This window comes from Microcebus murinus, chromosome 16 (assembly GCF_040939455.1).
Source record: "Microcebus murinus isolate Inina chromosome 16, M.murinus_Inina_mat1.0, whole genome shotgun sequence".
NCBI classification, from domain to species: Eukaryota; Metazoa; Chordata; class Mammalia; order Primates; family Cheirogaleidae; genus Microcebus; species Microcebus murinus.
Window position 1 is genome coordinate 67355974 of NC_134119.1, and position 53188 is coordinate 67409161.

General features: G+C 51.6%; 4 protein-coding genes across 8 annotated transcripts; 1 reads left to right on the forward strand and 3 right to left on the reverse strand.

Moving 5' to 3' along the window:
- Nucleotides 1-424: 424 nt before the first annotated feature.
- Nucleotides 425-13906, reverse strand: RASIP1 (Ras interacting protein 1). Of its 2 annotated transcripts, none has more exons than XM_012754443.3 (12): nucleotides 13807-13906; nucleotides 13447-13587; nucleotides 12271-12953; nucleotides 9451-9806; nucleotides 6214-6867; nucleotides 5516-5553; nucleotides 5129-5280; nucleotides 4907-5010; nucleotides 3150-3393; nucleotides 2834-3006; nucleotides 1393-1540; nucleotides 425-837 (listed from the first exon to the last, which is right to left on the reverse strand). In XM_012754443.3, the coding sequence occupies exons 2-12, from the start codon at nucleotides 13581-13583 to the stop codon at nucleotides 638-640; spliced, it is 2889 nt and encodes a 962-aa protein (XP_012609897.1). In that variant the 5' UTR covers nucleotides 13584-13587; nucleotides 13807-13906; the 3' UTR covers nucleotides 425-637. The 2 variants fall into 2 exon arrangements, with proteins under 2 accessions (XP_012609897.1, XP_012609896.1); XM_012754442.3 differs by having other exon boundaries at nucleotides 4907-5022; nucleotides 13807-13887.
- A 272-nt stretch (nucleotides 13907-14178) lies between these two features.
- IZUMO1 (izumo sperm-oocyte fusion 1) lies at nucleotides 14179-20497 on the reverse strand. Of its 3 annotated transcripts, none has more exons than XM_012754449.3 (10): nucleotides 19479-20497; nucleotides 18550-18855; nucleotides 17673-17747; nucleotides 16430-16516; nucleotides 16160-16180; nucleotides 15732-15812; nucleotides 15453-15553; nucleotides 15050-15203; nucleotides 14557-14806; nucleotides 14179-14316 (listed from the first exon to the last, which is right to left on the reverse strand). In XM_012754449.3, the coding sequence occupies exons 2-10, from the start codon at nucleotides 18782-18784 to the stop codon at nucleotides 14211-14213; spliced, it is 1110 nt and encodes a 369-aa protein (XP_012609903.2). In that variant the 5' UTR covers nucleotides 18785-18855; nucleotides 19479-20497; the 3' UTR covers nucleotides 14179-14210. The 3 variants fall into 3 exon arrangements, with proteins under 3 accessions (XP_012609903.2, XP_075849323.1, XP_075849324.1); XM_075993208.1 differs by having other exon boundaries at nucleotides 14179-14379; XM_075993209.1 differs by lacking the exon at nucleotides 16430-16516.
- A 51-nt stretch (nucleotides 20498-20548) lies between these two features.
- Nucleotides 20549-24863, reverse strand: FUT1 (fucosyltransferase 1 (H blood group)). Of its 2 annotated transcripts, none has more exons than XM_012754451.3 (2): nucleotides 24728-24863; nucleotides 20549-23819 (listed from the first exon to the last, which is right to left on the reverse strand). In XM_012754451.3, exon 2 carries the CDS (start codon nucleotides 23815-23817, stop codon nucleotides 22717-22719), a length of 1101 nt encoding a protein of 366 aa, XP_012609905.2. In that variant the 5' UTR covers nucleotides 23818-23819; nucleotides 24728-24863; the 3' UTR covers nucleotides 20549-22716. The 2 variants fall into 2 exon arrangements, with proteins under 2 accessions (XP_012609905.2, XP_020138906.2); XM_020283317.2 differs by lacking the exon at nucleotides 24728-24863 and adding an exon at nucleotides 24367-24462.
- A 1364-nt stretch (nucleotides 24864-26227) lies between these two features.
- Nucleotides 26228-27879, forward strand: FGF21 (fibroblast growth factor 21). The gene is made up of 3 exons (XM_012754452.3): nucleotides 26228-26674; nucleotides 26791-26894; nucleotides 27479-27879. The coding sequence occupies exons 1-3, from the start codon at nucleotides 26434-26436 to the stop codon at nucleotides 27767-27769; spliced, it is 636 nt and encodes a 211-aa protein (XP_012609906.1). The 5' UTR covers nucleotides 26228-26433; the 3' UTR covers nucleotides 27770-27879.
- Nucleotides 27880-53188: the final 25309 nt, after the last annotated feature.

Here is a 53188-nt window from a genome sequence, read left to right on the forward strand (position 1 = left end):
AGGCAGGGGCCAGGACTCTTGAGTCTGCGGGAAGAGGGGCCTGGGAGCAGGGACAGAGGTGTCGGGACTCAGCGGTGTGCCCGACGGGCAGACAGGTCCAGAAGCGGCCCGAGACTCAGACTCCTGGGTCTGAGGGAGGAGGGGCTGGAGCATGGACTTTGGGGTGGGAGGGAGAGACGGTGGTTCCCACTAGCAGGACTGAGAGCCTGAAATTCGGCAGAGCAAGCTTGGGGCTGTGTTCCCAGGCGTATGGGAGGCTCCAGCGCTCCTGGGTTGGATTACATGCAAGAGGGCAAGCTGAGGCCGAGGCTATAAATACCTCCTTGGACTCGGCATGGACCCAACGCTCCAGGCCAGGGCCCTGGTACCTTATTGCACAGAAAACTATCATCACTAGCGCACCCGAGTCTTAACAATAGAGGCGTTGCCAATACCACAAATATCTTTATTGCTCCTTGGCACTCACATTCCAAGCCTATCTTCCCACCTTCCCTCCACTCCCCGAAAACTCAGACTCCCAGCATTGCATGCAGGGGGAAGAACTACAACTCCCAGAAAGCTCTGCGCTCAGGCGGGCCCCAGTCAGTAGGAGCCCCCATGAAGTTTCAAGGTTCGCGCGCTCGCTGGCTATTGGTTCTCAAGGAGGCGTGACCACGGGAGGCCCGTGGCGGTGATTGGCCGGCAGCTCCTGCTGCTCAAGATCCCAGAGGAGGCGGCGGAGCCTGCGCAGTTCACGGTGCAGGGCGTCGTCCGTCACCGGGCCGGTGAGGCGCAGGCGAGAACTGCCCAAGGGCAGGATGAGGGGAGGGTGCGATGAGAAGCTTTCGAAGATGTCCCCTGAGGCCGAAGGAGATGGGGTTAGAGTCTAAAAGTGGGCGTGAGGCGGCTGAGTCGGGGAGAGCCGAGGCTGCATCACGCCCAAAGGAAGAAAAAACTTCAACCCCCAGCAACGCCCGGAGCAGGGTCCACCCAAACCAACTCTCGGAGTCCCCAAGCATGATGGGAGTAGTAGTTCAGACCATGAAAAGCCACCGTTGCCTTGGAAACGGGCGACATAGTTGGGTCCCTAGGTCTGGGAAGGAGGGCTGGGAACTTAGTCTTAAGAAGGTGGAGGGTCCCGAGCCGGGACTCCTAGGACAGGTGGGTGGGTGGTTGTGGAGGGAAGAGGCTGGGAGCGTGACCTCTGAGAAAAAGGAGGGATCTGGGGACTTGAACTCCTGTATCTTGGGAGACAGGGGGGCTGAGTCCAGCACTTAGGTCTGGGGGAGGGGAGGGCTAGGGGTCCAAAATCCTGGACTAGAAGGAAGAGGAGGGTGGAAAACAGGAACTCCCGGGTACTGAGGAAAGAAGAAAGCTGGCAGCCCCAATGTTTGTCTCCCCACTTCTGCTCACCTGTGTCCACCGCATCTCGCTCTGCGGGGGGAGGGTCCCAGGCGGGTGGTGGGCCACGGCCGGGCCCCAGCTGGTAGTGGCTGAGCAGGTGGTGGAGCTGAGCAGGGGTCAGTGTGGGGTGGTCAGTTCGTAGGCTGCTCCATGAGGCCTGGTGGGAAGAGCAGGCGAGAAGTGGTCATGATGGGGCGGCTGAGAATCATGGCTGGATGGACATCCATGAAGGGAGTGGACGTGGTGGGCACATAGTGGGGTCTGTGCAGTGTCTTCTGGGCACTGTGAAGCCTGTTTGTCAGGGAAGTGATGGTGGGGAAGGGTGTGCTCTCAGCAATTTTTTAAAATGTGGTTTGCTTCAAAATAAATGAAGAGGCCGGGCGCGGTAGCTCACGCCTGTAATCCTAGCTCTCTGGGAGGCTGAGGCCGGCGGATTGCTGGACGTCAGGAGTTCAGAACCAGCCTGAGCAAGAGCAAGACCCTGTCTCTACTATAAATAGAAACAAATTAATTGGTCAACTAATATATATAGAAAAAATTAGCCGGGCATGGTGGCGCATGCCTGTAGTCCCAGCTACTTGGGAGGCTGAGGCAGCAGGATCGCTTGAGCCCAGGAGTTTGAGGTTGCTGTGAGCTAGGCTGACGCCATTGCACTCACTCTAGCCTGGGCAACAAAGTGAGACTCTGCCTCAAAAATAAATAAATAAAATAAAAATAAATGAAGATATAGGAAGTGGGTGAGGGTGGAGAAGAAACAAGATGGGCCATTAGTTTATATGATTGAAGACTTACTACCTTCAGGCAAGTCACTGTGCCTCATTCCCTCATCTGCAAATTGGGCCAATAGGAACTACCTAATAGGGCTGTTATGAGAATGCAATATGGTAAGATTGTAAAGTACTTGGAACACTGAGACTTATTAAATACACTGTAAATGATTGATAAATATAAATAAATGTAAGCACTTCTAGATTGAAAAGAGATGTCTGCTTGAGATCTGGGGGTAAAAGGGAGGGGAATAGATTGAAAAGAGAGAAGAAAAGAAAAACAAACAAAAAAAAAGTAAAAATAAACAAATGTAATCAAGTGAACTATCCCACTTGATTCGCAGTTTCCTCATCTGAAAAACTGTCAATTAATGACCTACTAGAAGTGCTAAACACAGTGCTTGGCATATAATTTATGTTCAATGCATGTTTTACCAACACACTACTTGGTCTCACACCAGACTTCCTGACTCAGCATGCCTGAGGGAGGGACCCTGGAAACTGTTTTTAATAAGTTCCACTGGGATTGAGACATAGCCAAGTTTGGTCATCGTTGGTGCTGGCTTCTTTCTAGCTGCCAATGCATCTCCCACAGTGTCTGAGCTGGGGCAGGGATGACATGGGGTTCAGGGTGGCATTGAGGAGCCAGAGTTCAGGGTTGGGTACAGCTGACTGAGGGTCACCTTGAGCAGGGAGGTGCGGGGCACACAGAGCAGGTTCACAGCCATGGAGAGTTTCCGGAAGAACTCAGTGGCAATGTCGCCCAGCCCAGCTCCCTGTAGCCAGTCCAAGACAAGGTCCAGGTTGGTTCGGATTTGGACAGCTCGGGACCATTGATAGAAAGGTCGGCCTTGACCTGTGATGGAAGGGTATTAAGGCTATGAGAGGCAACGGGTGGGTGGACTCTGTCCTCCTGCCACCCAGACCATTTCTGTCCTTCAGCTTGGACTCCTGTCTTGGCCTCTGTGACAGGCTCCCCTCCCCCAGCCCAACCCTCACCTCTTTCCATCAGTGAGTTGAGAAGGGAGGCATTGGAGAAGAAGAACAAGTAGCCGAAAGTCTGAGACACGAGGTCTGGGTGCAGTTCGCACTGGCTGGTCAGTTCCAGGGCTGCCTGGAACACGCCCAGGGTAGGTCTCAACCCCGGAGGCATGGCCCCCAGCTCTGCACCTGGCCCCGGCAGCTCTGCCCCGGCTGTGAAAGGGTTACTATCCAGGAGAGCAGGCAGTGTTGAATACAGAGTCTGAGGAGATACAGAGGTGCAAACAAATGGTCAGACAACTCTCTGGAACCTTCAGGGTGATAGAGTGTGAAGATAATGGGGGGCTTCCCAAAGGTTTCTGGGAGTTGTAGTCCAACTACATTCAATATCCTAAGGTTCTTCATGCAGAAATCCCTACTTTGTAGATGGATTTCTAGCATTTGTTAGGCCTGAAACAAAAGGCTTTCTATAAGTTTCTTGGGTCTTTTAAAACCACCTTTCGTGCACTATGGGACTTGTAGTTCTCAGCAGAAACAACTAAAGGAGAACAAAGGATACTGAACAAGGAGGCCCCCTTTAGTCAAAGAATTATCATCCAGAGTTCCGGAAGGAAAGACAAAGAATGGAGAGTCAGGAAGTGAGAGTAGGGTGGCAGTTGGCCAGTGGAAAGTGAGATCAAGTCAAGGACAGGAAATGAGGTCAGAGACAGAGAAGACATGAAACCACACTTGGCAGGGATGTGAAGGGGGTGAAGACTTGGAGGAAAGGGCTTCACAAACATGGCTGCTCAAGGAACTTAGGGACTATCCGTCCCAAAAGATCGCCTCTCATGTCACAGACAGGGCATCAGGCCCATCACAAGTCAGAAAGTCTGAGAATTCCAAGAAGCAATATTAAGGTCAAGGGTAGTGGCAGGGAACCTGGGGCAGAAAGCAGGCCCTGCAGGAAGGGCACTCAGGGAGAAGGCTCTGTGGTTCAGAAAAGAGAGTGAATTCAGAGCTGTAAGAAAGATCAGGAAACACAGGAAGTGAGGCCTGATTGAAGAGGACCTTTAGTTTAAATGACAGTTCCTGGCACTATCTGAAGTATCTATATTTTTCTATCTATCTATAAAATGTATCAGTGACTAAAGAGTGGACTTAGAAAATGGGAGATTGAGAAAGTGGTAACAGCGATATAACCAGGCCAGGCGTGGCGGCTCACGCCTGTAATCCTGGCACTCTGGGAGGCAGAGGCGGGCGGATTGCTTAAGGTCAGGAGTTCGAAACCAGCCTGAGCAAGAGCAAGACCCCATCTCTACTATAAATAGAAAGAAATTAATTGGCCAACTAATATATATAGAAAAAATTAGCCAGGCATGATGGTGCATGCCTGTAGTCCCAGCTACTCGGGAGGCTGAGGCAGCAGGATTGCTTGAGCCCAAGAGTTTGAGGTTGCTGTGAGCTAGGCTGACGGCACGGCACTCACTCTAGGCTGGGCAGCTAAGTGAGACTCTGTCTCAAAAAAAAAAAACCCAGTGATATAACCAGATAATGAGGTCGGCCTGTCAAGTGGTGATGATTACAAAGACAGGAAGTGAAGCCAGAAAGGCAGGAAGTAATGTAAGCTCAAACAGGAAGTGATGCCATAACAGCAAAGTGCTGGGGTGAGATGGGATGTCTTGTCAGAGTAGCAAGAAATCTTGAGTCCAGTAAGAAGTGATATCAGAGCCATATAATGTAGTTTAAGCAGGAAGTGATGCTATATTGAACCGGAAGCAAGGGGCAAGGCCAACCTTGGTGAGGTAGTAGACAGACTGCTGGAAGGTACACATGATGACCTCATCCAGGAGGGCCATGGCCTCATCACATAATTCCAAGTCGCTGCAGAGCTGTGGGTCTGAGGACAGGCCTGGGGATGAGAGGGAGAACCAGAGGCTGGCAGCCAGAAGTCCGGGTCCCCAGGTTCAGGGAATGACAGAGGGCTTGGGCAGGCCTGAGTCTGGGTCAGAGCTCACCCTCCTGGTCAGCCTCCTTCTCCATTTCCATGACCTTCTCCTGCACGAAGCTCAGCAGCTCCGTGGTGTTGGCCATCCACAGCATGAGTGGCCGCAGCTCCACGGACACAGCCTCAGGAGTCAGGGGCACCTCGGGGACCCCCTCAGGGTGGCTGGGGAAAGAGGAAGGAACTGGTGATATCTGCCCAACTCTCGTTAAACTGTCCAAACCCCATGATCTAAGTCTCAGTTTGGGACAGAGACCCACCCCCACTTCACAGCTGGAAAGGCTGAATCCCAAGGAGGAGCAGAAACTCACACTGAGACATGCATGGGGTAACCCCAGAAATGGATGCACACCCCAACCCCTGCATCTGGCCCGCCCTTTGTGTTCTGCATTTCTCTTACTTTTCTGGTTGACGGTCTCCAATCTCCTTAATCTTTTCCTGTGGAACAGTAAGATCAGAGTCAAGGGGAGAGGGATTCATTTTTTTTTTTTTTTGAGACAGAGTCTCGCTTTGTTGCCCAGGCTAGAGTGAGTGCCGTGGCGTCAGCCTAGCTCACAGCAACCTCAAACTCCTGGGTTCAAGTGATCCTCCTGCCTCAGCCTCCCGAGTAGCTGGGACTACAGGCATGTGCCACCATGCCCGGCTAATTTTTTCTATGTATATATTAGTTGGCCCATTAATTTCTTTCTATATATAGTAGAGCCGGGGTCTCGCTCTTGCTCAGGCTGGTTTCGAACTCCTGATCTCGAGCAATCGGCCCGCCTTGGCCTCCCAGAGTGCTAGGATGACAGGTGTGAGCCACTGCACGGTGGAGACGGATTCATTGAAGGACTTAGGAGTTAATACCCTGGTTTTTCTAGAAGCACTTTTTTGACAGAGCCTCTCTCCATTTTTCAGATGGACTCTGATCTCAAGCTTCAGAATAGGCTCTCCCTCTTCTTACCCTTTCAAACACCCACCCCTGTGATCGCAGTAGTGTAGACTGTGGGAAAGGTAGTTTCATCCCACCTGGCTACTAAAGAGGGTTGAAGGTGGGGAGGGGAGGCTGGAGAAAGGACTTGGGGCGCAGGTGGGGCGCAGGCGGTGGGGGGTGCTCACCCAGACAGCCTCCTTGATGAGCCGGGCCAGGCGGCCCAGCAGGCGGGGCAGGTGGCCCAACTCCAGCTCCCGCGCCGAATGCTGTACGCACAGCGCCAGCAGCGTGGCGGGTCCGAGCGGTGGCAGGTCCCCGGCGCCGGCGGCCGCGGCGCGCACGATCTCGCCCAGTAGCGCCTCCTCCTCGCGGGGCCGGAAGCGCAGGACGGGCTCGCGGCCATCCAAATAGGCGGCCAGCGCCTCGCCGCGCTCCTGCAGGCCACGGCCACACAGGCGACAGGAGAAGGCCCAGCCAGGGCCCGGCGGCGTGGCCCCGGGGCGCGCGGGAAGCCACGGTGGCCGAGCGGGCCCTGAGCCCCCAGTGCGGGGGTCCTTGTACATGAACAAGAAGTGCTCGCCCATCCCCAGGAGGTCGCCTGGGTGCAGCTCGGCCTCCCGAAGCAGCAGGCACCCATTGTGCGTGACCGGAGCGCCGCGGGATGGGCGCACCATGGCAGGGGGCTCAGGGCCAGCGCGCACGGTGCAGTGGCGGGGCAGGATGTCTGGGGCGTTGAGGAAGGTGTCCACGTATGGGGCCGGGGACCCTCCACGGCCGGACGAGTTCCCGCCCCGACCGAACACGTGCTGCTCCCTCGTCATCACATACACCACAAAGTCCTGGAGAGAAAGTGAAGGTGCACTAAGGACACCACTCCGCCAGGAATGCTTCCATATAGATCCCTTTCCTACAAGCGACTCGCTCATGCCCGACCTCCTTTGAATAAACAGTTCCAAGGAGATCTCCTGGGACCCCCCACAGGACTCTCTAAGTACCCCCATCTCCCCTGAGTAAACTTTCTGTGGACTCTTCCAAGGCACTTTCTATGGTAGAACGTCCCATAAAACCCATGGCAAAGTCTAGATACTTACAAGGAGACGCCTTTCTTGACATGGACTCTACCATTTTATTCCCTCAAAGAATAGATCCTTCCAAGAGGATCTTTTTCCAATGGCCTCTCCCATCTTCTCACCTCTTCCGAATGGACTCTTCAAGGCAATCCCTTCCTACAGGGGACTCCCCCATAACACCCAGCCAAGCAATGGGTGCTCCCAAGGACATCCCCATTTCCAAAATGGACCATCCGATTACCATCACCCTCAAAGAATGGACCTTTCCAAGGAAACTGTCTTTATCCAAGGAACTGCCTCATTCCCCTACCCCTGGCCCCACTCACTTGTCCATTATTCCACTCCCCATCACGGAACCTTCCAAATGCATTCCCCTTTCCAATAATAGTTTTTCTCAATATTCCCAAAGCAGAGAATGGATACCTTTAAAGAGATCTCCCTTTGAACAAAGGTTTCCTTCAATTTCTCCATCCCATGAATGTACACTTCCAAGAATACTCCCTTTCTACAATGGACTTGCTCGTGAATTCCCACCCCATGATGAACTCATTTCCAAGCGGACATATGCCTACAGTGGACTCACCTACTACCCCCACTCCCCTGATGGAAGATTCCAGAAGACTCCCCTTCCATCAATGGATGCTGTCAATATTCTCATCCTAAAAAAAGACATCTCCAAAGAGATATCTATATAGTGTGCTCTCCTAGCAACTCTGCTTATAAATAGACACTTTCAAGGAGACCATCTGATAATGGAGTGTCCCATTTCATCCACCAAATAAACACGTGAATTCCAGAAGACCTCTTTTTAAAAATAGACTCTCTCATCTTCATTCTATTAAAAAATGTAAGCATTCAGTCTGACCCCCGTTAAAATAAACCCTTTTGTTCTCCATCCATGTCTGCGAGAATAGGCATTCTGATCTGCGTAAACCCCATTTCTACACGAAACTTTCCCATTACCCCACCCTGTGAATTGATGTTTCCAAAGAGACCCCTTCCTACAACAGATTTGCTTATCTATCCCTCTAGAAAAATGGGTCTTTCCAGGTAGAATCTTCTATGAGTCAGGACTGTCTGAAGGAATGAGATGATCATAAATACAAGAGCCTCTTTCAACAATGGGCTGTCCTGTCCCTTAACCAGGAAGGGATGCTTCCACAGCACCTGCCACGAAATCTCACATTACAGCCCCTCCATGAATAGACAAAACCAAATAAATTCCTACAACAGATACACTTATTATTTCTGTCCACAAGGAATCTACAGTTCCAGTGAAGCCTCTTTTTTACAAAGGAATTTCTCATGAATCCCACCTGGGGAATAGATGTTTCTAATGTTTCCCCCTCTTCCCACAAGAGACTTATCCTCTTACGTGGCAGAATGGGTCCTTCCAATCTGACCACCTTCCCAAAATAGAGCCTCTTGTTCTCCAACCTTGTCCAGAGGAATGGGCTGTTATGAACTATGCAAGCCTGTTGCTACAATGAGCTCTCCCCCGTCCCCTTGTCCCCACAGGCAAGAGTGAATTCTTCCAAGTGAGCTGTTCTCTGAATAATCTAAACCTCTCACCCATATCTACAGCCAAGCTGCCTAATCCTATTGGATCTCTCTGTGACAGTAAAAATGGAACTGTCCAAGAAGCTCCAACACCTTCTAGAGTGGGCTTTGCCATTGGTCCCAGTTGTACTTGTGGAGCTTGGCTGCACCGTTGTCACCCAAAGGTGGGCAACACCATAAGGATGAATGCCCCAATCACCACAAATAAATGAATTTTTCTTTATAATAAAATATCACATTTCTATTGATGCAATATTTTTCCACAGATCCCACCACCAATGCTTTCTTCCTCTCTGCTATCAAAGATGTTCTAGCACCACCCAAATATGCAAAGTAGACAGAAGTGTCAGTACCACCTGCCACCATCAATAATGGTCAAATCGTTCCAATGTAAAGCCAGCATCTTTTAACAATGGGTCAGTCCACTCCCCCTACCAAGAAAGCATAGGTTTATCCAGAGCAAGATCCCAGGCACCAAATGATTTCCCTCCTCCAGGGGATGGACTCTCCCATCACGCCCCCGCCTCAAGAAATGGACGTTTCCAAGGGGCTCTTTCTGCAGTGGACTCTCCTTTGAGGACGACAGTGCTTTCCTCCAACTCTGAATGAAGTGAACCATTCCCTATTTGCACCCCCAGTGCCTGCTCTGGTCTCCAACCTTATCGCCTACTTGGGAACCTTGGTGGACCACGCCTCCCAGCGGGCCCTGGGAATTCTGGGAGTTGTAGTTTTGCCACCCTCCCACCGACAGGTGGGGTAGAGAGGTGTCTTGGCAGGGGAGGTGGCGGTTACCTGGGCGTCCTGGTAGCCCTGGAGCAGCAGGAAGTAGGGGTGGTTGCTGGGGGCCTGGATGAGGCACTGAGTCAACTGATCGAAGTCCCCGGGATCTGCAGATCCGATTTGGGCATCCGCTGCCCCTGGGGCCATGCTAAGTGCCTGCTGCCTGCGTTCCTGCTGCCGCCGCCGCCGGCCCTGCAGGCTGAGCTCCGACACGCTGCGCCTCAGGGACAAATTTTCCGAGCGTTCCTTGCCTCCGGACCCAGCCGGGGGCCCCGATCCCGACCCCGGACCAGGACTGGCCAGCGCTGCCCCTCCCGACGCCGCCCGGGAGCGGTTCTTTTGTGGCCGCCACGAGGGGGCGCCAGTGCCTGCGGAGGGGAGAGAGGGGGAACAGTGAAGCCGAGCCTGGAAAGACAGACTTTAAGGAGACAGAGAATTGGCTCCAGAGAGGTGAGGCTGCTTCCCCCGTTTAGGCCTTTGCATATGCTGTTATCTGTGCCTGGAACACATTTCCCGGCTGACTCCTACCACCTCGCAGTTTTCAGCCCAGAAATTTCGTTCATTCTTTTAACAAGCATTTATTAAGCACCTACTGTGTGCCTGGGACTGGGTAACAGAGAAGACTCTGCTCTGCCCTCAGGGAGATAGAAACCACCTGAACACTCTTCCCTGACAGTCCACGGTGACGCAGGTAACTGCACCACCGGGCCCTGGTACATAGTAGGCGCCTATTGGAAATGAGCTGAATGAATGAACCAATGTTTCCCACTAGGCTTTTGGTCTGGGAGAGCGAGAACCTCACATGTCGATGTCCCCACTGTATTCCTGAGAGCCCTAAAAATATGTGGCTCACAGTAGATGCTCAATGAATGCGCTTTATCTTTTGGGGGGTAGACGATGATTTTAATTGCCATTCTTTTTTTTTAGACAGTCTTGCTTTATCGGCCCAGGTAGAGTGCATGGCGTCATCATAGCTCACTGCAACCTCTAACTCCTGGGCTCCAGCGATCCTCCTACCTCAGCCTCCCCAGTAGCTGTGACTATAGGGACGTGGCACCATGCTCAGCTAATTTTTCTATATTTTGTAGAGACAAATCTATATTTTGTATAGATTTTTCTATATTTTGTTTCGCTGTTGTTCAGGCTAGTCTCCAACTCCGGGCCTCAAGCAATCCTCCCACCTCAGCACCATTCTTTTTTTTTTTTTTTTGAGACAGAGTCTCACTCTGTTGCCCAGGCTAGAGTGAGTGCCATGGCGTCAGCCTAGCTCACAGTAACCTCAAACTCCTGGACTCAAGCGATCCTCCTGCCTCAGCCTCCCGAGTAGCTGGGACTACAGGCATGTGCCACCATGCCCGACTAATTTTTTTCTAGATATATTAGTTGGCCAATTAATTTATTTCTATTTATAGTAGAGACGGGGTCTCGCTCTTGCTCAGGCTGGTTTTGAACTCCTGACCTCAAGCAAGTTGCCCGCCTCGGCCTCCCAGAGTGCTAGGATTACAGGTGAGCCACCGCACCTGGCCTGGGCACCATTCTTTATTAAGCACCTATGTGCCAAGCCCTGTGCTAGGATATATATATATATATATATATATATATATATATATATATATATATATATATATATATCCCATTGACTCTTCACTGAGATTTTGCGGAGATTAACTGGCAGAGAACATATTGGAATCCAAGCCTGAGTTCCAAACCAGTCAGTTTAATTGCTAACAACATTCCATCTCCCAAAGGGAGACTCAGAAAGAGAAAAGCGGTTAGAGAGCTCCCTGAGCAGCCTCTGGCCCTCAGTGCGCCAGGCCCCATCCCTGCCAGGCTCTTCCGACACTCGCCGTTTCATCATTGACACCCCCTCCTGTTCTAGGCCTGGTCTTCTCAGGTCCCATTGTGGCATAACCTTCCTTGGCCTCTACAAATACCTCTTCCTCTAGCCCCTTCCTTTCCTATGTGCCCACACTTGGCAGGCAACACAGGCTAAGGCCACCTGATCCAAGCCTGGCCCCTGTGAGGCCCTGCCCACTCTGCGGCCCTCCAGCCCTGACCCAGGAGCCCATACCCCGTGTCTCTCCCCCTTCTAGGCTCCACCCACATAGGCCCTGCCCCTGGAGAACCACCTCAACCTACTTCGCAGAGGGACTTCCTGCCACAGCGACCCTCCGTGCCACCACGTGGCCCCACCCAACACCTCGAGCTCCAGGCTCCTGTCTTCCGCAGGCCCCGCCCCAGCATCACAGGCTCCGCCCATCGGCTCTGCACACCCCCCAAGGACATCAACCATACCTACGCCTCCAGTTCCTAGTTCTCTCAATTTCCATTTCCCGCCAACACCCAAGATGCGAGTCCCTCCGCATCTTGCAGACTCCTGCCCATCCTCCCGGCCCGCCCGGCTCCCAGACCCCACAATCACTCCCAGGATCTACGACTCTGCAGGCGCCGCTACACATTCGGCCTCATCCGAGGCAGTCTGAAATGTCTACTGAAGGTCCGATCCACTCTAGGCCACGGCCGACCGCCGCCCCCAAAGCGGCCCCGCCCCTCCAGAGCCCAAGCCCCGCCCCCTCTAAAAATCCCACACTACCAACAGGCCCCGCCCTACTCTCAGGCCCGCCCCTGCGGCTGACGGGGCCGGGCTCCAGCTCGGCGCTCCACTGACTGGGTCCTGCAGGTAAGGCCCCGCCCCCAGGCCCAGAACCCCGCCCCCAGGCCCAGAACCCCGCCCCCAGGCCCAGAACCCCGCCCCCAGGCCCAGAACCCCGCCCCGGGCCCGCCCCCACGTCCGGTCCCGCGGCCCCCGCGCAGAGCCGCAGGCTGCCTCACCTTCGCCGTCCGCAGCCCCGAAGGCCTCCTGCTCCAGGCGGCGCGCCTCCTCGCGGCCGCGCAGCTCGAAGCGCCGCGCCCAGCCGGGCCGCGCCCTCCACAGCTCCTGCACCAGCAGCGGGCGCTCGGAGTCGCCCAGCACACGCAGGTGCTCCGCCCGCCACTCGCCGTTGCCCGCGCCCGCCGCGGCCCGGCCCAGCGCGTCGCACAGTGCGAAGGCGTCCACGCAGCTGCTGTCGCCGGGGCCGCTGCCCGGGCTGCCCGCCAGACCGTAGCGCTCCAGCGCCTCGGCCACGAGCTCGCGCGCCGTGGAGCGCGCCGTGGCCAGCACGCTCTTGTAGTTGGCGCCCGACGCCAGTCCGGCTCCGAAGATCTTGAGGACCCCCGGGGGCGCCGTGGCGCGGGTGGCCAGTGGGGGCTCAGGGGCCACACCCGCCGCCAGCTCGGGCAACTTCTTCTCGCTGGCCCAGCGCTGCGCGGCCCCCGGAGTCCCAGGGCCTCCCGCGCTGCCGGACCCGGTAGTCCCGGTCCCCGAGCCCCGAAAGAGCTGAGAGATGCGCTTGGCGCGGCTACCGGAGGCTCCCCCGGCCGCCTTGACCGCGCCCACTCGCCGCAGCTCCACGTGCGGTGGGGGCGGGAGCAGCGGTTCACTGCTGCGGCTCCCCGTGTCCGAAGACGAAGACCTGGGAGCCCGCCGGGGACACAGTCGCGGGAGAAACACAGGACACCGAAACGGGGGACAGATTAGGAGAGAGGTGGTCAGAGACCCAGACAGAGAAGGGAGGAAAGACCAGGGTGTATGGAGATGGGGGGTGGGCAGAGACCGAAGGCAAAGAGAGAGAAATAAATAAATAAATAAACGAATAAATAAATAAATAAAGGCGAGTCCCACAGAAGGAAATTCCAAGAGGTGAGCGGGGAGGGGAGGAAGGAAGGTGAATCAAACCCCTGCGCCTTCTGTGTTCCCATCCCCGTGCCCATCCGGCCTAACTCCATCTCCTGGCCCAGCCGGCCACCCCCCACCGTGCTCTGATACCACTGTCCCACCGTCTCCACCTGCCCACCCTCTCATTTGCCCATTCAGGACAAGAGCCGGAGCCGACCCTCTCAGGGTCCCTGGCATGCCCGTTGCAGGCCGTAAGCAGGGGCAGGAGTCCTGTGGGGATGGGCACTCACTTGACAGAGGCCGCGCTGGGCCAGCGTCGCCCCAGCTTGGCCAGCTGCTTCCTGGGGGAATTGATCCACAGGCCCACAGGGAGATGGAGCTTCCCAAAGCGGGGGCTTCCGCCCTCCTTGCGTTCACCAGACAGCATGGCCCTAAGGGAGAATGGGAAAGGTCCCAACTCCTAAGGCACTGAGGGTGACAATGGGGCGAAAGAGACCTGGGCCCCCAGGTGGGGGGGTCCGACTCTTGAGTCCAGGTGGAGGAGAGGGATGGGAGCCTGGACTCCTGGGTTCAGGGACGGGACGTGGCCAGGGACTGATTCTGGGGTCCGAGGGAGTGGGGGTCTGGACTCCTGGGGCCCTGGCTCTTACCCTGCTTCGGGTCCGGCAGCACCCGAAGGCCCTGGCTCCCTGGCCTCGGTAGTTCCACTGCTCTCGTTCAGCTTTTGCCTCTGCCCCAGCTCCCAGCGCTGGGTGGGGGACAGGAAAAGGCAAGAGGAAACCCGGCAGGAAGAGCGGGGAGGGGGCGTCCTGTGAGGAGACCAGGCCTGGGGGAGGAGATATTGGTAGGGCAGGCCCTGCCCGATTCCTCCATCCTGGAATTACATGCCAGTTGGCTGGTCAGCTCCAGGACCCAGGGGTCCGGGTTTCTGGCCCCTCTTTCCTCAGGCAGGAACCCATCCCCAGACCTCCCTTTTTGGGAAACCAGAAGTTAGGATCAATCCGGAGGAGTGAGTCAGATACTTAGACAACAAGATAAATCTTTATTGGCTCCTTCAGTCTTTGCCCTTTTCCTTTGGAACCCGAGGGTGCTCAGCAGGTCTTTTGCCAAAGCGGAACAGTGACTTTATGAAATTTATCACCTTCTCTTGACACAGTATGCTGGGGGAGGATCCAGGTTAGGTACTAATTGAGTGCGGGACACCCCTCCCAGCCGTCCTCCATCTGAAATATTTTGCAATAATCTAAGCCTCGCCTCGGGAGTCCCCCTCCTAAGCCCGCCCCGCCCCCAGTGGAAGTCCGGCTCTCTGTCCCCAGCAGCTTCCAGACCTGCTTCTGCGCTGGGTACTGGGGAACCCCACGCCCACACTCCAAGTCCGCCTCCGCCAGTGGGGTGCTCACATGAAGAGGAGGCTGACTAGGAGCACTAGCGAGGCCCAGAGCAGCAGCCCTGCAAGGCGGACTTTCAGCGTCTTCTCGACCGGGAGAGGTGTGTTGAACGCTGGTATGTCGTACCAATCTGAGGGTGAAGTGTTTGGTGGCGGTGTCTCCTCCTTGCCCTGGGTTACATTGTTTGATAACAGTCTATCGTCCTTGCCCTGGGTTACAGCGTTTGGTGACGATTCCTCCTCCTCACCCCGTTTGGGCAACACTAATGGAGAAGGGACAAAAAGGAGAGCAGTCTCCAGGAACCGCAAAGGTAGTAAGCTCGCCCGCACAGAGTTCTGCAGGAGCGCTCGTCTCCTACTGCGCATGCGGCCAGAGACCACGCCCCAGGCAGAAAACCACACCCAATGGCAAGCCACGCCCCCATAGCTAAGTCCACGCCCCCTGGAGCTGGCCCCAAACTCCTGGACCAGGAATCCCACTCTTCTCTCCACCCCACAGCACTGACCTGTGACATTAAAATACATGATGGTGGCTGGGCTGGAATTCACCGAGCCCAGCTCGCAGCGGTAACGACCTGCATCCTTTGCATCCACCATGGGCTTGGTCAGGGTGGACGCTGATCCCGTGGTCACCAGATCCTCAGTGTTGTTTGCCCAAACCTAGACCCAAGCTCAAGGGGTCACAGAGGCCTGGGGGATTAGGGGTTCAGGGAGCACAGGGGTGAGAAGATCACGGGGCCTTGGTGCAGGAGATGGGAGTCCACGGTCAGGGTATGGGGTCCCCAGGGGTCAGTAGAGACCATGGGTCATGAGGGTCATGGGTGCAGGCCAGTGGATCTAGGGGCCAAGGAGCTCACACAGACATGATAGACGAGGGAGTTCAAGGGTTGCAGGAGTTGAGGACCCCACCCTGTAAAATTTGTAAGAGGTGAGGCCTTCTGAGGCTTTATGCCAGCTCAACTCACAGTCCAGGATCATGTCTTCCATTTGATGGACCACCACTTCGCGCTCTGGGGATGAGGGACGACTGTGGGACACTCTTTCGTGGTTCTCTGCCCTCCCTTAACCCCCTTACATTGGGTCGGACCCCCACCTTCTCTGATCTGCTATCTCCATCTCAGCTTTCTCAGTCTCTGATCTCGCCCCACCCCTCTTGCACCAACCCCTCCTACTGGGTGCAGCTCTCACCTCCGCAGTTGGAGGACTTCCGACAAGCATGAATCTGCTTTTCGCAGTTGCTGCACCAGATCAGAGTCTGATACATCGTACCTGAAGGGGCAGGGTCAAGGCTGTATTTGCCGGTGGAAGGGCAGGACTAAAAGGAGAGGGCAGGGCTGTGGGCTGGGGCCGGGTCACGTGACAAATCCTTAGGAGGGACAGGGCCAGAACGTACCTGGGTAGGAAGCAGGTTCAAACAAGGCTCAGTAAAGAGTGTAAGTAGAAGACGACCCGCTCCCCCAGAAATGGAAGGTGGACAAAAAGTATTGGAGACCTGGGAATCTCTCGGACGTGAAGAATGAAAAAAACAGCAGGTTCCAAAGAAGGGAAGGGGGAGATTGGGTATTCGAGGGGCAGGGATGAAGGGTAGAGGGCCAGCTTTCACGAACCGGACTCACCACATTTGTTGGGACAATAAGCTGCCTCCGAAGGGAAAAAAGAGAGAGAGATGACAGTCAGATTTCTAAATTAAAAAAGATGGAAGAGAGGGTTGGGGGAAGAGCTGGGGTTTGGACTCGGGTTTGTGATGGAAGGACTTGGGTTCGAGGGAGCAGGAATCTGGGACAGCAGAGGAACTGGGCTCAGAGAAGTAAGCAAAGGGCTCAGGATCGGGACTGTTGAGTTGTGGAAGGAGGGGGCTGGGGTCCCAGACTCCCATCTTCCCTCACCCTCTTTTTGGAATTGAGCAGCAAAATTGGCAAAAGTTTCCTTTTGCAGGTGCAACATCCAGAATAGCTCCTTCACGAAGAGCTCACCTGGGAAGAAACAGAATGGTGTAGTGGTTCTCACCCCCCAGCCCCCACCCCATGCCCCCAAGCTCAGATATGAGAGGCCGGAAGTTTGCCTGTGTCTGCAAAACCTGGCTTTCTCCGGTAAAGACACTGAAATTGACCATTTAACATAATGCTGGCTAGTAGGCCACTAGGCTAAGCAATACACATTTAATGTTCACAGGAACTGAGGAACTAAGGCACTGTATGCCCTCCACTTCAGAGCATTTAATTTAATTAATTAATTAATTTATTTATTTTTGAGACGGAGTCTCGCTTTGTTGCCCAGGCTAGAGTGAGTGCCGTGGCATCAGCCTAGCTCACAGCAACCTCAATCTCCTGGGTTCAAGCGATCCTTCTGCCTCAGCCTCCCGAGTAGCTGGGACTACAGGCATGCGCCACCATGCCCAGCTAATTTTTTCTATATATATTAGTTGGCCAATTAATTTCTTTCTATTTATAGTACAGACAGGGTCTCGCTCTTGCTCAGGCTGGTTTTGAACTCCTGACCTCAAGCAATCTGCCCGCCTCAGCCTCCCAGAGTGCTAGGATTACAGGCATGAGCCACCTCGCCCCGCCTATTTATTTATATTTTGAGACAGAGTCTCACTCTGTTGCCCGGGCTAGAGTGCCGTGGCGTCAGCCTCGCTCACAGCAACCTCAAACTCCTGGGCTCAAGCGATCCTCCTGCCTCAGCCTCCCGAGTAGCTGGGACTACAGGCATGCACCACCATGCCCTGCTAGTTTTTTCTATATATTTTTAGTTGTCCAGCTAATTTCTTTGTATTTTTAGTAGAGACAGGGTCTTGCTCTTGCTCAGGCTGATCTGGAACTCCTGAGCTCAAACGATCCTCCCACCTCAGCCTCACAAAGTGCTAGGGTTACAGGCATGAGCCACCATGCTGGCCCATTTTACTTTTCTTTTTTTTTTTTTTTTTTTTCCTTTCCATTTTGCAGATGAAAGGCCCATTTTAGAGTATTTTAGAGCTGAAGAAGCTTCATAGTTCCTTGCTCAAGGCCACACAGCTAAGAAGTGGCAGAGCTGGAATTTGAAGCTAGCAGTCTGACCAAGAGACCACACATCACTAGCAGTGGCTTCCCTGAGAGATAGTGGGGCCCCCAGCCCCCTGGGTCTGTTTACCTTTTACATCACTGTCGGTGATTCGGTTCAGATCCTTCAGCAAACTCCAGGATGCCTTGTTCAGTGTGGCTTCATCTGTGGGGGGAGATAGAACCCCAGATTGCAGCATTACTGTCTCATTGGCCCGCCCAGCCTTAGAAATATGCATGAGTCAGCCGGGTGCAGTGGCTCACGCCTGTAATCCTAGCACTCTGGGAGGCTGAGGTGGGAGGAGCGCTCAAGATCAAGAGTTCGAGACCAGCCTGACCAAGAGCGAGACCCCATCTCTACTAAAATAGAAAGAAATTAATTGGCCAACTAAAAATATACAGAAAAAATTAGCTGGGCATGGTGGCACATGCCTGTAGTCCCAGCTACTCGGGAGGCTGAGGCAGGAGGATTGTTTGAGCCCAGGAGTATGAGGTTGCTGTGAGCTAGGCTGACGCCACAGCACTCACTCTAGCCTGGGCAACAGAGTGAGACTCTGTCTCCAAAAATAAAAAAGAAATACCCATGAGATCATGGGGCAAGGGTAGGCCTTGTTAAGGATTAGCCTTCTGGGAGTTGTATATAAAATTGTCAGATAAAGGGTAAGATAATTATTACAGCGGGGTGCGGTGACTCTCGCTTGTAATCCCCACACTCTGGGAGGCCGAGGTGGGGTGATCCCTTGAGCACAGGAGTTTGAGACTAATTTGAGCAAGAGTGAGACCCTGTCTCTAAAAATAAATAAATGTAAGGAAAACAGTATTTACTAGCCCTAGGGAAGCCCAGAATCGCAGCCTTCTCTGTTGGTGCACCCAGGAGACCTGTTCCCAGCCCCTTCCTCCCCCCCCTCCCTGGCCCCAGCCCTCTCTGTTCCCAGGACCCCGGAATCTGCTCTCTGCCCTGCCCTCACCAACGGCCCCCATAAAGGAATTCGCATCAAGTGGCAAGTCCTTGAAATCGTTTATGGCCTTTTCCACCCTTTCCATCACATTTTGGTGATGCTGGACATCCAGGTGGCCAGGCAGGTAATCTTCTTTCAAGGACTTTAGTGCCTGTTCGATCAAGGGGCTACACGTGACACAGCCCCCAGCAGGAAGCAGGCAGCGGGCCAGAGCTGCCAACAGGAGGGCAAAACTTGGTCTCATTGCCACCAAGAGCCGTAGTCCTCGAAGACAGTCAGGAAGGTTCCTCTCTCTAAACCAAGAGCAGGTGAACGCTAAACAAAGAGAAGCCAAAGCTCATCTCAGAGAGCCCCAACTTAGACCCCCATCCACCAGGTCCCCAAACTACCATACAAGGATCTTCAGGAAATCTCCAAATGAAGAGGACTGATATCCTTCAATGGATGCCTCCAAAGTGTGAAATTGAATCCAGGGAACCCCTAATTTAGAGTCTTCACTGCACTCCAACTGACAGGTCAGCAAACTATTAAACAGGAGGCACTCACCCGTCTCCAAATTCAGGAACTGGAATTCCCCACCCGGTTTACCCCTTCCCAAACTACAGGATTCTCAACTCCCCAAATTGATGTGATCCTAAACTCCAAACCTTGAGTGTATCAAGGAGGCACTACCCTCCCCCCCACACCCCAAAACCTTGCAGCTCAAGCTGAAACCTCAATGCCCAAACGAAATAAACCATTTAATACAGAACCAACCAGGATATCATCAAACTCAGAACTCTCTCAAAACCAAAACAAACTCCGAGTCCCTAAACTGGGGACCCGACACACTTAAGCATGACTTCATCCCGCCCTCCATGCTGCGGTTGTCCACCTTTCCCCAAGACTAACGGACCCCCAATTTGCAGGGCACACCCTTCTTAGGAAAGGGAGGAGACCTGATGCACCCTGAGCAGCGATGCATCCTCAACAGCCGCTCTCCGACCTCGATCCCCGACTTGGGCGGTGCCTTCAAACACTAGGGCTCGCTGAGGAGCCCAGTCCAGGTTCCGAAGGCTTTTAAAGAGGAAGCCGGGGTCACAACCTTCTACTCTCATATTTTCCCATGGCTAAAATTAAGGATTTTGTTTGGGACGAGAGTGAATTGGTTGCGTGGAACAGAGTTTTCCACTGGGGTCTGAGTCACGGAAGGTCCCTGTCTGCGAGAAACCTGCAGCCTTTCTCTTTGAGTTTCCCACGTGGAGTCCCTAATTTCCTGAGATAGTTCCTGGGGTTTCCCTTGGCCCCGCCCAGAAGCCCAACTCGGAATCGGATTGGACCGAAACAAAGGGAGGCCCCGCCCTCGCTCCACGACGTCACAGAGGCTGCCGGCTTTTCAGACTGGAACTTACTTCCCAGTGCCTACCGAAAAGGAAAGTTACCAGCGTGCTCCGGTTTCCAGAGCCAGGCAACGGGCTTCTGGCGTTTAGCTTCCACCCTTCCCATGGCCCCAGGACTCAGGCTTCCGGCTAAATGCTCCCTGCCCTTTGGAAACCGGCGTGGAGCCACAGAGATGCAGGAAGCAGATATTTTAACCTTAGGACTACGACTCCCAGAAGGCCATTGGGCCTCTTTCTCGATGGCAGACTAGTCCCGCCTCCTCCTTAGCTTTATGGGAAATGTAGTTCAACGATTATACTCTTTGGTCACCCCCTTAGACACCTTCTCTTCCCAGACTATGGGGCTGGATACGAAGGTCCTCGTGGGAAGAGAGGTCTGCGGGCTAATACTAACGGTCCCAGACCTTTGGGTCCTGGAAGATATCTCTGTCCTTACTTTTCTGTGTGATTGAAACAGGGAATCAGAAAAACAGGGACCACAGCTCACTCAAGTCTATCCACAAACTTAAGTAGGGAGAACACCCTGAGACATTACGAGTAATGAAAGCCCTTGGAAGCTGCCTGGCTTCCCCTCTTACAAAACACACACACACACACACACACCTCCAAAAATGCTGCAGAGACAGGGGTTGGTGATATGGACTTTTAATTCACACCTCCCACTCTTCTACCTGTGACAGCTGAATTGGGAATGGTGCCCTGAAACTCCCTGAGAAGACTAGAGGCTTGGGTTTGATGTGTGGATGGGGGATGTGATCAGAGTTGACTGTGTTAAAGGTATCTTCCTTCACCCTCCAAAAAGCAGCAAGGGGCTTCTGAAATCTGAGTCAAGTATCGGGTCCTCCTCCACCAGACCCTGTCTGTGCTCCTTTCTGGGGCTGGATCCTTTTATCCCAGACCTGCCCAAAGCCAGATTTAGTGGTTCTGTGAGTTCAGGACCTTGCCAGTGGTTGGCAAAGAGCACAGTGCCTCCCAGCTTTATGCAGGCCCATAAGGGCATGTTTATTGATGCCTGCTGTCTTCCAAGATACAGATCTCAGACCCTCAGCAGCCCACCTACAGAGGAGGGTCAGCTTCCTTAATCCTGAGAGGCAAGCTGAACTTGGATTTTTTTTTTTTTTTTGAGACAGAGTCTCACTCTGTTGCCCTGGCTAGAGTGAGTGCCGTGGCATCAGCCTAGCTCACAGCAACCTCAAACTCCTGGGCTCAAGCGATCCTCCTGCCTCAGGCTCCTGAGTAGCTGGGACTACAGGCATGCGCCACCATGCCCGGCTAATTTTTTCTATATATTTTTAGTTGGCCAATTAATTTCTTTCTATTTTTAGTAGAGACAGGGTCTCACTCTTGCTCAGGCTGGTTTTGAACTCCTGACCTTGAGTGATCCTCCCCCCCTTGGCCTCCCAGAGTGCTAGGATTATAGGCGTGAGCCACTGCACCTGGTCTGAACTTGGATTCAACATCCACAGTTCCTGTCTTTGGCAGTTTTTGAGCTTTAAAAAAAAATGTCTCTGGATCTCTAGAAAATTGTGCTCTAGAAGCTGCAGTATTTTAGCAGCTGTCGCTGTCCCCACTTCCACATCCTTGCCTGTCTACTACCCCCGAACCCTCACTGCTTGGGGTGGTTTTGAACTCCTGATCTTGAGTGATCCTCCCACCTTCGGCTCCCAGAGTGCTAGGATTATAGGCGTGAGCCACCATGCTCAGCCTTCTTTGACACTTTCTTAGGGGCTGAGAGGTTGAAGAGAGTTCTGCTCTGCTGACCGCCTACCCCAGCTTTTCCAGTGCCTAGAGGCAGAGCAGGATGTCCACTGCAATAGTTTATCTTCCCTCCCAATCTTTCTGGCAATGGTGGGGTGTTGAGCCTCTGGTTATACATTCATTAGATTCTTTTTTTTTTTTTTTTTTCTGAGACAGAGTCTCACTCTGTTGCCCAGGCTAGAGTGAGTGCCGTGGCGTCAGCCTAGCTCACAGCAACCTCAAACTCCTGGGCTCAAGCGATCCTCCTGCCTCAGCCTCCCGAGTAGCTGGGACTACAGGCAGGCGCCACCATGCTCGGCTAATTTTTTTATATATATATGTTTAGTTGTCCAGCTAATTTCCTTCTGGTTTTAGTAGAGACAGGGTCTTGCTCTTGCTCAGGCTGGTCTCCAACTCCAGACCTTGAGCAATCCTCCTGCCTCGCCCTCCCAGAGTGATAGGATTACAGGCGTGAGCCACCACACCCGGCCTACATTCATTAGATTCTTTATGTAAGTTTTCTGGAATTCCAGAACCCCATTCCCTCTAGAAGGGTCCTTCAGGGTTCTTCACAGGCATTAGACCTGGCTCTCTCTAGAACAAATCCCCCCTCCCAGAAGCACTCCAGAGACACAGAGGAGGAGCTGGCAGGGCTTGCTCTAGACACACCATGAGCTCTTTCAGGCTTCTGAGGACCCAGGGGAGAATTAACATCTCTTCTAGAAAAGACCAGGATGATCAACACTAGAGGAAGTATTCCTTGTTCCTGGGCGCTGCATCTAGAAGTATTTAGACAGGGGCAGGTGGGCACTGCAGCTTCTAGAACTGCCAAGAGCCTCTCCAGACATTTGCCAACATATTCTACTGCTGCTTCTAGAATGTTCAGGCAGTTCCAGAAAGCTTCCCCTTCTCTCCAAGTCTGCCCAACTAGAATCGCTTTAGAAATGGGTGTCCACCTGCTCCAGGACCACCATAAACTTCTCCAGAAGGTGCTAGGTCTCTGGAGACATGTACCACCGGTTCTGGAATGATCAGACTATTCCACAAAGTTTCCCGGCTCTCAAGGCCCAGTAGCTGTCCAGAGGGGAGATAAGTCTGCATTAATGCCCACCCACTCAGGCAGGAAGGCGGCCTCTGGCTTAAAGATCCTTAGGAACTCGGAGTCTGGCAGGGTGAAGTTGGCCAGGTAGACAGTATCTCCACCAGCCAGGTAGGCAGCCCAGAAGCCGAAGGTGCCAATGGTCATGATGGTGTGGTTGCACTGTGTGAGCACTGCAAAGTCCCTCTCCGGCGCGCCCTCCTGCCCGTTGCCAGCAAAGATCACATCACCCTGGGAAGTGTCAATGTTTTTCCGGCACCACTCCATGCCGTTACTAGTGACCACGAAAATAGGGGCTTCATACCGTGCCCTGAACCAGTCCATGGCCTGCCGAAGGTAGGCTTGGTCACCCACCACACCCTTCCAGCGCTGAGGCATAACCTCCAGATAGTCCCCACGGCGCACATGGACACCCACGAAGGTCCTCGGTCGGTCCCCAGTGCGGCCCAGACGGAGACGACTCAGTAAACTCTGGGCCTCTTCTCGAAGGTGGTCGTGCAGGGTGAACTCACTGCGGATCTGTTCTCGAAGATGGTGGAAGAAAGTCCAAGAGCAGGGGAAGCCAGAGAGCTTGAGCCAGGGATCCTTCAAGCGGGCATACTCCTCTGACATCCAGTCATGCAGCTGCAGCTTCTGCCAAGGCGTGCGGCTGTCCACTTCCGGCGACAGCACCGGCAGGGTGATGCGGAACACCGGGGCCAAGGTGGCATGCATGGCCGGCAGGATGAAGGCCCTGCGGCCGTTCAGCTGGGCCAGGGCGAGCAGGGTGGCATACTGCCCCATCTGGTTACCAAACCGGCCATCTGGGTATATAGTCCAGGTTCCTGAGAGGGAGGCAGGGAGCTGGGGACAGGAAGAGGAGGTGTTGGGGTCCAGTGGTGTACCCGACAGGCAGAAGATGGCCACTGGAGGTGTCGCCAGGTAGCGGTTTGGACACAGAACAGACAGGTCTAGGCCGTGTCGGAAGATGTCTTGGTGGATATGGAGGAAGAAGGAGACTGCGGAGAGCACACAGACTAGCAGGAAGGCCAGACAGAGCTGCCTACGGCTGGGCGGCCACATGGCTGCAGGGGAGGAAACGTGAGTTAGCACATACTCAGAGCGGAGGAGGAAGGTCAGAGAGGAGAGGCCTGGGGTCCAGGACTACTCAGTTCCGGGGAATGAGGAAGCTACAGGTTTTAGGCCCCAGGGGCTGAGGTCGTGGAGGCTGGGAGCTGGAATCCCAGCTCTTGGGAGGAGAGGCTTGGAATCTCGGGGGGCCAGGGACGGAAGAAGTGAGCAGTGGTGGTTTCCAAAATAGCCGGCGTCCAGGTTCCAGCACCTTCCCCCCACCTCTGGGAATCTCGCCTCTCCCCCTGCGTCAGGTGCACTGAAATTGGACTCTATGCCACCAACCCGTGTCTCAGCAGGACCCGCCGTGAGGGGCAGAGCCACCACCGAGGGGGTGGGAAGCGCCATTGCGGTAGAGCCTGAGAGGATGGAGGACCGGACCGGATGTGGGATGACGGTGCCGCAACAGCAGGAGCTGGGAGGTGGCGGAGACTCCCAGGGCCTTAGTGCGAAGAGGTCAGGGTGCACCTCCCGGGCTCAGCCATCCGCAGTTGCACTCACCTGAGCTCCTCGCGGGTGGCGGGCCCACAGGCGGCTTCGCGTGGCCGGAGCGCGCCGTCCTCAAAGGCAGCTCACATCCGGCCGTCCCCGGAACCCCTTAGGCCGTCCCCCGGCCCCCCAGCCCTCCCCTGCGCGCCGCCCGCCCCGACTGGCTGCGAGGGCGCGGGGAGGGGCGGAGGTGGGCGGCCCCCGCCCTCCCGGGCCCCGCAGGTAGCAGCCGGGCGGAGCCCCGCCCCGTACCTGGCGCCGAGCCGCGCTCCCCAGGCTAGGGCGGTGGCCCTGTCCCCTCCGCTGCCCACTCGGGTGTGGACCGCGCCCCGGCCGCCGCCTCGCCGCCGCCCGCTTCCCCCGGGCAGCCTACCTGGCCTCCCAGCAGCGGCCGCATCCTCGCGTGGATCCGGACCCCGGGCGCCGGCCGCGATGCTGGAGCCGTGAGTCCCGCCCCGTCGCCCGGTCCCCTCCGTGCCGAGGCTGAGCGGCCGCCGCCCGTCCCCCGGTGCGCAGACCGCGGCCACGCCCCAGCCGCTGCGCCGGCCGCCACTCCCCGCCCGCAGGGAGGGGACATCCTCCGCCCCGCGCCGAATCCTGCGGGAGGATTGTGAACCTGTTTGTCGGGCTGCGCGCGAGCGATGGGCGACCTCCTGGGCTCCTGGGCGGCGGCGCGAAAACCCCGATCTGAGGGTGCCCCGCGCCCCCCGCGCCCCGGCTCCCTTCCCCGCGCCGTCCACACTCGAAGTCCAGGGTCCCGGCCCCCAGGCCTGCCTTGTGGGAATTCTAGGGCCCCGCGCCCAGCTGCTGCTTCCCAGACCACCCAGGCAACCTTAACCGAGACCGTGAACGGGAAACCCCGAGTGGAAGAGGGTTTGTCCTCCCGGCCTCCTGCAGAGGCCGCGGCAGTCGGGTCCAGGAACCACAGCCCCTGCGCCGCCGCAGACCCGAAGCCTTTTCCGCCGTCGGGGGCCCCTCTTCGCGCCAACCCGCCCCGCCCGGGCGGCCCGGCCGGTGCATTCAAGATAAGTCCTGGCGAAGGCCCGGGAATTTCGCTGGATTTACTGGAGATTGGACCATCATTTCTCCAGACTCAGAACTCTGGCGCCCAGCCCCTCCTTGGCCGGACCCAGGGGTCCAGGCCCTGCACCCTTACGGGCTCCAACAAATTAACCAACCCTTCTTCCCTCTGTCTAACTGTCCCCTCCAGAGCCGGGCTCTGCTGCCAACTCCAACGACAGACTCTCACCCGCCCTCCCCCAGGCTATTTTGAGAGCACCTGTTCTGGCCTCAGCTCTCAGATCGCTTCTCTGGTGAAAGAAACAACAGGATTGCATCAGGGAGGAGGAGGCTGGCGCGGCTGGGGTCTGAGCATCTGAACAGGGGTTGATGAGGTTAAGATTGGCCCAGTGCCAGGTGGGAGGCTTCCAAGACAGGACACTTGTGTCCCTGCTGAGGACGCTTCGTTCATGTAGCAGTTGCTGTTTCCCTGAAAATCAATGAATCCCGGTGTCAGACCACTGCCCTCCCCACCCCCACACCTAAACATTCAGATAGGTCACAGAAATTCCACTTGTGTCACACAATCTGCATTAGCGAGCCAAGGAGATGATTTTTCATGCTCCCAGCCCCCTCCTCCCTGAGACCCAGGGGGCCCCACCCCAGCCCCTTCCACCTGGGTCCCAGTTAATCGGGTCCTCATCTCCCTCATCCCCTAGACCCAGGAGGCCAGGCCCCCGACTCAAAGGACCCCCAGATTGCATCATCTGTCCGGGCCGCCCTGGCCACGGTGGAATCCTATCTCCCGCCAAGCGGGTCAAATATCATGAGTCAGGCGTGGGGAGGGTGACAGGGCGGGCCTGTCTGGGTATAAATTCTGGAGCTTCTGCATCTCTCCCAAGAGCCTGGGGTGTCCTGTCAGCTGGGGATCACGAGCAAGAGGACCCAGGCATTCAGGCCACCAGAGCAGCAACCTGCCAGTCTGCCGTCCTGGACAAGCGGATCTGGAACTGATTCTAGATCCTTCAGCGTCTCCGGCCTCCCACCCCTGCGACCACCTGAGGACTGAGCCATTCATTGATGGGCTGGGACGAGGCCGGCGCCGGGTTCGAGCACCCAGGACTGTGGTTTCCCATGCTGGGTGTCCTGCTGCTGGGAGCCTGCCAGGCGTACCCCATCCCTGACTCCAGCCCCCTCCTCCAATTTGGCGGCCAAGTCCGGCAGCGGCACCTCTACACAGACGATATCCAGGAGACAGAAGCCCACCTGGAGATCAGGGCGGACGGCACAGTGGTGGGGGCCGCCCGACAGAGCCCTGAGAGTGAGTGTGGGGGGAGGCCTGGTCCTGAGTGGGGAGGCCTGGGGCCCAGGGCGCCTGGGTCTCAGACAGAGGGGCGGGGAAGACCCTCTGAGGCCCTTACCTCCTTTTCCCCTTAGGTCTCTTGGAGCTGAAAGCCTTAAAGCCAGGGGTCATTCAAATCTTGGGAGTCAAGACCTCCAGGTTCCTGTGCCAGAGGCCAGACGGGGCCCTGTACGGATCGGTGAGTTCCCCGCCCTCCTAGCCCACCGCCATCTTAGTGTCATCTCCACAGTCTGGGGCGCCCTGTCTTAAACATCCACCCAAGCCGGACTTGGGTCTATACTCTCTGCACACCCCAAGCTCCCTGCACCTCTGGAGGTTGGAGCTCTTGTTATTGGTGCTTGCGAGCTGAGGAAACTGAGGCCCAGGTAGAGACACCATTGGCCTCCATTCACGAGATGCGTGAATGGCAGAGTGGCCTGAGAGGCCGAGTCTCGTGACACCTTAACCTCTGCTCCTGGCCACGTGCTGGCCACAGGGACGCCCACGGAAGCCATAGCCAGTAAAGTGACCAGGACCTGGGTCGTAGCCAGACCCCCTGCCTGGCCTAAGAGAGCACTAACTGGTCCCTGGGCTGGAATGTTCTTCTCTGTGAAGTCAGGACAGGGAGGTGGGCACTTCAGGCCTGCCCTGGGGTGAGGGGTGAAATCTGCTTTTAAGTATTTTGTTTCATGCAGGAAGGGCTGGGGGGCCTGGACCCCTGGGCCTGAGGGAGGATAACATGGAGGGGTCCTGGGTCTCTGATCCCTGTCCTTTGTCCCCTAGCTCCACTTTGACCCCGAGGCCTGCAGCTTCCGGGAGCTGCTTCTTGAGGATGGATACAACGTCTACTGGTCCGAGACCTACGGCCTCCCGCTGCACCTGCCTTCCCCCAGTTCGCCATACCGGGACCTGGGGCCCCGGGGACCAGTCCGCTTCCTGCCGCTGCCAGGCCTGCCCCCAGCACCCCCGGACCCGCCAGGGATTTTGGCCCCGGAGCCCCCGGATGTGGGCTCCTCGGACCCTCTGAGCATGGTGGGGCCTTCGCAGGGCCGAAGTCCCAGCTATGCTTCCTGAAGCCGCAGGCTGTTTGTTACTGGGTCTCCTCTTTATTTATTGAGTTATTTATCTTATTTATTTTTTTATTTTTCTTACTTGAGATAATAAAGTGTCTTGAGAGAGGAGGATCAGAGTGAGTGCGTGTGAGTGTTTGAGGGAAGAAATGGGATCTGCTTCCTCGCCTGCCCTTGACCCTGAAAACCCCCGTCCGCCTGCCCTGGCACTGCGCTAAGGCTCCAGCTTCCCTCTGGGCCTCAGTGTTCTGCTCTGCCGAGGTGTCCCCAGAGCTCCAGGACTATGCCTGCTCTTTCACAAGCAGGACTTATTAGCCACCCCCTGCCCCCAACCTCCCGTTAGCGTTGTGGAACTATTTCGCTGAGGCACCTCAATAATGGGGGAGTTTTTAAAAAGTGACACTGTAGACCCACAGCCTCATGGGAGGTGTAGTTTCCTAGGTCATTTAGCAGTAGGCATGGGGTGATGTCTTGGTCCTCAGAGCTGGGGCAAGGACTCCTGGATCCTCTGGGTGGGTTCGGTGCTAGGATAGCTCTCGAGTCCTGGAGAGTCTGGACATCGGGACACCTGAATCCCAGAAGAACAGGGGAATAAAGACCTAGACACCAGGGTCTGAGAGAGGAGAGGCTGGAGATTGGGAGGCCTGGGTCACAGAGCAGCCCCAGGATCAGAACTCTTCCATCCAGGCACTTAGTGTTAGGGATCGACCTGCCACAGCCCCACCGGACAGAAAAGCAGAGACATTGAGGATGCAATCACACAAGAGGAGGTTTATTTTCTGGCTAGCCAGGGTCCAAGCCCCAGAGCACCAACGCAGTGGCCACTCTCGCAGGCAAGGACCCCGACCTGAATTGCGGGGTGCCTTTTATCCCCCCCCCCCAAAGGGCCCTAGCAACGCACAAACTAATCACGCGCTGGTCATGAGCTGACCTTTGAAGTGATTAATTTTCTTTGTATTCTGCGCGATCCCTGCGCATCCCACCTCCCTTTTGCCTGTCTCCACAACCCAAGAGATAACCGGAGGTATGAGTATAAACAGATGTGTGCTGTTCGCTAATTGCCTCACCCTACTTCACACGAAGGGGGGGGGACTCTTTTCTTGTTGTGCCACTGAGACGCCGCCGAGGCTCCATCGAGGCGCCCCCACATTAGGAGTTTTGGAGAGTAATTGACTATCATGGAATTCAATCCCAACAGGAGAGTTGCCTGGTCCCCCTCCCCTCCCATAGTCCAGATTTCCATGTTGTTCTTGAAGTCATTTCCAGGTGGGAAGAAAGAGAGGAAAGGCCGGCTGGGGTGGCTCACGCCTGTAATCCTAACACTCTGGGAGGCCGAGGCGGGAAGATCGATTGAGGTCAGGAGTAGGAGACCAGCCTGAGCAAGAGCAAGACCCCGTCTCTACTAAAAATAGAACGAAATTAGCCAGACAACTAAAAATATATAGAAGAAATTAGCCGGGCGTGGTGGCGCATGCCTGTAGTCCCAGCTACTCGGGAGGCTGAGGCAGGAGGATCGCTTGAACCCAGGAGTTTGAGGTTGCTGTGAGCTAGGCTGATGCCATGGCACTGTAGCCCAGGCGACAAAATGAGACTCTGTCTCAAAAAATAAAAGAAAGAAAGGAAAGAAAAGAAAAGGAAAGGAAAGGAAAGGAAAGGAAAGGAAAGGGAAAAGGAAAGGAAAGGAAAGGAAAGGAAAGGAAAGGAAAGGAAAGGAAAGGAAAGGAAAGGAAAGGAAAGGAAAGGAAAGGAAAGGGAAAAGGAAAGGAAAGGAAAGGAAAGGAAAGGAAAAGGAAAGGAAAGGAAAGGAAAGGAAAGGAAAGGAAAGGAAAGGAAAGGGAAAGGAAAGGAAAGGAAAGGAAAGGAAAGGAAAGGAAAGAAAGAAAAGAAAAGAAAAGAAAAGAAAAGAAAAGAAAAGAAAAGAAAAGAAAAGAAAAGGAAAGGAAAGGAAAGGAAAGAAAAGAAAAGAAAAGAAAAGGAAAGGAAAGGAAAGGAAAGGAAAAGAGTTAGACTACACCTCCCAGGGATCGTGGGTCAGCCCCAGCCACTGCAGCTTCCTGGGAGTTGTGGTCTCAAACCCTTCATTTTAATTCCAAGGTTTTGAGTGAGAGGAATTTCATAGTCCAGAGCTTTCCCCACCTGAGCAGGCTGGGAGCCTTCCCCAAGGTGCTGCCCTGCAGGAAGCGTGGACTGGCCCGAGGGTGCAAACCACACCTCCTGCTGCTGCTACACCTCTGTCCACACTCAGCTCCTGGCCAGCTCCACAGGACAAGATGCAAGGTGTGGCCAGTGAGGGGTACAATATGCACCAAAAGAATCACAAGACATTGCCCATTGATACTGACCCGAACCCGGCTGTCAGTCTGGGAAGGGTTCCTGCAGCTAGCTGTTGGGGATGGGCGGGACCAGACTGGAATCGATTCAATGTTGAACTGGGCTGAATGTATTGGTAGAGATCCCAGACTCAAGTGATAGCTGCAAGGGCCGGGTGGCTCTAGTTTGCTCTTTGGTTGCCTGCAACCCGGACCCCAAATGGTCTGTAGAGATTGGGTGAAGTCGAGATGCTATAAGTTGTCTTGTCGTGCTGTAGGGTGACGGTTCTCCAAGTGTGGCCTTGAACCAGCAGCATCAGCGTCCTCTGGGAACGTGTTAGAAAAGCACATGCTCTCCGGGAGGCCGAGGCGGGCGGATCGTTTGAGTTCAGGAGTTCGAAACCAGCCTGAGGAAGAGCGAGACCCCCGTCTCAACTATAAATAGAAAGAAATTAATTGGACAACTAACAGATATAGAAAAAATTAGCTGGGCATGGTGGCGCATGCCTGTAGTCCCAGCTACTCGGGAGGCTGAGGCAGGAGGATCGCTTGAGCCCAGGAGTTTGAGGTTGCTGTGAGCTAGGCTGACGCCACGGCACTCACTCTAGCCTGGACAACAAAGCGAGACTCTGTCTAAAAAAAAAAAAAAGAAAGAAACGAAAAGCACATTCTGGACCCCTGGCCCTATTGAATTAAATATTCTGAGGAATAGATAAATTCATAGGGACAGAAATCTGACTCCGGGTTGCCGTGGGCTGGTGGTCGAGCTGGACGGGGAGTGACAGTTTCCTAGGGCTGCTGTAACAACCACTAACAGAGCAGCTTAAGGCAACAGAAACTTGTTCTCCCACAATGCTGGAGGCTGAAAGTGCAAGATCACGCTGTCATGGAGCCATGCTTTCCCAGAAGGCTCTAGGGGAGGAGCCTCTGGCGCTTGCTCGCAGTCCTGGGTGCTCTGCGGCTGGGCATGCGCCCTTCCAACCTCGGCTCTGGCCTTCCCGCCCCTTCCCTCTGCCTGTCTGCACGTGTGTGCAAAGTCCCCTCTCGTAAAGGACACCAGTCAGGGGATTGGGGCTCACCTTCAGCCCTTGTGACCTCATTTGAACTTGATGACATCTGCAAAGACCCTATTTCCAAATAAAGTCACATTCACGCACAGGTACCTGGGGTCGGGACATGAACATCCCTTTAGGGGAACACAATTCAATCCGGCACAGGGGCCGGTGGCTCAATGGTTATGGGGTTTCCTTTGGAGACGATGATAATGTTCTGGACCTAGAGGCAAAGCTTGCACGACGTTGTGAATGCACTAAATGCCACTGCATTGTACACTATAACATGGTTCCAATGGTAAATTCTGTATTATGAGTATTTTCCCACAAAATAAATAAATCACACACCTTATTTATTTATTTATTTAAAATTGCAAACCCCTGGTGAGATGGGCTCAGCCACTCATCATTTAACAAGCACTCCGGGTGATACGACACATTCTCCAGTATGGGAACCTCCACTGGAGAAGATATCCATTGTCATAATGAGATCACAATACTGGAATGGATTTAACATGCACGTCCCAGCACGATTAGATCTTCCCAGCCTTGGGTGCTATCCGTCTGTCTGAGCCACAGGTTGTTGGCGCAAGGCTCAATACACCTGTACATGCCTGTACTCAGCCTCTCCCTCCTGCCTTCTTTTTTATTTTTTTATTAGATTTTATTTTATTTATTTAGAGACAGAGTCTCACTCTGTTGCCCAGGCCAGAGTGCTGTGGCTTCAGCCTAGCTCACAGCAACCTCAAACTCCTGGGCTCAAGCGATCCTCCTGCCTCAGCCTCCTGAGTAGCTGGGACTACAGGCATGTGCCTCCATACCCAGCTAATTTTTTTTTCTGTATATTTTTAGTTGGCCAATTAATTTCTTTCTATTTTTAGTAGAGATGGGGTCTTGTTCTTGCTCAGGCTGGTCTTAAACTCCTCAGCTCAAAGGATCCGCCCACCTCGGCCTCCCAGAGTGCTAGGATTACAGGCGTCAGCCACCGCCTACCTTCTTTCCTTCTTGCAGCCCTTATCTCTAAGGACGTGAAACCATGTAGCGCCCCCCACCAATGGAAAATTCTGTGCTGTGCAGGACTATCTGCCCAGGAGAGCATGTTCAGATCCCTGCTATTTTCCGGTGAATATCAGACCCTTTCCTAATCATTTGATCCGCTGCCACATGCCAGGCAGGTCCAATTGTGTCAAGTTACCATCCTCCCTTCTGCCTAATGGCCCCAGTATCAGAAAAGCAAACTTCTTAGCATGGAGCAGCTGGGGCTTGAGGAACAGAGTGGGGGGGGGGGTCTGCCCAGTTCTCTTTGAATCCATCGTGGAGGTGGGAGAAACACCCAAGAAACAAGGTAGGATAAACACAACAACCTGGGCTGCAGAGACCACGAGCAGCGCCACCCACCTGCTTAGGTTTCGTTTTTTGTTTTTTTTTTCTGAGACAGAGTCTCACTTTGTTGCCCAGGCTAGAGTGAGTACCATGGCGCCAGCCTAGCTCACAGCAACCTCAAACTCCTGGGCTCAAGCGATCCTCCTGCCTCAGCCTCCCGAGTAGCTGGGACTACAGGCATGTGCCACCATGCCTGGCTAATTTTTTCTATATATATTAGTTGGCCAATTAATTTCTTTCTATTTATAGTAGAGACGGGGTCTCACTCTTGCTTAGGCTGGTTTCGAACACCTGACCTTGAGCAATCCGCTCGCCTCAGCCTCCCAGAGTGCTAGGATTACAGACATGAGCCACTGCGCCCGGCCATCGTTTTTTTTTTTTTTGTTTTGTTTTTTGGGTTTTTTTTTTGACATAGAGTCTCATTCTGTTGCCCAGGCTAGAGTGCCATGGCATCAGCCTAGCTCACAGCAACTTCAATCTCCTGGGCTCAAGTGATCTTCCTGCCTCAGCCTCCCAGGTAGCTGGGACTACAGGCACCTGCCAGCATGCTCGGCTAATTTTTTCTATTTTTAGTTGTTTGGCTAATTTCTTTCTATTTTTAGTAGAGATGGGATCTCACTCTTGCTCAGGCTGGTTTTGAACTCCTGACCTTGAGCGATCCACCCGCTCTGGGCTCCCAAAGTGCTAGGATTACATGCACCTGCTTAGGAACTGGCCTTTAAAACAACAAGAACATGGACAATGACAGCATGTGCCACTTGTTGAGTGTTGACCACATGGCAAGATTCAGTGCACTTTCAACATATTCAGTCTTTTTTTTTTTTTTGAGACAGAATCTCACTTTGTTATCCAGGCTAAAGTGAGTGCTGTGGCGTCAGCCTAGCTCACAGCAACCTCAAACTCCTGGGCTCAAGCAATCCTTCTGCCTCAGCCTCCCTAGTAGCTGGGACTACAGGCATGCGCCACCATGCCCAGCTGATTTTTTAGTCGGTCAATTAATTTCTTTCTATTTGTAGTAGAGACGGGGTCTCGCTAAGGCTGGTTTCGAACTCCTGACCTTGAGCGATCCTCCTGCCTCAGCCTCCCAGAGTGCTAGGATTACTGGCGTGAGCCACCGTGCCTGGCCAGCATGTTCAGTTTTTTAGCTCCACAACAGCCCTTCGAAGCAGGTTCTAACAGGATACCCATTTTACAGATGGGGAACCTGACCCATGGAGACACTACGTGATCTCCCTAAGATCAAACAGATGATCACAGGTAAGACTGCTGGGTGCAGGTCTACATGCACATTCCAACATTTTCACACTTAGAGCAAAAGATCATTCATGTGAAGAAATGAATGAAAACCCTAGCTTGAGGTGCCCAAGTCTGAATTAAGAACAAAACAAACTTATTCCAACGTGGCTTCCTTGATGCAAATTACATATAGAATGCAATATTACAAACGGGGACTGATAAATATAGGAAATTCAAAAATTTTAAAGAAAACTTAAAATATAATACAAGGGGCTGGGCGAGGTGGCTCAAGCCTGTAAACCTAGCACTCTGGGAGGCCCAGGTGGGAGGATCGCTTGAGGTCAGGCGTTCGAGACCAGCCTGAGCAAGAGTGAGACCCCATCTCTACTAAAAATAGAAAGAAATTAATTGGCCAACTAATATATATAGAAAAAATTAGCCTGGCATGGTGGCACATGCCTGTAGTCCCAGCTACTCGGGAGGCTGAGGCAGGAGGATCGCTTGAGCCCAGGAGTTTGAGGTTGCTGTGAGCTAGGCTGATGCAATGGCACTCCAGCCTGGGGCAACAGAATGAGACTCTGTCTCAAAAAAAAAAAAACAACCTCTCAGCATAGCCACCTCTCCAGTACTTCCTCCCCCACCAATTCCTGGAAAATTCTCTCTCCTTTAGCCCCAAGTTCCTGCCAAGATTAGTCTGGGTCCTGGTTTTGTTAGTTTTTGCCAGCGTGGAGCTTTGTCCTTCCAGAACCGGTTGGCAACGTGAGCATTTCTGAGATCCCTGGTGACCCAGAGCCCCTCAGAATCTTCCAGCCTGTCCGTGGCCCCCCAAGTCACCTACTGATGGGGCCCCCCAAGACTCGACGGATGTTCTTAAGTCCTCTCCTCTCCACGCTTGGGGGAAGTTCCCATTTCTCGTTCTTTCCTAGTTACCTTTCCTTCCCGCATGGCTTCTCTTCCTTGGCCTTTGGTGACATGAAACTACCCATTTATATTCCTGGGCTTGTGCGGAGACTTTGTTATCTGGTTTTATGAAAGATATTGCTTGTGAGCTTTTGCTTTTGCTATCCTACTTGCTCTACCTGGTGGTTTTGGGGGGTGGGAGGTTGGGGGGTGAAAAGCAGGATTTGGGAAGATTAAGAACACGGAGGCCGGGCGCAGTGGCTCACACCTGTAATCCTAGCACTCTGGGAGGCTGAGGCGGGTGGATCGTTTGAGCTCAGGAATTCCAGCCTGAGCAAGAGCAAGACCCCATCTCTACCAAAATAGAAAAAATTAGCCGGGCATGGTGGCGCATGCCTGTAGTCCCAGCTACTCAGGAGGCTGAGGCAGGAGGATCGCTTGAGCCCAGGAGATTGAGGTTGCTGTGAGCTAGGCTGACGCCACGGCACTCACTCTAGCCTGGGCAACAGAGTGAGACTCTGTGTCAAAAAAAAAAGAAAGAAAAGGAGGAGGGGAAGGATATACCTTACAAAATAGGTGCCATGCACACCACCAGGGGATAGGACATGCTTGATGTTTTGGTAAGGCAGGGGGCAGTGGGAAAAAAAAGAAAAAAAAAAAAAGACCGAGATGCCTAACTGGAATCTGATCATGAGGAAACATCAAACAAACTCCAACTGAGGGGCCTTCTGGAAAACAACTAGACTCTTTTTTTTTTTTTTTTTTGAGTCTCACTTTGTTGCCCAGGCTAGAGTGAGTGCCATGGCGTCAGCCTAGCTCACAGCAACCTCAAACTCCTGGGCTCAAGCAATCCTCCTGCCTCAGCCTCCCGAGTAGCTGGGACTACAGGCATGCGCCACCATGCCCGGCTAATTTTTTCTATATATATTAGTTGGCCAATTAATTTCTTTTTTTATTTATAGTAGAGACGAGGTCTCACTCTTGTTCAGACTGGTCTTGAACTCCTGACCTCAAGCAATCCGCCCGCCTCGGCCTCCCAGAGTGCTAGAATTACAGGCGTGAGCCACCGAAACTGGCCTTATATTTTAAATTTATTTTGAGACAGAGTCTCACTCTGTTACCTGGGCTAGAGTGCCGTGGCGTCAGCCTAGCTCACAGCAACCTCAAACTCCTGGGCTCAAGCGATCCTCCTGCCTCAGCCTCCCAAGTAGCTGGGACTACAGGCATGCGACACCATGCCCAGATAAGTTTTTCTATATATTTTTAGTTGGCCAATTAATTTCTTTCTATTTGTAGTAGAGACAGGGGTCTCGATCTTGCTCAGGCTGGTTTCGAACTCCGGACCTCGAGCAATCCACCCACCTCCGCCTCCCAGAGTGCTAGGATTACAGGGGTGAGCCACCGCACCTGTCCCCCAAATAGCTTTAAATTGTAGAATTGTCAGGGAGAAATGATTACAATGAGGCCTTTTATTTATGTATTTATTTATTTCTTTTTTGAGACGGAATCCCACTCTGTCCTCCCAGACTGGAAGGCAATGGGGTCAGCCTAGCTCACAGCAACCTCAAACTCCTGGGCTCAAGCGATCCTCCTGCCTCAGCCTCCCGAGTATCTGAGACAACAAGCACATGCCACCACTCCTGGCTAATTTTTTCTATTTTCTTTTTTTTATTTTATTTATTTTTTATTTTTTTTATTTTAGCGTATTATGGGGTTACAAGTGTTAAGGTTACATATATTGCCCATGCTTCCCCCCCCCAAAATTTTTTCTATTTTCAGTAGAGATGGGGTCTCGCTCTTGTTCAGGCTGGTCTCAAACTCCTGATCTCAAGCGATCCTCCCACCTGGGCCTCCAAGAGTGCTAGGGTTACTGGCGGGAGCCACCACCCCCAGCCCAAGGTTTTTTTTAAAATCATGACCAAGTACACATAACATCAAATTTACCATATTAAACATTTCTAAGTGTACAGTTCATTAGCATTAAATATATTCACATTGTTTTGAAACCAATCTCCCGAACTTTTTCATCTTGCAAAACTGAAACTCTGTCCCCAGGAAACCACAAGGCCCGACTGCACTTCCCTCTGCCACTAGCCAGTATTCCCAGCCTCATTTCTGGCAAAGATTGTGGTGAGCTCTTTTAATGTCTGATGAGCTCTTGCACATGAACAGGAAAATTCACAACTATTTGTTTTTTTGTTAATGATCAGTGAATGTTTAAATAATTAACTTTCCCCTAAACATTCCCTGACCACTTCCACCGCTAAATATAGCAAGCCACGAATTTCATAATTTTCGATTTACCCAAAACATTTGAACATTGATTGCAAATTTAGTCCATGAACCCTGCACAAGTCTGCTACCCCAGGTTCCCTCAAATACTTCGACTAGAAGAAAAACAGTGTCGGAATCGCAGTCATAATTGTCACAAGCCTGAGATGTCAGATTCTCACAACTTCTTTCAATATCTGTGAGGACAGACAGTTGGGAGCACCGTGGTTACTGAGTTGATCAGTTTCCTTCCAATAAATTGGTGACAAAAATGCCAGCTTTAAGCCGGGCGCGGTGGCTCACGCCTGTAATCCTAGCACTCTGGGAGGCTGAGGCAGGCGGATTGCTCAAGGTCAGGAGTTCGAAACCAGCCTGAGCAAGAGCAAGACCTCATCTCTACTATAAATAGAAAGAAATTAATTGGCCAACTAATATATATAGAAAATTAGCCGGGCATGGTGGCGCATGCCTGTAGTCCCAGCTACTCGGGAGGCTGAGGCAGGAGGATTGCTTGAGCCCAGGAGTTTGAGGTTGCTGTGAGCTAGGCTGACGCCACGGCACTCACTCTAGCCTGGTCAACAAGCGAGACTCTGTCTCAAAAAAAAAAAAAAATGCCAGCTTCATGGATAAATATATATTTCTTCAATATCTCTATTGTGGTCAAGAGTTTGATTCAGGGCCGGGCGCGGTGGCTCACGCCTGTAATCCTAGCTCTCTGGGAGGCCGAGGCGGGCGGATTGCTCAAGGTTGGGAGTTCGAAACCAGCCTGAGCAAGAGCGAGACCCCGTCTCTACTATAAATAGAAAGAAATTAATTGGACAACTAATATACATAGAAAAAATTAGCCAGGCATGGTGGTACATGCCTGTAATCCCAGCTACTCGGGAGGCTGAGGCAGGAGGATCGCTTGAGTGCAGGAGTTTGAGGTTGCTGTGAGCTAGGCTGACGCCACGGCACTCTAGCCCCGGCAACAGAGTGAGACTCTGTCTCAAAAAAAAAAAAAAAGAGTTTGATGCAATCGTCAACGTGGAGCATTTCCTGTTTGTTATGCACCCAGGGTGATCCTGGTTTCCTCTCTGCTTGTTCTGGTAGAGGCTGCCCTGTCATATCTTTCATATAAAGATGACCTTCCAGCTCTGTGACCCCCTGGACAGCTGGCACAGCAGCAGGGAGGCCCTGGCCAGGGACAGCAAGGAAGGAGGAGGGTACAGGGACTCCCTGCCAGCCTCCAGCTCCAGCCAGCACCTTGCAATGGCCCCGACTTCTGTTACTCTCGACACTTCCAAGAGCGGCCACCTGCACAGCCTCTGCAGGGAGACCTCCAGCCCCTGGAGACAGAGGTGCCCAGCGGGTCACACGCTCCTGAAAATCAGAGCACCCCCTGCCTGGAGCCCCTCCCTAGAGGGCTGCTTAGTTTGTATATGCTGCCATTTCTCCATCATAAAACTTTTTTAAAAAAAGCAACATAAGCCGGGCGCGGTGGCTCACGCCTGTAATCCTAGCACTCTGGGAGGCCGAGGCAGGTGGATCGCTCAAGGTCAGGAGTTCGAAACCAGCCTGAGCAAGAGTGAGACCCCGTCTCTACTAAAAATAGAAAGAAATTAATTGGCCAACTAATATATGTAGAAAAAATTAGCCGGGCATGGTGGCGCATGCCTGTAGTCACAGCTACTTGGGAGGCTGAGGCAGGAGGATCGCTGGAGCCCAGGAGTTTGAGGTTGCTGTGAGCTAGGCTGATGCCACGGCAATCACTCTGGCCTGGACAACAAATCGAGACTCTGTCTCAAAAAAAAAAAAAAAAAAAAGGCAACACAGTGGTCAATAAAAGCCTATAAAACAAGTAGCAGATTATCAGAATTAGAATGTTTTGAAATTTTTCATCACCCAGGAATATGACAAAAGTAATTATATTTAGGTTGTGTTACCTTAATGATGCATGTTAAAATCTGAAGGTGGCTGCTAAGATAATTAACACTGAAGATATAATTTCCAAACCAGCAGGGGAAAAGAAAGGGAATAAAAAGTACAAAATCAATACGATAGGGAAAAGGAAAGGAGGAAAAATAGCATAAATTATACAGGACAGATGGAAGTTGCAAAATAAAACGGCAGAAGTGCATCCCTGTATTTTAGATATATCAGTAACAATAATAAATAAATATTATTTGTTAGCTAGGGAATGATTATGTTAGACCTTTTTTGAGCGTTGTCTCTTTAATTCTTTTCTTTTTTTTTTTTTTTTGAGACAGAGTCTCACTCTGCTGCCCGAGGCTAGAGTGCCCTGGCGTCAGCCTCGCTCACAGCAACCTCAAACTCCTGGGCTCAAGCGATCCTCCTGCCTCAGCCTCCCGAGTAGCTGGGACTACAGGCATATACCACCATGTCTGGCTAATTTTTTCTATGTATATTTTTAGTTGTCCAGATAACTTCTTTCTATTTTTATTTTATTTTTCTTTTTTTCTTTTTTTCTTTTTGAGCCTGAGTCTCACTCTGTTGCCTGGGCTAGAGTGCCGTGGCATCAGCCTAGCTCTCAGCAACCTCAAACTCCTGGGCTCAAGTGATCCTCTTGCCTCAGCCTCCCGGGTAGCTGGGACTACAGGCACGTGCCAGCATGCTGGGCTAATTTTTTCTATTTTTAGTTATTTGGCTAATTTCTTTCTATTTTTAGTAGAGACGAGGTCTTGCTCTTGCTCAGGCTGGTTTCAAATTCCTGACCTTGAGCAATCCTCCCATCTGGGCCTCCCAGGGTGCTAGGATTACAGGCGTGAGCCACCTTGCCCAGCCGAGCGTAGTCTCTTTCAATCTTCACAAAATCTTCCAGAGACAGAGCACCGTTTTATCCCCACTTTACAGATTAAGTGACTGAGGTACATGTAGTTTATTAATGAACTGCTATAATTAAAAGACATAATTCAGGCCGGGCGCAGTGGCTCACACCTGTAATCCTAGCACTCTGGGAGGCCGAGGTGGGCGGATTGCTCGAGGTCAGGAGTTCGAGACCAGCCTGAGCAAGAGCGAGACCCCGTCTCTACTATAAATAGAAAGAAATTAATTGGCCAACTAATATATATAGAAAAAACTAGCAGGGCATGGTGGCGCATGCCTGTAGTCCCAGCTACTTGGGAGGCTGAGGCAGGAGGATCGCTTGAGCCCAGGAGTTTGAGGTTGCTGTGAGCGAGGCTGACACCATGGCACTCACTCTAGCCTGGGCAACCAAGCGAGACTCTGTCTCAAAAAAAATAAATAAATAAAATAAAAGACATAATTCAATAAAGTTTTCAACAAATAGAAGAAGAGGCTCCAGATACAAATAGCCAACGACAAGCTGCATTCTGTTCAGGTCAGTGGACTTTGTTACGTTGTTTTTCTAAGTGGTCTGCTATTTATTAGTACTTTGATCAGAGAATCCAAAGTCTACCATATTGGAGGTGTTCTGGGATTCCAGGCCGTCTCAGCCTGGAGGCTTCAGAGCCTCGGCTTGTCCTGTGGGACCAGGTGCGCCCAGGAGACAGACCTGCGGCGGGAAGGGCAGAGGCGCTGACAGAGGAACCCCGTCCTCCTGTCTGGGACCTTGGGCGACAGCAACCGATAACGACAGTGGCAGGAAGAGACGGATATCTCAGCCCCATCCGCCAATCTTGTGATCCGGCCTGTGGCACAAGCTTCAGAGTACAGAGCAGGGATGGAGGCCACGGGCCTCTCCAACTGAGGACCCTGCATTTGGAAATCACTTTCGGGACTCTCCTTGTTGGTGGCAGGGAGCTGTAGAAATCTGAAGGCACAGGGGAAAAAAAGAGTAAGGATTGGTGGCTATTCTGGGTGAAGTGGGCATAAGAGTCTTCTTGGCTGGAAGAATCTGGTTTGGTCACTTTGATGATTGCTGTCACTTTGCATCATCATCATCGCCTGTTCCTCAACCAAACCTTCACTGCTGACTCCGGTAGGTTGAGTTTCAAAATTAGTTCCTTCCAGAGATTTTTTTTTTTTTTTTTGGGACAGAGTCTCACTCTGTTGCCCTGGCTAGAGTGAGTGCCGTGGCGTCAGCCTAGCTCACAGCAACCTCAAACTCCTGGGCTCAAGCAATCCTCCTGCCTCAGCCTCCCAAGTAGCTGGGACTACAGGTATGTGCCACCATGCCCAGCTAAGTTTTTCTATATATATTCATTGGCCAATTAATTTCTTTGTATTTATAGTAGAGACGGGGGTCTCGGTCTTGCTCAGGCTGGTCTCGAACTCCCGACCTTGAGCAATTCGCCCGCCTCAGCCTCCCAGAGAGCTAGGATGACAGGCGTGAGCCACCGCGCCCGGCCCCAGAGATTTTTTATCTGGGAACGTGGTCTGGCCGAACAGCACCTCCAACTCTCCATACTGTCTGTGGGTGACTGAGGTACGTTCCCGCCGCCTGGTCAGTGTCGTGGGACTGGCTGTGTCCCGTGAGAACATCACGTGTGTGCTGCACTCATTCACGCTGATGAAAGGGTCTGGCTGGGCAATCTCTGGGGCCGTTCTTGTCATGATGGTTTCTGAAATCTGTCATCGATCCCCTTAGAACGCACATTTCCATTCCTGCTTGCTGTGTCTCTCTGCAAATGTAGTTTCTTTAGTGTCTCAATGGGCTTTGCATATAAACAAAGTCTCCTCTTGGCATCTAGGGGGAAGGTTTAAGTCTTTTACTGGGAGAAACTCAAACCTCAGATTTTACACGCCTAGGATTACTGCAAGAAGGCAGGGGAGTACTATTTGTCATGGCCACCAAGAAATAAAGTGTGATCCTAAAATTTCATACCCATCCTGCAAATAATAGAATGAAAGTAAACAATATATTTGAGCATCTCAGAACACGGGGCTCCCACGATTACAGGTGTGAGCCACCATGCCCTGGCCACATACCTTTCCATAGATTGAGGAGACACTTGAATTTCCTTCTCAGGGAACTATATCTACTTAACCTTGGATTGTCTGTCTTTCTCATAATGATTTCTATAGCTGTTTATAAATTAGAATTATCCCTTTGAATATGAATTGCAAATATTCATATGCAAATATCCATATTCATTTGCATATGAATATTTGCAATTCATTTGTCATTTCCCTTTTGAAATTGCTTAAGGTGTTTCATTTGCCACGTAAAAAGTGCTTTCTTTAAAAATAGTAATAATCTTTTAATATTTTGAAACAGTCACACACATTTTAAAATTTGGAAATATAGTACAAGCAACTTGTGTTTTCTAGAACCATCTGACAGTAAGGTGCCCGCGGGATACCCACCAACACACACTTGAGTACTTCCTACGAAGACATTCTGCCAGGTAACCACAGCACAACCATCAAAATCAGGAAAGTAGCCTTGACCCCTGACTACCCTGGAGGCATCAGACCTCAGTCACGTTTCGCCAGTTGTCCCAGTGATGCTCTTTCTTACAAAAGGATGCAGTTCAGAAGCATGCATTGCTTCAGTTGTCAGGTCTCTTAGAAAATCAGGAAAGAAAAAAACCAAAACAGGCTGGGCGTGGTGACTCGCACCTGTAATCCTAGCACTCCGGGAGGTCAAGGCGGGCAGACTGCTTCAGGTCAGGAGTTCAAAACCAGCCTGAGCAAGAACGAGACCCAGTCTCTACTATAAATACAAAGAAATTATTTGGCCAACTAATATATAGAGAAAAAATTAGCCGGGCATGGTGGCGCATGCCTGTAGTCCCAGCTACTCGGGAGGCTGAGGCAGGAGGATCGCTTGAGCCCAGGAGTTTGAGGTTGCTGTGAGCTAGGCTGACGCCACGGCACTCACTCTAGCCTGGGCAACAAAGCGAGACTCTGTCTCAAAAAAAAAAATTAGGAAAGTAACCTTGACCCCTGACTACCCTGGAAGCATCAGACCTCAGTCACGTTTCGCCAGTTGTCCAGTGATGCTCTTTCTTACAAAAGGATGCAGTTCAGAAGCATGCATTGCTTCAGTTGTCAGGTCTCTTAGAAAATCTGGAAAGAAAAAAACTAAAACAGGCCGGGCATGGTGGCTCTCGCCTGTAATCCTAGCACTCTGGGAGGCCAAGGCGGGTGGATTGCTTAAGGTCAGGAGTTCAAAACCAGCCTGAGCAAGAGCGAGACCCCGTCTCTACTATAAATAGAAAGAAATTAATTGACCAACTAAAAATATATAGAAAAAATTAGCCGGGCATGGTGGCGCATGCCTGTAGTCCCAGCTACTCGGGAGGCTGAGGCAGGAGGATCGCTTGAGCCCAGGAGTTTGAGGTTGCTGTGAGCTAGGCTGACGCCACAGCACTCTAGCCCAGCCAGGCAACAGAGTGAGACTCTGTCTCAAAAAAAAAAAAAAAAAAAATTAACAATAATAATAAAATAAAGTCAGGAAAGGACAATTCCTCAATCTTTCCAGACTTTCATGACCTTGACACTTTGAAGGATGACGGGCCAGTTATCGAGCAGCCTGTCCCTTGGTGTGTATTCATCTGATGTTTCCTCGTGGTCAGGTTCTTTGGCAGGAAAGTGACTGATGTAATATTGTGTTTTCCTCATCGTAAGTCAGGGCACTCATGATGTCCGCTTCTCTGATAAAGTTTTCAAAAAATAGAAGAATTTCCAGATTGAAGGGCTATCGATATTTGCTTGGTCACCTGATGCCGGTGGCATTGGCCAGTCTTCAACATTGCCAAGTTACCCTCTCGCCCTCAGTAATAACTTTGTGGGGAGAGACTTTGAAACTATACTATGTTGGCCAGGCACGGTGGCCTACGCCTGTAATCCCTAGCACTTTGAGAGACCGAGGCGGGAGGATCGCTTGAGGTAAGGAGTTTGAGACCAGCCTGAGCAAGAGCGAGACCCTGTCTATACTAAAAAATAAAAAAAAATTAGCCGGGCATGGTGGCACAGGCCTGTAGTCCCAGCTACTCGGGAGGCTGAGGCAGGAGGATCACTTGAGCCCAGGAGTTTGAGGTTGCTGTGAGCTAAGCTGAGGCCGTGGCACTCTAGCCCAGGAGGCAGAGTGAGACTCTGTCAGAAAGAAAGAAAGAAACTATGTTACTATCCCACTTCTCATCAAACCTTCAAGTTATTATTTTTTTAATTAAGTTTTTCAGAGATAGGATCTCACTATGTTGCCCAGGCTGACCTCAAATCCCTGGGCTCAAGCAATCCTCCCACCTCAGCCTCCCGAGTAGCTGGGGCTGCACACGCACCACCATGCCAGGCTCTTCAGGATATTGATGATTTATTTATATCTGTGTGGACTCAAGGTTTCCTATTTTATTCCATGAGTTATAATCAGTTATATCATTTTATATTATTGGTGCTCAAATGTATTTAGTGGTTTTGTAATTTACTTTTGCGGGGTGCTTTATACTGAGTCCAATGGGAACCCCTTCAGTCTAGTGGCTGTGTCCTTTTGACATGCCTGCATTCATTATTCACACTGAAGTCACTCCTTGATTTTTGGTACAGCAAAATGTTCTATGCTCATTTTTGTTTTCTCTGACCGAGCTCTAGAATCAGCCATTTCTCCAGGGAGCCCTGATTCCTCTTTTTTAATTCTTTTTTTTTTTTTTTTTTTTTTTGAGACAGAGTCTCACTGTGTTGCCCAGGCTAGAGTGCTATGGCGTCAGCCTAGCTCACAGCAACCTCAAACTGCTGGGCTCACGTGATCCTCCTGCCTCAGCCTCCTAAGTAGCTGGGACTACATGCATGTGCCACCATGCCCGGCTAATTTTCTACATATATTTAGTTGTCCAGCTAATTTCTTTCTTTCTTTTTTTCTTTTTTAGTAAAAATAGGGGTCTCGCACTTGCTCAGGCTGGTCTTGAACTCCTGAGCTCAAACGATCCTCTCTCCTCAGCCTCCCAGAGTGCTAGGATTACAGGCTTGAGCCACCGCCCCCACGGCCAGCCCTGATTCCTTTTAATAGAGAATGGAAAGCCCAGATCTGAATATGAACAATGCTCATCGCTTTTGCTCTTGAATTTTTGCTGCTCATAGGGTCCTCTCAGTGGGCAGATTTTTGTGAGTGTGTGTAGCATATATCACATTGTATATTAATTGTTTTGATAACTTTTATTTCATTTTTCCTCTAAGCCTTAGTTTTTCTATAACACATTGTATATTACATATATCACGTTGTATGCTATGTATATCACACTGCATATTATATATTACATTGTATACTATATGCCATATATGTATATGTTTTATATATACATACAATATGTCTATCATATATGATGTGCTACTATGTATATATACACATATATTAGGTCCATATACATACACACATATATGAGGTATGTATACATTTATATATTTCCATATCCATTTATGCATATTGAGAACCATGAATTCATAATGATACAACCTCTAGTTTTTTCCTGTCCCATATTTATACCCCTCTTCCCTGACAGTGAGAAACATGACTTCCATTTTCCTTAATTTCCTTACTTGATCATTCTCCCTGTATATTACCCATCTCCCATCCTCCAAATCCCCGCCTTCCTGGGCTCTGACTCCCTGCACTGCAGCCCCTTGCCGGGCCTGGATGTCTTGTGTGTCCCACTTGGGTGGTCCCCACTGTGCTGAGCTGGTCCCCGGAGTGAATGCCCTCATCACCCCACTAAGGTCCTGACACCACACTCTGGGCCACTATCCCCCCAACACCCCAAGCTGGCCTTGTCTGCCCCACCCCAAGGCCTTAGGACAACATTGTTCAGGACAAAGAGGGGCCAGGTGCAGTGGCTCACGCCTATAATCCTAGCACTCTGGGAGGCCACGGAGGGAGGATCCCTTGAACTCAGGAGTTTGAGACCAGCCTGAGTGAAGTAGATAGACTAAAGATGACTCCTGTAAATCCAAAATGGAGTCAGTCTTGCTCTATTAGTAAAAGTTCCCAGAGGAAGTTCCCAGAGGAGGGAGGAGGGAGTTGAGGAGGCCTGTTCCCAAAAAGAATAGAGAGGTCCTGTTCCAGGAAAAGTTCCTTGTCCCTCAATGTACCTTTCCATTGTTCGCTTGATTAACGACTAACCGACTAACCGCAAAGTTCTGCGTCTGTGATTGCTCACTTGCATGGCTGCCAGCCCCAAGGGCATAAGAAAACCGCAAAGGCTTTGTTCGGGGCTGCTTCTCCCTCCTTGCATGGAGTGGTGACAGCCCCTGTGCAGGTATCAATAAACTAATTTGGCTGATTAGATTCTGGTGTCCAAGTCCCCTTGATCCACTGGTTTACAACATGAGCAAAAGCGAGACCCCGACTCTCCTAAAAATAGAAAAATTAGCCAGGCTTGGTGGCATGTGCCTATAGTCCCAGCTACCGTATTTCCCCGAAAATAAGACAGGGTCTTGTATTTATTTTTCCTCAAGAAGACACCCCAAGGGCTTATTTTCAGGGGATGTGTTATTTTTTTTAAGTACAGTACAATAATCTACATTTATTAAGTCGTCTTCTTCTGGAACATCATCATAACTCTCCAGACCGCGAATCCCATCCCGAATTTCTTGTGACTCTATTTCCTTTAGAACCAACCATTGGCCCCAATCTCTCCTGTGGAGCAATAGAGCTCTCATGGGGCAGATGAGAAGGGCTGCTCGTCTTCTTTCCCGCTCCACGATGAAATGCATGGGTTGTGCAGATGCTCTGTGTAGCCACACGCATCACTAGGGCTTATTTTCGGGGTAGGGCTTCTATTGTGCAAATGCTTAGAAATCCTGCTAGGGTTTATTTTATGGGTAGGTCTTATTTTCGGGGAAACACGGTACTAGGAAGGCTGAGGCCGGAAGATTGCTCTAGCCCAGGAGTTTGAGGTGGCAGCGAGCTATGACCATAGCACTGCACTGTACTGGAGCCACAGAGTGAGAGTCTGTCTCAATTAAAAAAAAAAAAAAAATCACCGACATAAAGCTCAGCAAAAAGGACGAAGAGGCTAGGGAAGAGGAAGAATGTTTCTTTGTGTTTAATATGTTTAAATGGGCCGGGCACAGTGGCTCACGCTTGTAATCCTAGCACTCTGGGAGACCGAGACAGGCTGATCGCTCAAGGTCAGGAGTTCGAGACCAGCCTGAGCAAGGCTGGGACCCCGTCTCTACTAAAAATAGAAAGAAATTAATTGGCCGACTAAAAATATATAGAAAAAATTAGCCAGGCATGGTGGCGCATGCCTGTAGTCCCAGCTACTCGGGAGGCTGAGGCAGGAGGATCGCTTGAGCCCAGGAGTTTGAGGTTGCTGTGAGCTAGGCTGACGCCACGGCACTCTAGCCTGGGCAACAGAGTGAGACTCTGTCTCAAAATAAATAAATAAATACATAAATAAATGTATCAGTGATTTCTTTTATGGACTCTGGATTTTGAGTCATCAGCACACACAGGTTATAGAGGAATTCTCTAATGTTTACTTCTCAGTCTTTTATGATTTCCTATTTTACACTGAAATCTTTGATCCATTTGGAGTTTACTCAGTGTGTTATTTTTTCCATTCCTTCCTTCCCCTGGGTTGACTAGGTTTTCTTTAATTCCCCCTTTTTCATATTTATTTTTTTATCAAGGTTATATATGCACACAGTAAAGTCACAATGTGCTACGTGTTCAGTTTAAACTTCCATGTCCTATCCCATTGGTAATTTTTTTTTTTTTTTGAGACAGAATATCACCCTGTTGCCCAGGCTAGAGTGCTGTGGCGTCAGCCTAGCTCACAGCAACCTCAAACTCCTGAGCTCAAGTGATTCTCCTGCCTCAGCCTTCTGAGTAGCCGGGACTACAGGAATGCGCCACCATGCCTGGCTAATTTTTTCTATGGTTTTAGTTGTCCAGCTAATTTCTTTATATTTTTAGTAGAGACAGGGCCTCATTCTTGCTCAGGCTGGTCTTGAACTCCTGGAGCTCAAATGATCCGCCTGCCTTGGCCTCCCAGAGTGCTTGGATGACAGGCGTGAGCCACCATGCCTGGCCCCCATTGGCAATTGACTCTGGATTAGTTATAGCAATGTCAGCTACTGGGACGGATAAACTCTAAAATATTAGTGGTTTATACAATTGATTTTTATTCCTCGTTCATGTAAAGACCTATCAAGGCAAGGCTGTAGGGGACTGACATATATTTTCTTCACTTAAGAATTAAATTTAGTGAGTAATGTACATGTTCTGCCCAGAGCGTTTGAAAGTAATGTGTTCCGGACAGGGTCCCTGTGACAAACACCGTTGCTGCCTAGAGGCATAACAAAGGACCTGAGTTTCTGCATTGAGGCAAGAGCTGCCCAGCCCCATGATAAGTGGAGGCCAGGAGGCCACACAATAAACATACTGTTGCTGTGATTGCTGCTTAATACCATAAGATGGCTGGCTAGTCAATGACTGGTAAGACCCCTCAAGGGAGGGGCGACCTAAGCCAAGCACAGCCATCGGGGATCAGCCTAAGAGGAACTGGGGACAAAAAATGCCCCCGGTGGGGCCCTTGCCCAACCTTGCTAATCTCAGTCTGTGATCTATGCCTGGTGCCTCGAGCAACTGCCTGGAAACCTTGAGTCAGGAGACATCTGTGTCCTTAGGCTACATGTTCCGGAATTTATGGCTATCGCTGCCACGCCTGGGTGGGCACATACAAGGAACTAACTTTGATTTTTGGGGTATAAAAATAAAACGACTGGTGCACTATGCACTGCAGTCTTGTAACCGTCTTTGTGTATGTCTGTGTGTCTTTTTGTGTTTTGTGTTCATCCTCCATCCTGCAAACGGGCCACGACAAGAGGCAGAGGGACAGGGACCGAAGCTGGTTGCAGCTCCGCTGTCTTAACATGTGGTTCCCAAGGTCTCCCTGAGTGTGGTCACCAGGTGCCAAGATGGCCCCCAAAGATTCCCACCACCTCCTGGTGTCCACACTCCATCCAGTCTTCTCCCACATTGCCCTGGTGTCGGTTGGCCTGTGTGCCCCATAGCACTGGGAAGCAGTGGTGAGACATCACTCCCAAGGCTGTTATAGAGACTGTGGCTTCCATCTTGGTCCCTCTCATACTCCATCTCATCCTCTGGGAGAAGCTTGCTGCCAAGCCAGGAGGACGCCCAAGCAGCCGAAGGAGACACCAACAACCAGCAAGGAACCGAGGCCTCCAGCCAACAACCATGTGCGTGATCTTGGAAGGGGGGTCTCCAGCCCGTGCTGTGCCTCCAGATGGCTGCAGCCCTGGCCAACAGCTTGACTGAAAACTCACGAGAAACCCTGAGCTGGAGCCACCCCGGATTCCTGTCTCTTAGAAACGGTGTGAGATAATAAATGTTTATTTCTTAAACTGTGAGAAATGTGGGAGTGATTTGTTACACAGCAATACAGAACTGATATCCTGGTCATTGGTACCCACAGAGTGTGGGCAGGTGGAGAAGAGAGAGCAATTGGGAGACGTTCTGGGCCAGACCTGGACATGGAGGCAGGTTCTTCTGCCTGTGCTCCCATTGGCCAGGACCAGTCACATGACCTCAACTACTGCAAGGGGTGCTGGGAGATGAAGTCCCTCCACTGGCACTGTAGGTTCTTCTCAAGTTCCTGGCACAGAGCTCCCAAAACCATTATAATTTCATCAGTGATAAGGGTGCTAGGTGCATTTTTCATTCTAGTATTTGTCCTTTGAGCCCAGTTCCTGACACACAGCTCCTAAATCCCTTGGGCTCCTGGATGGGGGCTGATCCCCAGAGAGACCAGGCCAGGATTAGAAGCCCGGACTGTCAGCCCCAACCCACCCCTCGTCGAATCAGCCCATCCGCCAAATCATGGGTGACAACCTGGATTTCAATTGGCATCTGAAGTGGGACTGAGCCCCTCACTTGTGGGATCTGACACTACCTCCAGGTAGATAATGTCAGAACCAGATTGAATCATGGGACACCCAGCTGGGAGGCTGGAAGATCGGTACATGTGGGGAAAACCGCCCGATATCTGATCATAGAATTGTGAGCTGAGTGTGAGGATAGAGACATATGGTTTCCCTAGATTGGCACTATGGAGGGAACACAGATTCCTGGTGGTCAACTGGCCTTCGTTTAACACGGTCACTTCCATTACCTGGGGACTCTTGACCTCCCCATCGTGGCCCCAGCTCAAATGACACATGTTTGTTTTATTTATTTATTTTTTTTAATAAGGAAAGCAGATTTGCCAGCATTAATGACACATGTTTGACGAGACCATTCTCAACCCATCAGCCCAGCCCACCCCTCAAAGCCAACTCTCTGATGACTAGATTCTCACTGAAGTGTGTAGAATTAGGGTTAGGGTTGGGTTTACTGCTACCATCTTTCCCTGAAAATAAGACCTACCCATAAAATAAGCCCTAGCAGGATTTCTAAGCATTTGCACAATATAAGCCCTACCCCGAAAATAAGACCTAGTGATGCGCGTGGCTCCGCAGCGCATCTGCACAACCCATGCATTTCCTTGTGGAGCGGTAAAGAAGACGAGCAGCCCTTCTCATCTGCCCCATGAGAGCTCTATTGCTCGACATGAGAGATTGGGGCCAATAGTTCTAAAGGAAATAGAGTTGCAAGAAATTCAGGATGGAATTCAGGGTTTGGAGAGTTATGATGATGTTCCAGAAGAAGACGACTTAACTATATTTGAATAGATATAGATTGTTGTACTATACTTTAAACAAATAACACATCCCCTGAAAATAAGCCCTAGGGTGTCTTCTTGAGGAAAAATAAATACAAGACCCTGTCTTATTTTCGGGGAAACACGGTAAATGCATCGGATTCTCCACCCTCGAATCCTGCCCCCAACCCTTCTTCCTGGCTCATTGCAAGTGCTTCAATATTGTCTCTCGCAAGTGGCCGGTCCCCACTCTGCAGGCTTGGAAGCTGGTGCCTTTAATGACCACACATGCTTGAGCCATGAAAGATGATAAGACCTCACGCAACGATAAGACTCCATGGATTGTAAGGTCCACCTCAACTGCATGTCCCTTAAACAGATGGCACAGGACATATCGCATAGTCTGCCTGTTTGCAATTGATTTTGCCTTTTCGTGGCATTCAAGCTAGCAGGAGACTGATTTAATTATGCAAGACAGGGCTGCAATTTGGGGCCTCAAGACTCTGAAATAAGGCCGGTGTGGTGGCTCACGCCTGTAATCCTAGCACTCTGGGAGTCCAAGGCGGGCGGATTGCTCGAGGTCAGGAGTTCGAAACTAGCCTGAACAAGAGCGAGACCCCGCCTCTACTATAAATACAAAGAAATTAATTAGCCAACTGATAGATACAGAAAAAGTTAGCCGGGCATGATGGCACATGCCTGTAGTCCCAGCTACTCAGGAGGCTGAGGCAGGAGGATCGCTTGAGCCCAGGAGTTTGAGGTTGCTGTGAGCTAAGCTGATGTCATGGTACTCTAGCCCAGGCAACAAAAGTGAGACTCTGTCTCAAAAAAAAAAAAAAAGAAAGAAAACAAAATGTGGTACTTTGGTTCTTGCTAATGAGACAATGTAAAAGAAAAAAAAAAAAGAAAGAAAGAAAATGTGTTACACACACACACACACACACACACACACAATACACCATGGAGTACTACTCGGCTATAAGAAAGAATGAAATAATGTCTTTTTGCAGCAACCTGGATAAAAGCGGAGGCCATTATTGTAACTGAAGTAACTCAGAAGCAGAAAAATAAATGCCACCTGTTCCCACTTATAAGTGGGAGGGAGCTAAACTATGTCTATGCAAGGACGCATGGGGTGGTACAATGCACACTGGAGACTCAAAAGGGGGGGCGTGGGAGGGATGAAGAATTACCTCTGGAGTACAATGTACACTCTTCGGCTGATGGGTACACTAAAAGCCCACGCTTCGCCACTGTGCAATATATACATGTAACAGAATTCAACTTGTACGCCCTAAATCTATCTTTTTTAACAAATCAGCCAAGGGAAAAGGTGCATGGGACAGAGTCCAGGAGAGACCGGGCGTAGCTTCCAGCCGTCCTCTGCCCCTGGAGTCACACAGACGGTGCTGGATTCTCCCAGCGATGCGGTACGACAGCGTGCAGAGTGCTGCCAAGCAGGGACTCTCAGCCAAGATCGAAGGCTCCAGAGCTTTGGGGGTTCTTTGGTTTGTCTTGGAGTCAGAGTCTCACTCTGTTGCCCGGGCTGGAGTGCCGTGGCATCAGCCTAGCTCACAGCAACCTCAAACTCCTGGCTCAAGCAATCCTCCTGCCTCAGCCTCCCGAGTAGCTGGGACTACAGGCATGCGCCACCATGCCCGGCTAATTTTATATATATATATATATATATATATATATTTTTTTTTTTTTTAGTTGGGCAAATAATTTATTTCTTATTTTACTAGAGACAGGGGTCTCCCTCTTGCTCTGGTTGGTTTTGAACTCCTGACCTTGAGCGATCTGCCCGCTTCGGCCTCCCAGAGTGCTAGGATTATAGGTGTGAGCTACTGTGCCCCGCCAGGGTCCACAGTTTTTAAGAGGGGTAGTCACGTAGGCACGGCAGCTACTCCAGCTGCCCTCTCCACAGGTTAAATTGAAACAGTGTGGCCTAAAACTCCCACCATAAATCATACTGATTAACACAGACTGGCTGGCATGGCCCAAGGCTCCAGGTAAACCAGGACACTCTTATCGGGCAGGACATTAGAGGCCTCTCCCAGGAGCTTGTCAAGAGTCAATCCTTTCTTTGAAATATGCAGGGTTTGGACAACCCAGGCCTGCTGCGTTAACCCTTTACTGCACAAATGTCTCCCCTAATAACTTTGCAGTTTACATTTCTTATCATAAAGAGAATGTAAGTGATTTTTTTTTTTTTTACCAAGCCCTCCATAGCAGTCCCCAAATCCCTTCCATTTACCCAGTAGGTAATATAAATATTGTCACTTGCTTTGTAAACATGAAGAGTTTGGTGAGTGCAGCTCTAGATTATTTTTTTCTCCCAGACCCTACGTGTAGACTTTACTGCCTTGCTCTGCACCCCAGGTGGGTCACAGGTAGGGACAGGGGGAGGGAGGGTTGGTCCCTGTTTGCCTGAAAGTCAACGACTCCCGCCACATTGCCGTCAATTCCTATACACAAAAATAAAAATAAAAAAGACTTTTGCCCTAAAGTGTGTTTCAGGGCCAGGCGTGGTGGCTCACGCCTGTAATCCTAGCACTCTGGGAGGCCCAGGCGGGCGGATTGCTCGAAGTCTGGAGTTCAAAACCAGCCTGAGCAAGAGTGAGATCCCATCTCTACTAAAATTAGAAAGAAATTAATTGGCCAACTAAAAATATATAGAAAAAATTAGCCAGGCATGATGTCGCATGCC

Excerpts from the sequence above, each read along its gene's own strand:
- FUT1 (XM_012754451.3), bottom strand. The coding sequence starts at position 23,817 with ATGTGGCCGCCCAGCCGTAGGCAGCTCTGTCTGGCCTTCCTGCTAGTC.
- RASIP1 (XM_012754442.3), bottom strand. The coding sequence starts at position 13,583 with ATGCTGTCTGGTGAACGCAAGGAGGGCGGAAGCCCCCGCTTTGGGAAG. Across the intron at positions 5,281-5,515 it reads GGAGACCGTCAACCAGAAAA|CCACCCTGAGGGGGTCCCCG; the intron begins GTAAGAGAAATG and ends CTCTTTCCCCAG. Across the intron at positions 3,007-3,149 it reads CAACTCACTGATGGAAAGAG|GTCAAGGCCGACCTTTCTAT; the intron begins GTGAGGGTTGGG and ends CTTCCATCACAG.
- FGF21 (XM_012754452.3), top strand. The coding sequence starts at position 26,434 with ATGGGCTGGGACGAGGCCGGCGCCGGGTTCGAGCACCCAGGACTGTGG. Across the intron at positions 26,675-26,790 it reads CGCCCGACAGAGCCCTGAGA|GTCTCTTGGAGCTGAAAGCC; the intron begins GTGAGTGTGGGG and ends TTTTCCCCTTAG. Across the intron at positions 26,895-27,478 it reads ACGGGGCCCTGTACGGATCG|CTCCACTTTGACCCCGAGGC; the intron begins GTGAGTTCCCCG and ends TTTGTCCCCTAG.
- IZUMO1 (XM_012754449.3), bottom strand. The coding sequence starts at position 18,784 with ATGAGACCAAGTTTTGCCCTCCTGTTGGCAGCTCTGGCCCGCTGCCTG. Across the intron at positions 16,181-16,429 it reads TGCTCAATTCCAAAAAGAGG|CTTATTGTCCCAACAAATGT; the intron begins GTGAGGGAAGAT and ends CTTCGGAGGCAG. Across the intron at positions 15,204-15,452 it reads CCTCTTACAAATTTTACAGG|GTTTGGGCAAACAACACTGA; the intron begins GTGGGGTCCTCA and ends GCTTGGGTCTAG.